This window comes from Onychostoma macrolepis, chromosome 03, assembly GCF_012432095.1.
Source record: "Onychostoma macrolepis isolate SWU-2019 chromosome 03, ASM1243209v1, whole genome shotgun sequence".
NCBI lineage: Eukaryota > Metazoa > Chordata > Actinopteri > Cypriniformes > Cyprinidae > Onychostoma > Onychostoma macrolepis.
In genome coordinates this window covers 5514879-5586967 of record NC_081157.1, presented here as the reverse complement: position 1 = coordinate 5586967, position 72089 = coordinate 5514879, and the positions used below count along the sequence as shown (strand labels likewise).

The 72089-nt window shown below is 38.4% G+C and overlaps 1 protein-coding gene across 1 annotated transcript; it reads right to left on the bottom strand.

The window, feature by feature from the left end:
* Positions 1-49937: 49937 nt before the first annotated feature.
* Positions 49938-67754, bottom strand: LOC131536651 (uncharacterized). Its single transcript, XM_058769699.1, has 2 exons — positions 67646-67754; positions 49938-51232 (listed from the first exon to the last, which is right to left on the bottom strand). The coding sequence occupies exon 2, from the start codon at positions 51219-51221 to the stop codon at positions 50193-50195; it is 1029 nt and encodes a 342-aa protein (XP_058625682.1). The 5' UTR covers positions 51222-51232; positions 67646-67754; the 3' UTR covers positions 49938-50192.
* Between the last annotated feature and the right edge of the window lie 4335 nt (positions 67755-72089).

Here is a 72089-nt window from a genome sequence, read left to right as displayed (position 1 = left end):
GAGTGTTCTGAGGTGTAGTCACACCCTGTTCCTGAGACGAAACTGGTTGAGCTTCCATTGGCAATTAAATTGAAAGAATTGGACCTAATGGTTAAAAAGCAGGAATATGATACTCAGATGTTGCGGTTGCGTGAGCTTGAGTTAGAGATTGATCGTGAACGAGAGCGTAGGTCATCTGATCAGTTCTTGTCTGATAATGTTCCAGTGACCCCTTTGCCTGGGAGGTCTCCAGTAACATCTCTGTCTGCTCCAGCTGCTTTGACGCCTGGTGATGGAGCAAGGGAAGCTGTGTTTGATGTTAGTAGGTATATAAAGTTGGTTCCAAAATTCCGTGAAGCAGATTCCTATTTCACTACGTTTGAACGTATAGCTGTGAAACTTTGGTGGCCAAAAGATATGTGGGCTTTAATCCTACAATGTAATTTGGAGGGTAAAGCCGAAGAAGTTTGCTCCTCTTTGCCTATTGAACAGTCATTAGAATAGGTACCTGAGGTGTACCAGCAGAAGTTTCGGGACTATGTGAAATCAGCCAAACAAACGTTTGTAGAATTTGCCAGAGAAAAAGGTAATCTTTTTGACAAATGGTGTTGTTCTAGTAAAGTGTCCACATTTGAACAACTTCGAGAGTTGATATTGGTAGAGGATTTTAAAGGTTGTTTGCCAGAGAAGATTGTTGTGCACTTAAATGAGAAAAAGGTGGCTAAGCTGTCTGATGCTGCTGTTATCACTGATGAATTTGTGCTAACACACCAAGTGTTTTTCCTTCTGTGAGTCCAGGCAGAAATCGATCTCCCGTTGATGATACCGATAAGGATTTGGTCCGGGCAGGTCACTTAAAATCAGGGAGTTTGCGCAAGCCTGATTTAAAACGTACAGGGGACAAGCGTGTATGTTTTTACTGCCTTGACCCAGGCCATTTAATTTAGGAGTGTAGGTCTTGGAAGCAGAAAAATTCATCAATGAAAGCTAAAAGTGTTGCTTTTATTAAATCTTCTGAGGATAATGACAGATTGGACCCCGCTTCTGTGTGCCAGCCTTTTCTCATGTCTGGCTTTGTGTCTCTATCTGCTGACTCTGAGTTAAGACCAATCACAATTCTTAGGGACACAGGCGCTGCTCAGTCCATTATTTTGGACAGTATACTGCTGTTCTCTGCTGTAACTTATACTGGTTCCGATGTTTTAGTGCGTGGCATTGAACTTGGTTGTGTTAAGTTACCACTGCATACTGTTTGTCTAACCTCTGATCTTGTTTCAGGAGTTGTTGAGCTGGGAGTACGTTCAGAGCTGCCTGTGGAGGGAGTTAGTCTTGTGCTGGGCAATGATTTGGCTGGTGGTAGGGTTTTTTCTAGCCCAGTTGTCGTCGAGACACCTGAACCACCAATAAAGGTTGATGTTGCTAGTTTGTTTCCCTCGGTCTTTCCCACTTGTGCAGTGACTCGTGCACAGAGCCGGAAATTCGAAGATGTTATTAACCTGTATGAGTCATTTATGAATTTCTCTCCTGAATTGGTAGAATGCAAGTTATTTGTTACTCCGAGTAATTCCGTTTCAGAGTCTGATGAATTAAGTCGACCCGGTGAACTGTGTCCTCTAAAAGTTGGTAGAGAACAGTTAGCAGCTGCCCAAAAACTAGATCAGAGTTTGAGGAACTGTGTTGATGCAGCAGTGGATCTGGTCGAATATCCTAAAGCTAGGGTTGCTTTTTTTTTTGGGACAATGGTATTTTGATGCATCGGTGGAGGTCTAGTATTTCCAATGATGAGGCTAGTTGGAATACCTCATTCCAGATAGTTCTACCCTTTGGCTACCGAGACCAGGTCTTAAAATTTGCTCATGAGAATGTGCTCGCCGGTCATCTGGGTATTACTAAAACTTTTAAGAGGGTTTCTAAGTATTTTTTTCTGGCCGAGTATGAAATCCAGCATTTCAAAGTTTTGTCGGTCTTGTCATGCATGTCAGGTGGCAGGGAAGTCTAAAACAATGATTCCCCCAGCACCATTACAACCAATTCCAGTGATGGGAGAACCATTTGGGAGATTGATTCTTGATTGTGTCAGCCCGTTGCCAAGAGCAAAGTCTGGCCATCAATACATTTTGATCAGAATCAGAATCAGAATCAGAATCAGAATTAGCTTTATTCGCCAGGTGTGCGCAAACACACGAGGAATTTGTTGTGGTTTTAATGTTGTTGCTGCACACACATGATGTGTGCAGCAACGCGGTTCCCTGAAGCTGTTCCCCTGCGATCGCTTAAAGCCAACATTGTCGTAAAGGAGTTAGTGAAGTTCTTCTCTGTTTTTGGTCTGCCAAGAGTCATACAGACAGACTTAGGAACCAACTTTACCTCCAAATTGTTTAAAGGCCTATTGACCGAACTTGGGGTAAGTCATCAGACCTCAAGTGCCTACCACCCCCAGTCACAAGGTGCACTTGAGCGGTTCCACCAAACACTCAAGTCCATGCTTTGTGCATATTGCCTTGCTTCCGGCAAAGACTGGGCAGAGGGGCTGCCTTTAATGTTTGCAGCACGTGAGTCTGTGCAAGAGTCCATAGGGTTTAGTCCAGCTTGTTTTTGGTCAAACAGTTCATGGTCCCCTAAAGTTGCTTAGCGAACAGTTGATATCTAAGACTTCATCACCAGTGACTGTGCAGGAGTATGTTAGTTCTTTCCGTGCTCGTCTTCAGAAGGCTTGTGAAGTGGCTAAAGAGCATCTGGCAGCTACACAGGCTAAAATGAAGGCCTGTTATGACCAGAAAAGTGTTTCTCGTAAATTTCAGTCTGGAGATTCTGTGATGGTTCTACTCTCTGTGCCTGGATCTGCATTGCAAACTAAGTTTATTGGACCTTATGTTGTTGATAGGCAGCTAAGTGAAACTAATTATGTTGTGCGAACCCCTGATCAGAGGCGAAAGGCCCGTGTGTGTCATGTCAATATGTTGAAGGCTTATGTTGCCAGGGATGAGTCAAATACACAGAAGTCTGCACATGTTGTTTCTACTGTTGATATCATTCATTCTGTTACGCCCTCCGCTTACTGTCCTGAACAAGATGGTTTGGAAGTAAATGATGCTCAAACCTCTTGTATTAGGTTACAGAATTCTGATATTTTGAATAACCTTGAGTTACATCTGGCCCACCTTTCTTAGGAGCAACGGGAGGATGTTGTTAAGTTAATTGGAGATTATCCCATTTTATTCTCTGATGTACTGCAGCAAACCACTGTTAACTCATGATATTGACGTGGGAACTGCTGTACCCATTAAGCAACATCCTTACAGGGTCAATCCTAAGAAGAGAGAGGTTATGCGGATGGAGGTGGAGTATCTGTTGCAGCATGGCTTAGCAGAACCTAGCAAGAGTCCTTGGAGTTCCCCTTGCCTATTGGTGCCAAAGTCAGATTCTTCATTGCGGTTTTGTACGGATTACCGGAAGGGAAATGACATCACTAAGCCTGACTCTTTTCCTCTACCAAGGTTGGAGGATTGTGTTGATCAAGTGGGTTCGTCGCAGTTTGTCACCAAGTTGGATCTTCTCAAAGGCTACTGGCAAGTCCCCTTGACTGCTCGGGCATCAGAAATTTCTGCCTTTGTGACTCCTGACAACTTCCTGCAATATAAGGTCATGGCCTTTGTGATGCAAAACGCACCAGCTACGTTTCAGAGGCTTATGCGGGAAGTACTGTCAGGAGTTACTGATTGTGAGGCTTATCTGGATGATATTGTTATTTATTCAACTATATGGAGGGCTCATGTTGAAAAGCTGAACTGTGTGTTTGATAGGTTGGCTGCTGCCAATCTAACTCTAAACCTGGCCAGTGTGATTTTGCCAAGGCTGTTGTTACTTTTTTGGGCAAAAAGGTTGGCCAGGGACAGGTACATCCTGTGGAGGAGAAAATAACTGCTGTTATTGAATTTCCCATTCCCACAACCAAAAGGGAGCTGTGTAGATTCCTGGGGATGACCGGCTACTATAGAGGTTTTTGTAAAAACTTTGCCTTTGTAGTTTCTCCACTTACAGACCTTCTCAGTACCTCTAAGAAATTTGTTTGGACTCCAGAGTGTGTATATGCTTTTAATGCTGCCAAAGATATTTTATGTAATGCACCAGTGTTGTCTGCTCCAAATTTTGCCCTCCCGTTCAAATTACAGGTGGATGCAAGCGCTGTTGGAGCTGGAGCAGTGCTGTTACAGGAGGACCGTGATGGCATTGACCACCCTGTGTGTTGTTACTCTAAGAAGTTTTCAAAATGCCAGCAGAGATATAGCACTATCGAAAAAGAGGCACTGGCATTGTTATTAGCGTTGCAGCATTTTGAAGTGTACGTGGGAGGTAATTGTAACCCAATTATTGTTTACACTGACCATAACCCTCTTGTTTTCTTGTCACGCATGGCTAATTCGAATCAGAGATTGATGCAGTGGTCCCTGATGGTCCAAGAATACATCTTGATATTCGCCATAAGAAAGGTTCAGATAATGTTGTGGCCGACGCCCTGTCCAGGGTCCATTCAGTGGAAAGCTAAACGCTTTGAGGTGGCATTGTATACAAACTTTTATTTTAGTTTGTAAACTTGTGGTGGGGGTGTTACGTCCCATGATTTGTGGGAGTGTCCCTTTTTGGTGTATGTGCTCTGCTTGGTTTTTTTTTTCTCTCTCTCTCACGTTGATGAGGATTCACAGGTGGAGTTCAGTTAGTGTAGAGGATTTTTATTCATATTAATCAGAATTACTTAGATGTAATCAAGGTGAATTTTGCCAAAAATGTATTTATTGAGTATACCATTATATTCTAAGGCCTTTCTGTGTCAAAATGCATACGTGGCAAGCACATCTGGAAGAAATGAGGAGTGGGCTTTCTCCCCTTACCATAACAGAGTCTAGAGGGTCTCTTCTCCTCTGGGACAGATAGAATTACATACACAAGTGAAATGTATGCATATGACTTAACGTTAGAATCCGCCTTAAATGGCTTGTATATAAACCAGAGACAAAGGACAGTCGAGAATCTTTTCTGAAGAGAGAGCTTCGGTTTTATTCCGGCCGAATAAAATCTAATTTTTCTGGCATCAAAACTCCTAGTCTTTGTTACATTCTTCGAACCGCGGGGCGCGACACTTCATTTGGCGTTACGAACAGGATGTGGAAAAGAGCTACAAAGTGTACCACCGCTTGGAGCAGATTTCGAACAACATGTGAAGGTGGCCACCTTTTAATAATCAGGTAAGCATTTTTTGCTTATATAAGATTGTGTTGTTTGCAAAATCTGTTCTTGGTGGTAAGGTCTCTTAAATTTTGCTCTTCCAAAATTCTAAATTAAAAGAAAAGAACATAAAATTAAGGGAGTTTTTATTCCAAAAGAAATAACTGCATGCATTATCTGGTTTATTGGTCATTTCCTGGATAAGGAATTAAAACTGAACTGTGATAGTGCAGGCAGATTTTACATTGCTAGCAATGGTCTGTGTTTATTTGGACTGGGCCTGAAGGGACAGAAATAGACGTGAAGCAGATATAGTATAGAGAGCGCGCAAGACCTACGATACCGCCCTGATTAAATTAAAAAAGACCAAATAAAAGTTGTAAGTTTACAGGGGTCTGAAATGGGTAGGCCAAAATTCCTGGCAGGATCTTTTTCTTTTACTGCGAAGAGAGATTAAGGAGAGTTTACGGTAACAGAACCAGCGTCTTGGAGCAGGTGACTCGAGAGAAAAGCTTTGTTTTGTTGTTTTGTTTTGAAGAATGTTTGAAACTGTGTCCGTGTCTGAATGCGTGTGAAAGACTGAGAGTGAAGAGAGAATGAATAAATTCCGATTGGGTTTGAGGAGAGAAGTGTGCCTTTTTCCCAAGTGGAGAGGGGCCTCAGCTCTTGACACACCCAAAAGGGATGAATGATTGATAAGCCCTATAGAATGAAGGGATAATTTGTGCAAGGAAATCCTTATAAATAAAGGGATGCTGTATGAAATTATGAGCCCTTAATAAATAAATAAAGAAATAATTAACTGAATAGAGGGATTTAGGGGTGTGCATGTTTCTATGGAAATAGGGTCAATAAAGATTGAATCCAGATGTGTAACAAGATCTTATGTTGGGTGTCTGTGTGAGAAAAAAGCAAGAGGGAGAGAAAAATTTCTGAGAGCAGCACGGTGGAGAAGAGATATTAAGTGAGGAAGTTGAATGAAGAACATTAAAAATGATAAGTGTGCACTAAATAAAACGATAGAGACGAGAGATAATTGAAAAATAAATAATCATTATTAAAGATTTTATGAATATTATGTGATCATAAAATAAAGAAAAAGCATATAGAAAGTGTACATGCACCAGATAGAATAAAAAGGTCATTAAATAAAGGATAAAAAATTAATTGAAAAATAGTGGCAACATTATTATAAAAAATGAATAGATGAATAAAATATTGCACGTGCTTATAACTGAAGACTTCTAAAATTTGTATCTTGTTGTCCTTGGGAGACAGTGTGAAGGTTAATCCATTACAGAGTTTCAGAGATTTGGGTTTGAGCTAACTAAATATAACTTGTGTAATGCAATGTTGAATGAGAGCAAGATTGGGTGACCAAGTTCGTTGAAATTTTGGATTAGAAGCCATAAGATATTTAAAAATAATAATGGAATATGTTGATAAAATAATTCCTTTTATTTAATTTAATTATTTAATGTTGGTTGGGAAAATTCATTCGCCATTACTCGATTATTCTAAACCATGCAAATATGGAAGAAAAATTATGATTGATGTCTTTAGTTTACCATACATACTGTTGTAAAAGAAATGATTTTTTTGTTTGATTATAATACATAATAAAGGTAGATTACTGCTGCTTTCTGCATTTTGCAAAGAAAAAACTGCTTGCTATTTTCCTGCAACGAAGAACTTGCTTTACTAAAAGAGAATAAGGGAACTGTTGTTTTTAACCAGATTACCTCTTTTATTTATTTTATTTATTTACTTTTATTTTTACCTTTTTATTAAAGGGCCATAGAAAGAGATGGTTGAAAAGTGAAAATTAGATAAAGATCTGATTGCTTAGATACAATTTGTGTAGAGTTTACAAAGGTTCAGTTTGATTAATGCAGTCTCTGAGTGTTAAGATTTCAGATGGCTTCTGGAGCAGTGCCTTGACAAAGCAATGGAGTCTGTCTAACAAAGTGGCGAAGAAGCAAAGACAGCTGTAGAGAGAAGAAGAGGGAGGGGCTGATGGATTTTCAGCTACCTTCCGAAAAGAGGAGTGAACACTTTTACATGGAGAAAGGCTGACTTAAAGCAGGAAATCAGGATCTTCACTTGAGACTTTTCTGAGTGTGAAGAGAACATCCGGAAATGCAAAACTCTGGCAAGAACAATCAAAAGCCAGACTGAAGAGAGGCAGAGAAACAACGGAGATCATATACCACAACATCAGGCCTTTGAGTGCCATCACAGACTGACAACCCAGTGCAACAGCTAAACAGCTTCAACAAACTGATGATCTAACCAGAAGGACTTCCATCCCTTTCAAATTTTGTTAATTATTTTATTAACTTTATTAATCACTGGTCTCACAGCAGTTCTTTGAATTCTGTGTTTTAACTAACATTCTGAATCTGCTTTTCAATAGGTACCAGTCCAGCCTTATGTCTTAAGAAATAAGAAATTTTGACAGACAGAAGTGGGTGCTTGACTCCCCAATCAGAAAAAATCGAGCTGGATTTGGCATAGTGAGGGCTATTTCATTAACCAACTAGGAAAAATGCACAACTGAATTATAGACAACAATGCTGATCTCTTTGGGAAAGAAAAAAAAGTAGACAAGATGTCTAATAGAAAAAAATATATGGCTGATAAAATAAAAATATTGGTCACTCCATTTTGTTTAATGGTAATTTTCTAGGCTAGATTGCATAAAATCATAAACAAAAAAGTTATGCCCAAAGATCAAAAATCATGAAATCAAATATGATGCCATCACTGGGGATAACAAGATAGAAATGTTAATGGCCATGGATCCTAAATTATGCAGAGATCTCTAATCGAGCAATAACAAAAAATATGACTAAACTTTAAATTAGACAAATAAGTGGCATTTGAGAAATTACAATTGGCTCTCTCAGCTGCACAATGCTTAAGACAAATATTCTAAACCAATTAATCTATTAGATTTTGTTTGAGAAAAAGAAAAAGGTTTATACAGCAGTGTTAAAGCAAATCTTATAGTGACTGACGTTGTCCAGTTGCATAATGACATTTAGACACTATGTTGAATGCTACCAGGTCTACGCTCAGTAGAGTGTAACAAAAAAACGTCATGTTATATTCAGAATCCGTGGCATTCCACTACTAAAACCATTCAGTTCACAATCAGCTGAAATCTCAAGACAAAATATGTTTTTTGGCCAAAAAGGGGGGTGTGAAAGGGTGTGAAAAAGTACGAATGATGGTGTTGTATGGAGTGAAAGAAAGTGTCTGACGAGACACTGAAATAAATCAATTATTTTGCCAAATAGCTGTATGCAGATTTTAAAACAGTATGTGGGCCCACAGGGCAAATAACGCCCAGTAAAATAAAGACCATGGATGAATTCGGTTAAGTTTCCTGGTCAATACCTAGGTTATTGTTGCGGCAGAAAAAAAAAACAGTGCCACACTTGCACAGCGCATTACATGGGAAGGCAAAGCGAGCAAGCTTGCTCTGTCCACCCCACATCTAACTTTCTTTTCAGCATATCATGAGGGAGCTGATTCTGTCTGAAAAGGATAAAATATTGCCTTTCTGACTGTTAACATAAAGTGGGTTGAGTGTTTTCCAGGTCTAAAGGCCAACGCTACTGAACAAGATAGGCCTAGGAAATTATCTAATGATATAGTGGAACTCAGTTTATAAAACAAAGAGATAACTAAATTAGTAAATTGTTAAGAATAAATTTGAAATGAATTGAAAAAATTGTAAGGATGCAGATAATGGAGTAAAACTAAATTCTTTATTATATTATAGAAAATAGTATACTCATTTTATTAACAGCAATGGAGTTGTGAGAGCTCAAAAACGGGGCCAGGACAGCCCTCAACCCACATGAGACTTCCACAGGTCACACCAAGAAGGATAACTATCCGGATGAGAAAATGAGCATGCTTGATATCACTAACAAAAACTCTGAAAGTTTCCATTTACAGGTGACAGCAGTTATATCAAGGCCCAGGAATGGTTTGTTCCACCATTAAGAACCAGTGAGTGTTCAGTTATAATCTCGAGGGAGAATCTTGCATTGATCAGCAAAATGTTGCAAAGTGACACCTGGGTCCACATCTCTCACCTTAAAATACGCCAACCAGCTTCAACAACCCCACACAGCATGAAGTGAGGGATGAAGGGCGTGCTAGTAACGACCTTCCCTTGCCAACGAGGGAAAGACCATTGCAACGATTCGCAAAGAGTCACCCTGGTGAAGATGGAATGAGTGATGGGACAGCTAACGAGATGATCAGAATACTTGGGAGCCAACAAATGGAAAAGAGGAAGTGGAAAGAGAAGGAAACAGACAAGCAGACAACTCAGGAGAAAGTGACGAGGAGAGACGAGTGATAAAAGATGAAGTACAAACTGATGACAAATCAAAAAGAGATAAGCAAGGAGCTCACATTCTTTTGTGAGAGGAAGTAGAAAAGTGGAAAGACATTTGATGATCATCACATGCCAAATGCATATTGTAATTCTACAAGCTCAAGCTGAAGACAACGGCAACCAGACTTCCCAAGAATTGACTTTTCAACCCTCAAATGAATCTAGCAGTGACTTTAACGTAATCCAAAATGAACAAGCAAAAGTTGAGGAGGAAAAATATCTAGGCAAAATAGACACATTGTAGATGACAATTACAACATCACTATTAAAGGCAATTCAGATATATTATGGGAAAAGGCTGAAGATAATAGTTGGTACAAATGGGTAAATTACACAGCAGAAAAAGAGGAATGGGAAAACTGCATAGTTTGTCTTGAAGCGAGACCAATTTTATATATTGTACCCATACCTATACACAGTTCTAGTTGCAAAATATTTCATGATGAATGGTTTAAGACATGTCCAGGACTGTCTAATGCAATGAGGTTAGATGTATTAAAAATGGGAAGTAAATGTTTTGTAGAACGAGGCAAAGCGATAAATGTCTTTAGAAACTACCCAAAAAATGGCATTTTGCCCATATTGGTGCCAGTTTCTCCAATCTACAACGATCTACAGAAAAGCTACTGAATTGCAATGTGAACGTACCCGTAAATGGCCTATTATACAAGAAACAAAAATACAAAAGCCGCAAGGAAAAACAATTAATGGCAGATCAGGAATTTGAATGTTATAAGAAAAAGGGAAATGTTGACGTAGGAAGATTTAAAGGAAAGTGTAGCAAATATCGAGATGTACAGTTGATTATTTAGTGGTAAAAGAAGGCCCACCACCTATATTTGATGACATTTATATTCCATTGGCAGACATATCGTGAGTGTGTGGATTAGAATATGGCCTTTTGACAACATTACCAGAAAAATGGTCAGGATTATGTATTAGGGTTATGTTGACACATAAAATGAGTCACATCTCTTTAGATGAAGGAGAAACAAAGGAAGAGAAATCTAGATCGAGAAGAGCCTATGAAAAAGACCCTGCAATTTATATACATAGATGCTATTGGTCAACCAAGAGGGATACCTTATGAATTTAAGGTAAGAAATGAAGTTAAATCAGGATTTGAATCAATATTCATTTGGATTGCGCAAAATAAAAATACAGAATGGATCAATTATATATATATTACAACCAGCAGAGATTTATTAATTACACTGATGATGCCTTATCACTTTTAGGAGAACAATTAGATGCAACAAGTCAAATGACATGGCAAAACAGAATAGCTTTGGACTATTTGTTAGCTGAAAAGGGTGGAATGTTTTTAGGAGTTGCCATATTAATAGGAGGCTTATAATTTTGTTGTGTATTACCTATACTAAGAACAATGGTTGTCAACGCTACTGTGAAACAAATGAAGATGATAAAAGTCCCAAACAATCAACGAGTAATCACAGAAAGAAACTTGGATGAGTATTATGAAGGATTGCTAAACAAGCTGATCTTAAATGAGCAAACTTCGGATGATGGATCAAGTGACTCTGATGACTATGAAGAAGAAATATGAGGATGAGCCCCATCCTGGGAGTAAGGGCTAGCCTAACTTCCGCCCATGGATGGCCCTCTGGGATGCGCAAAGTATCCGGGTTGAAGATCAACGGATCTGAACTATTGTTTCTTGAAATATTCAATGTATTATATTTTGAATGTGTTTTATGTTTTTGATATACATAACTGTGACAACCACAGGCAAGCGCTAAACCAATTGCAAGCTCATGCTTAAACATTGTATTTTACTATAAAGGAAGAAAGGATACAGAATCTTTTACTCTCTCTTAGTCAAGGGGAGAAAGAGATGTTTGGTTCTGCTTCTCCTCAGTCGCGATCACGCGCTAAACAACGCTGTGAAATCCAGTAAGAAGCACTCGAGTTCAGCGCAGAGTTCTCCAGTACAAATCACGTCTATTTCATTTAAACTAGTTTATAGCCAAATAAATCGGAGCTGTTATTCTCATCAACACTGATGCAGAAACAGTGCAACAACGATCCAGTTAGAAGACATTTCAATCCACAAATCACCCACATTTACCATAGTTTTACTGTAGTAACACTAAGGGTAACATTAATGGTACGTGGCAGAAAAGTAGGATAGTCATATTGAGTATTATTATATTATTAATATATTAAAGGAGTAATGGAATATAATTACATTATTTTGTTAATTATTCTATCAGTTAATGTGGATTTGTAATTGACTGAATGTCTTTAGGCTACTGTTTTTTAATGCAAACACCATAGAAACCATATAGTTAGGCTACTTTTTTACCATGGTAATGAGGTGCTGTACTTTTGGTTATGTATAAAAGATGAGGCTGTTACAGTTTTCTCAATGGTACTGTCAAATGTACATCTGCATCCCAACTCAAGCTCCTGCTACTCTGAACTCGAGCTCCTGTTCTAATGTGTATTTCTAAGAGACAAAATTTGTAATATTACATGTTCAGTGCTACCAAATCAGGCGCTGGTGCCACTGCTCTCGAATGTTAGTCTGGTGCCCTGATAATATAAATTGTACTGTAATTTGAAATTTTGTCTGTTTAACACATATATTGTAAATTAAATATATGTGACCCTGGAACACAAAACCAGTCGCTGGGGTATGTTTGTAGCAATAGCCAAAAATACATTGTATGGGTCAAAATTATTGATTTTTATTTTATGCCAAAAATCATTAGGATATTAAGTAAAGATCATGTTCCATTAAGATATTTTGTAAATTTCTTACCGTAAATATATCAAAACTTCATTTTTAATTAGTAATATGCATTGCTAAGAACTTAATCTGGACAACTTTAAATCAATATTTTGATTTGTTTGCACCCTCAGATTCCAGATTTTCAAATAGTCTAAATATTGTCCAATCCTAACAGACCATACATCAATGGAAAGCTTATTTATTCCGCTTTCAGATGATGTATAAATCTCAATTTCAAAAATTTGTCACTTAAGGTTTTGTGGTCCAGGGTCACATATAGCTTTAGTAAACCATTTTTTTCTTGTAGTTTTAGTATAATAATTTACCATGCATAATCTTACCTTTTTTTTGTTTAAAGAAGAAACCAAACCAATGTATAGTTGACATTTGAGGCTCAATGCTATAGAAAAGCTTTTTTTAGTATATATTTTATATAAAAATATGGCATGCAGCTTCAAACAATGGCTTAAATCTGTTCCAAATAATCATTATTAATAATCGCAATTACAACCTTTTAATGAGAAGGAGTCAGTTAACCTTTGAGTGAAGCCATCAGTGCCCTTTTACAACGGGGTCTACAGCTTATACTAAACCTCTGTTTCGTTTAGTTAAATGTACAATACTTGCATTGCCTTGGTCATTAAAAAGTGTCCGGATGCAGTTTCAGAAGAAAATCTTGATGGTTTCAAGGTTTGGACTTGCAATCACGTTCTTCCGGGCTTGAATAATGATGAACTCCAAAGATGTTCTGACTTGGTGGTGATTGAGAGTGTTTTCTCCCAGATGAAGGTGATGAGAGAAGAGCATAAAGCTCGAGAGACGTCAGCTGAAATCCGAAGAACCAATGTATATCTACACTTTCGCAGGGAAAGTTTACAACTCTTTGTCTTGGGAGCATGGTATTTTGCATATGTAACTGGATTGGGTGTGGATGCACACACAATTATAGATTCTTAGAACACTAATATGTTGCATAGGAATCAACATATAATGTACACTCTCATTTAGATCAAAATATGAGAACAAAAATTCACTGAGAACAAACATGGTATAGGTGAGGTTATATTAAAGCTAAAAATAACATTATTTTGTGTATTATTGTGTATTTGGTGTAATGCAATGTGTTTTAAAGAGCTGGCTGTTTGGTGCAGTCTTAAAGGTGGGGTAAGTGATTTCTGGAAGCCAATGTTGATATTTCAAATCACCAAAACAATGCCCCTACCCCAAAAGGGTCTCTCGCACCTATTTTGATAGCTCCGCCCCACACATACGTACGCAACCCAGACAACTATTAGTTCTGTGAAACAAAGCAAAACCACTCACCTATCAAGAAGAAACAAAGCAATCTCGGCATCCGATCCCAGACCTTCCCACTCCTTGAGTTCTCTCCAAGTGCTGGAAAGCTGATCTGATATTTACACGGGTCCTACTTGCCTTATCGTAACACCGTGTCTACACCGGATGTGAGCGGCATGGCGTCACAAATTACTATAGAACTCATTATAATCAATGATGCTGTCTACACTGGATGCGGTGCGCGACACTACATATCCCCGACAGTAAACTGCTTCTGCATTCTATTTATGAGGTATTGGCACAAACTTCAAATGATTTTCAACGGTCGCTTTATCCCGTCCAGTGTAGACAGACTTTAGCTGTTGGTGCGTGGCGCGACAAGACAACTGTTGCGTCCAGTGTAGACAAGCCTTCTTTTGTTCCGCATGTGTTTTCCTCTTTTATTTTTTATCCACCATTTCCATCTTTCTGTCGTTGCTCGGCTTGGCTCATGTCCGTCATGTGCACTGAGCACTCTCTCCTCCGCATCATGAGGAGACACGTCCCTTACTGCTGATTGGCTACAAGTTTATTTTGATACTCGGCCCGACTCGGTTTTCTAAAGCGTTTTTGAAAAAATACATACCCCACCTTTAACAACCTGGAGCTAAACACGCTCAAAACAATGGAGATGATAGAGGACTTCAGGAGAAACCACCCCTGCTCTCCCTACACTCACCATCATGGACAGCACTGTGGCTGCAGTGGAGTCAAATTTAATGCACCCTGATGGAAGTGTCGAAATGCTGAATCAATTAATTCGCTTCCAACAGCGCTTAAAGGGAGCAGCGTCATACATATAAAGGGTAGAGCGCCACATTATTTAAAGGGGAAGTTCACGTGTCAATGAGTAATAAAAGAACTACTAGCTGCATTCTGATTACTTTTATGTCACTGATAAGGCTTTTATAGGCCTATGTAGTTTGGGGTAACAAAAGGTTTTATAGGTTTGACTGAAATAATAATGCAACAACTGACACAACAACAACAATTGAACAAAAAAAACAGATAAAATCAAAAAGTAGCCATTGATAATATCTAAACATGTATCCAAATCCAAGTGTAATAAAATTGATTTATGTGTGATGACAATTTCTTTGCAACTAGGGATTGTTACATAGAGCTATACAGGCATCCAGTGGCTATAATGGTGTCACAGATAACAAACTGTGCAAAATGTTTTATCTTAACAGTCAATTTATAAATAGGCCTAATGCGTTCAGATTTGAGGAACTCACAATGAGCTGAATTTCCACCAATTAGTGTCATTACTATGACAACCAATTTAAATGTGACAAGAAACTGATGTCTGAAAAATAAATTATATATATATATATATATATATAATCTCTCCTAAAAACATATCTGTTTTCTTTGGCTTATAAATGATTTTATATTATGGCCTTTGCTTAGTCTTCTGAGCGTTTACATTGTTTCTCTTGTTATTAACATATTTACTTACATTATTATTGGGACGAGACCCTGTTTTAATTGTTTAGTTTTGCTGATTTTTATATTCTTTTTACTACTTTTTAATTTCTGTACAGCACTTTGGTTAGCAGTATGGCTGATTTATACATGCAATATAAATAAAATGAAACTTGAAACTTAAAAATGTGATAAATGACAAATAAGAAAGCATAAATGCTCTGACTTGCCTATATTGTGCTGCTTTGTGAACACAGCTGTTTTCTTTAGGAAACAGAAATCTGTGTAGTTATTCCACTCAGTGCTGATAGTAAAGCACAGACTTTTAATTAATTAGTTTGATTAACTACAAACAATCAGTGATACCAGAGGCTGAAATACAAATATAGTTAACAACATACAGTATGACACATGATGATGTTCATGAGCTGTTCACCTCATTATTGAACATAAACCCTAAAATGAGAAGTAGCTCAGACAAGGACCTTAAAGAAAACCCCTAAAGCTACATTAAATAATTTATACAAGACAATATGAGACAACACATGATCTTACCTGGATCAGACTGTGGCTTGAAGATGTTCATCAGTAGAGGATGGTGTCTGTGAGCTGATGGTCGTTCTTTTATAGTCTGAATTCACTCCGGAAACAGCGGAGAATGGAGAGTGATTCTGTCAGATAATGAGCAGATGAACAAAGATGCATTAACTTAATGAATGCTTAATGCACATGCAACCGCAACTTTAAATTGTAAAACCATTACATTTGTGATATGAAACCATTACACAACATCAGAAAGTAAACCAAAGGCGTTTCATTGCAGACAGTGATATTTGTGAAGCATCACTTCAGTCCTCGAGTCAGCTTCAGCTTTGGTTAGGTCAGTCTCTGGTTAATCGTGTAGTCCTGCTCTTCAGTGATGTTCTGCTAATCTGCACCTCATTCTCATTACTGGCTCTTGATGTAGTGATGCATGTGAAGATGTACTGGATAAAGCGCTATATTAATAAAGGTTACTTGACTTGACTTACTGTATACTTACAAAGAGATACCAAAACATATTATCTTATGTCATAATCAAACTTTATGACATATGACACACACACCTGACATATACACAAACTACAAAAACCTCTTTTTGGGAATCAGGAATCATTTTGCAAGTCAATGTCTTTTAGAGTATGTGTATTATTTCTGTTTCAGCACATCTGTTACGCCCCGAGTCTAGGGGTAGTAAAGATAAACTCTAAGCAGGGCATAATAACACAGGGTTGTGGTTATGGAATCCCCAAGCACGATACCCTCCGGTCGATAATCAAACAAATACCCGATGTTAGGTAAAAGAAAATGATTAGATTTATTTAATACAATCAAGTGGAATTTAGAGCATCTCTTCAAGGTGTCCCAAAGGCCAAAATAATAAACAAAACCAAATCTAGAAAGAAAAGATAATAAACTAAATAACCTCAAATATGGAAAGTAAAATACATCTTACTTCCCTAACTACTTAACACAAAACAGAACCCAAACCAAATAGCCAAAACCAAAACGGCAGGACACCCCTTTGCTCCACGTTCTTAGAATACAATGTTAAGAATGAATGCATTTGATCTACACTTGAAGAACAACAAATTTGATCATCGGCCGGAGGAGGGATCCAGGAGCTCTCAACCCACACACGACCGAACCAACAATGAGCTCCCCGTTGAATGCCGGCGGCGTCCTTTAAAAGACCACGCCTCGTCCAAATGACCAATGGCGATCGTACACCCGATCAGTAGACATCCTATCAGAAATCAGACAGAGCAAAAGGAGGAGGAGCACACACACACCACAAATACAAGAAACTCAGGTCGTAACAACATAAATTACAGTATACAACATAAATATACAGGTGCAGATACAGTAAAATACAACAATCATCTTTAAGAAAAGTGTTCTTTCATTGCAGAAGAATGTTAAATGCCCTGGGGGGTACACCGCTGTAAAAAGTTTGAGAACCACTGCTCTAAAGAGATCTTCAGTAGTGAAAAGCACTAGAAAAGTTCAAACACCAAAGAATTGAATATGATCACAAAATACAATATGCTGTCAGTTATAGTACATTATACTACGGGACTGTTGAATGCTTGAATCTGATTGGCTGACGAACGTTCTAAGGTTTGCAATTATTTTTAGGGAAACGCACGGCGAACATAGTTCCAGGCAGCTCTTGATCACATTTTTGCATCTTGACCGTTTGCACACACATACGCGCTTATGTTGTTAGCGCTATCGGTTTTGTCAGTAAAGTAGTTTAGCAGCTTAAAAGCTACATGACATTTCTCACAAGCAAGGTAACAACAGAGCTGTTCGTGAAGAAAATTAACTTAAACTTTCACTATTAGTAGAGAAGCTGCTGCTGAACACTTTTGAGAGATGCACAGACTTACAGAGGTAATCTCTCTCTCTCTCTAATAACTTAATTAATAGTTGCATAAGTCTACTATCAACGGCTCAAGCCTCCGTTGCTAGGTCTAAAAGGAAGTTTTGAAATTAGCAAGGCGTTGGATGAGATGCGGAAGAAATAATCCTACTCACAGTAGCGTCTTAAGTAGAAAAACCAGACGAATGCCTTGAAATATATCATCTGCTCGATGTCTTGAGGTGTGAAAACCGTGAGGTGCTTATTACCATCTTGTGGCTGAACTGTCTCTTGACCCTGACCAGCACCTTAACTACTTCAGGATGAGCTCTGAGCAAATGGATCACATTCTTTCCCTGATTGGAGGACATCTAAAAAGGGAAACAACAAACTACAGGCAGTCCATTGAACCCAAGCAGCGACTTGCAGTTACGTTGAGGTAAGCTAAACATGTTAGTAATAAAGTCTGTAAATATGAAATGTATGCATTTTTAAATATTTATAATGTAAATATTTAATACATTAGTTTTTCTTTAAAGGAAATTACTGTGAATTAAACCCTTTTGCAATAGTTACAAACTGCAAAGAAATAACTTTGACTAGGGTACATCAACACAAAAAGGTTTATTAAATCATCTTAAATATCACAACAATGTCATGCATAAAGTTATTATAAACATACATGTTTAACAATATGGTAACATGAACTGTAGTACCAAAAATAACCCTTCAAAGCACAATTAAACTGAAACAGCTGGACAATTTACAACTTGGGGTTATATTTATAAAAAATAAAACAATAAGCTTGGTAATGGTAGACTGTAATACTACAGTTGATGGTACACATGAGAGGAATGCGGTTCAGGCATGGAGGACATTAGCCACTTTTCCACTATCGGGCCAGTGCTTTAAACGGGCCGGGGCTAATAGCCTCGGACCTGTAGCACCGAGCCCAAAATCACGATGCGTTTCCACCGTCGGGCCAGAAGCTCCGCAGCACTTCACTAAAACCCACCCTTTACACACCTCTCAGGAACCAAGTCACACAACCCCATCATTTCACTAACAAAGAGAAGTTATCAGAAAACTAATAATAAATAAGTCACTGGAACTAGCGCGATAACAAAACGAACATGTTAAATAAGCGGCCGTTTGTTTGCATGTTTTGTTAAGGATTTCGATCCAAAAGCGTCGATGTTTTACAATAATAAGTGATACATTGATCATAATGAATTAATCAGGCTTGAAAATTAGTCACACAGAAAAAGCGGTATGAACCGTTATTTCACAAAAGAAAGAGGACACATTGCCTACTTTCAGTCGAGTCTGTTTCTGTTTATTTGTAGTCACAGAATACATCACATTATACCGCCGACCTCTTTAACAATATCTTTTGTAGGGCTAACACATTTTTTTGATAATCAATTTATTTGTAGATTTTTTTAATTAATACTAGTAATTGGTTGACAGATAAATAAATAAATAAAATATATACATAATTTTTTAATTAAGATCATTTTAATCCATTATTTTAAAGAATGTCATTTCACATCCTGCCTATGAAAACAAACATAAAGAATGTCTCAATGTAGGCTCTGCTGTACATTATAAGCATTAAAGTGTTAAAATACAAACATTACATTCTAAACCTAAAAACAACAGATTGCTTGTTATTTTGAAACAGAATTTTAAACAAAAAAATGTTAACTTGTACGAGGAACAAACACAATAATTTGTCTGAACAGAGTAATTATATTATATTATATTAATGGACAGTTCCAACAATAGTGCCTTTACTGTTACTGCTCTCATAAATATGATTACTTGTACTTGTAGGGTTTTAAACCTACACTTAATTTCTAGCAAAAAATATTTTAGTAAAATGTGTATTTTAGTCAGAATTATGAGTGGTCTGTTTGTTTTGATGCACTATTCAAATTCGTTGATGATTATTTTAATTATCGATTAGTTGTTGCAGCCAGGCCTAGTTTTATACGACCTGTAAACACAAGCCCAACACAAGCAGATGTGTGCAGTCCATAGCATTAACAACCTTGATTACAATATCAATAAAGGTAAAAAAGATTCTTTCAGTGGAAAAGTTTTACACATACAACAAAATACATTCACAAGAAATGAGAAATACTTTTAAGAATGTTTAAAATGATATCAACTCACGAGAAGATTTCAGTCATTTCAAGCCTAAAGCAAGCTGATTTATTCTACATCTACAGAGTCACCTCATGGGGGCCGATGAAGGCCAGATGAATCCTCCACACTTTTACTTGGTGAAGGAAATGCCCCTCTTTTCAAAGACTTGTCATGCTGCATACATGGCAGTAGTGGTCAGTATGAAGTCTATCATATAGTCCAGTAGGTTACAGTCCACCTTTGGTTTGGTTGTCTTGATCCTCACCCCATATGGTCTCAGGACCTAAAAATGAGAATTTTATATATAATTTTTTTTTTTTTTCATCCCGTGGAAACTGCCACTAGTGGTTCAAAGAGTTCACGCTTTCACAGTCCTTCTGATGAATGGTTGAGGCTGGGTACATAGGATCCTATAAAAAAATAAAAAACCCCTTTCATTAGTTTCTTAATTTTAATAGGTTTAGCACAGGTGTAATGATGCAAAACGACAAACAATGATAATGGAAAGATATTTTTAAGCTGAACAGCAGTCAGAATAGAAACAAAATTAAAGCAAGTCAAAGTATAGGCTGCGTTAGTATCAAAACACTGTTCGTCGCTGGTGGAGTTTATGTTTGTGAAGTGTCGACCGTTCTATCTGCCGCGGGAGTTCACGGCCATTGTTATTGTCGCGGTTTACATTCCCCCGTGTGCAAACTCTAAGGACGCGCTTCGCGAGCTGTACAGCGCCATCAGCGAACAACAAACAAATAACCCCGACGGCTTTTTCATCATAGCCGGTGACTTCAACCACACAAACTTAAAGACAGTTTTGCCAAAGTTCTACCAACATGTGAACTTTGCAACAAGGGGAAATAACACACTGGACTTTGTTTATACAATAGAGAAAAATGCATACAAAGCTGAACCCCACCCCCACCTCGGGTACTCAGACCACATCTCTGTTATGCTAATCCCAGCATACAGACCACTTCTGAAACTCACCAAACCGGTTCAAAAGCAAATCACGGTATGGCCAGAAAATGCTACCTCAGCACTGCAGGACTGCTTCCAGGACACAGACTGGAACATGTTTAAAGAGGCGGCCACCTACAACAACCACACAGACCTACAGGAGTACACTGAAACTGTGACTGCTTACATCAAAAAGTGCATAGATGATGTGACAGTCACCAAGACCATCACCACACGTGCCAACCAGAAGCCATGGATGACAGCAGAGGTTCGTGGGCTGCTAAAGACCAGAGATGAAGCATTCAGATCAGGAGATAAAGCAGCCCTCAAAACAGCAAGAGCCAATCTGTCTCATGGCATCAAGAAGGCAAAACATCAGTATGCTAAAAAAATCAACAACAACTTCAGCGACAGTAAAGACACTCGGACCCTGTGGCAAGCCATTCAGACCATCACTGACTACAAGGCCCCGCCACAGGCCAGTGACGATGACACATCCCTACCAGAGGCACTCAACCACTTCTACTCACGATTTGAGATACAGAACGACACACCTGCACAGAAACTACCCACATCTCCAAACGACCAGGTACTCTGTCTCTCCCCAGCCGATGTAAGGAAGACCCTATCCAGGATTAACCCATGAAAGGCTGCGAGCCCTGACAACATACCTGGACGTGTACTGAGAGACTGTGCTGCACAGCTGACGAATGTCTTAACAGACATCTTCAACATCTCGCTGAGCCAGGCAGTCGTCCCCACGTGTCTCAAATCCACCTCCATAATCCCAGTACCAAAGAAGTCACATGTGTCCTGTCTGAATGACTATCGTCCCATAGCACTGACCCCAATCATGATGAAGTGCTTTGAGAGGTTAGTCATGCATCACATCAAGTCCAGTCTCCCAAGCACGCTGGACCCATTCCAGTTTGCATATCGTTCAAACCGTTCCACGGACGATGCAATATCCACCACTCTCCACCTAGCTCTTACTCACCTGGAACAGAAAGACTCCTATGTAAGAATGTTGTTCATCGACTTCAGCTCAGCATTCAATACAATAATCCCACAACAGCTCATCCACAAACTAAACCTGCTGGGCATTAACACCTCCCTCTGTAATTGGATCCTGGACTTTTTAACTGCAAGACCTCAGTCAGTCCGTATCGGCTGCAACACCTCGAGCACTACCACACTGAGCACAGGTGCCCCACAAGGCTGTGTGCTCAGCCCGCTGCTCTTCACGCTGCTGACCCACGACTGCACTGCCAAGTCCAGCTCCAACCACATCATCAAGTTTGCTGATGACACAACTGTGGTAGGCCTCATCAGCAACAACGATGAAACGCACTACAGAGAGGAAGTGGCACAGCTGGCTGAATGGTGTGGTGCTAACAACCTGTCCCTCAATGTGGTAAGACAAAAGAGGTTGTGATGGACTTCAGGAGAAACTCTGTTGACCACCCCCCACTGACCATTGACGGCTCAACAGTGGAGAGAGTCAGTAGCACTAAATTCCTGGGGGTGCACATCACAAAGGATCTCACCTGGACCACCAACGTCACGTCACTCAACAAGAAGGGACAACAGCGCCTCTACTTTCTCCGTCGGCTGAAAAGGCAGGGCTCCTCCACCCATCCTCACCACCTTTACAGGGGCACCATTGAGAGTGTGCTGACCAGCTGCATCACTGTCTGGTACGGAACTGCAGTGCTGCTGACCGCAAGACCCTACAACGGACAGTGAACACTGCCGCAAAGATCATCGGTGCCCCTCTTCCCTCCATCCTGGACATTTTCCTTGCACGATGCTCCAGCAAGGCCTCCAGCATCGTGAAGGACCCCACCCACCCTCCCACAACCTCTTCCAGCTCCTGCCATCAGGAAAAAGGTACCGGAGTATCAAAGCTCGTTCTGTCAGATTGCTCAACAGCTTCTTTCCCCAGGCTGTGAGAGCTCTTAACTCCAATCTCCCTGTCCCCGCTCTGAAACCATGAACACCTCAGCCCCCCAACTATAAATAACTATTGACAAATTTCTCCTAAGTGCAATTCTGGGTGTGCTACACACAGGTGAGTGGGCTATACAAACCACCTGTAGTAACGCACTCGTCCCACTATATGCACACTAGACACTTTCTATAAACACTCCCTGCAACAAAGACTCAATAAGATAATATATGTTTACTTGAATATTGCACTACAAAATAATGTTTACTGGAGCACTGCATTACTAACTCTTTTGCACTATGCGCTGCTTCCCACAAAATCTCTCTTCTGAACAATTTAATGTAAAAAATATATATTTCCTGCACAATTTCATGTACAGTATTTATGTAAAGTTCTTGTACAGTCTCAGTTTGTGTATGTGTAGTCAACTAGGTATAGTAGTTATAGTATTTATAGTATTTATAGTATATGTATAGTCAGATGGTTAAACTGTTGTATAGCCCTATTGTGTTTTTTTTTTTTTCCTATATTTGTATTGCTGTATGTGTATCTCATATCTAACTAGTACGTTGGTAGCACCGTGGTCCTGCGAGACATGACATTTCGTTCCACTATATGTCCACACATGTAGCAGAATGACAATAAAGCTCAACTTGAACTTGAACTTGAAATGTTTCTTGAGCAGCAAATCAGCATCTTGGAATAAATTCTGAAGGATCATGTGACACTGAAGACTGGAGTAATGATGCTGAAAATTCAGCTTTGATCACAGCAAAAAAAAAAAAAACATTTTAAAATATATTCACATTAAAAAGTGGTATTTTAAGTAAGGAATAATTGACAACGGGCCATTGAATTATTAGAAAAATAATGCACACCCGAGGTGGTGATGCGTCACGACACAAAGCGGTGTGCATTATTTTTCTAATAATTCAACGGCCCGAAGTCAGTTATTCTGCTTATACTACGGTTGCCACACCTCAAGACATCGATCAGATGATATATTTCAAGGCATTCGTCCGTATTTCTACTTAAATCGCTATTGTGAGTAGGATTATTTCTTCCGCATTTCATCCAGCGCCTCAGTTGCTAATTCCAAAACGTCATTTTAAACCTAGTAACGGAGGCTTGAGCCGTTGATAGCGGACTAATAATGCAGTTAATACAGTAAATAACTAAGTTATGAGAGAGAGAGAGAGAGAGAGATTACCTCTGTGCGTCTCTCAATAGTGTTCGGCAGCAATTTCTCTAGTTATAGTTAACCCTCTGGGGTCCGAGGTCATTTTGGGGCCCTTGAGATGTTTTGACATGCCCTGATATTTGTGCTTATTTCAGCTACTTAAAAGATACTATTGACCAACATGTAATTTTTTTGTATTCAGCACAAACTGTGCTACAATAATGTGTGACCAAGATGGATGTACATGTTTGCATTTTTTAGAAAAAAAAATATTATGCGTGGTTAGTAAGTTTTGGGGAAAAAAATGTAGCTGAAATAAGGCCATAAAACCCACACTAAATAGTCCTGAATAAGACTTTTGAGTAATCAGTCTTGTAGCCTAGAATATTTACTTCAGAATTATGTGAAAATCATTCTGCTTACTCATTCACAGAAAACAATATATTGATTTAAAATTTTCAAGACATGTTTTGTGATCAAGGGTCTATATGCGAGGGAGTGGCAATGGCCATGAATATTAAGTGAGTCTCACCTGAGAGACAAAGGGCCCTCCCCTAATGGCCCATCAGTGTGACTGTGACTGTGACTGTGACTTTGAGGCAGGTAAGAGAGAATGTGAGGAGATTGAAAAAAGGGTTTTTTAAATTATTTGTATTTTATTTACAACACAGTATAATCAAAACATACATAATGAAGGTCAAAGACACATTATTGTGCACACTAATCTAACCACAGAGATGTGAACAGACTTTGAGTCATTCCTGAAAACAGATTCTGTTCAACAAGTGAAACAAGTAAATCATACCTGATATTTACGTGTTTTATTTAAGTGTTTCTACTTCTTTCCATGGATTCAAGAAGAAAAAAAAACAATCAGTAGAAAAGGAGCTTGTTTTAACATAGAATATCAGTGTAGTTGAACATCTGATGTTGGTGCAGCGCTCTCAGAGGAAAACAGTTTGAAGAGACATCAGGATACATCTGGTGCTGGTATCTGATTCAAAATACAAACAAAAAAACATTTGTGAGCATGTTAATATCAGGAACATCTGTATATATATATATATATATATGTTTTGTAGCCATAGACTCACACATGCTTTGTACTATCATAGAATATTTCTTTCTCTTTTTATCTGAGAAACTAATTATTATTGTTTAGCACGTTATTAAAATCTATTTCTGAACAGAGTAGGTTATTAATAATAAACATGTACTAAACATACTTAGACTCGTAGCATTCATCACGTTACAGTGTACACTCATTTTACTTTTATTGTTTTATATAGAGCATGAAAACATTATCGCGCCGTAAGAAATTTAAATACAATGAATTGCCCCTCATATTAAAAATGTTGTACACTATTTCAAACACTGTAGTCAGGAATTATAGTTTGGGAAAAACCTAACTATGATTTTGTAGTCATACAGTCTAGTATGATTTTATAGTAGTCTATGATATGATTATGTATCCACAGACTCAAGCATGCTTTGTACAATAAAACTATGTACTTTGTACTATAAAAAATGATATTTTATATCTGAGAAACTAATTATTATTGTTTAGCACGCTATTAAAATCTATTTGTGAATGGAGTATTAATAATAAACATGGTCTAAACATTCTTAGACGCGTAGCATTCATCATGTTGTCGTTTGGGAAAAACCCAACTAACTGTTAGTAAATCTGTTCAAGTTTATGTCACAATAACACGGTAACTAATGCAAAAAAGAAACATTACTTACTCATCAGATCGATCTCCTCTACTGGATGAAATAGTGTTCTTCTTTGGAGGGAAATCCTGCCTTTACTCAGCGCGTCTTCTTCCAGAAACGAACAGTAGCCGCGATGAGGACCTCCTCTTTGTTTGTGTTGGGCGTTTGCACGCGCGCACTTACCACGTGGCTATTTACATATGAACAGCGCGAGCCGCGCGATCACATTAGAGATAATGAGTCAGATGGGAAAGATTGAACATCGTGTTGGTTTCATACAGATTACTTCATCACAGAATGTTTGTTTTCGATAAGACTTGCTTCGTTTCAAAGTAAACACTTCAAGCTTTCTATTGATATAACTCCCATGTCTCTGTGTTGAGTATTCGCTGAGTTACAGTTCATTTTAGTGACGCGTTTCTAAAAACAGTTCGCGGAGACGGAGAAGACAGAGAGCGCACCCTGTTTGTTTTATTATTTTTCCAAAAGCACAAAGTTGTGTTGTTATTGTGAGTGTACTCAAAAAAAAGTAGACTCTTAACAGTTTCGATTGATGTATAACACTTATTTGTGTGACCAAAATCAACAGAGTATTTTTAGTGTCTTTTGCACTGATCTTAAAAAAACCTATCTGGTATCGCCGGCGATACCGTCGACCCCAGAGAGTTAACTTGGGTAAAACCCTTTTCTTGTATTAGTTAGACGTTAAATGCCATATATTTCAGTGTATCTCTTCTTTAATATCATTTGGAGGTTACCTTCTTGGTATCAAAATGATCTTCTCTTTATTTCTCACACAATAATGTACACTATGTGATCGTGAAATGCATCGAACAATTCTTACTATGTTTTGAATTAAAAGCTGCACTAGCGGTCCAGATCAGCAATAAAATGCGAATGGGCCATAAAACGGAGACAAAGGGTATCTCTCCCACTCAAAATGCATGCCTCTGATTGGCCACTCCACCCACCAAATAGGCGGGCCATGAACCATTAAAAGTGCCGAACCCAGACTAATCTTGGCTCAAAACTCTTCTTCTTGAGACAAACACACTCCAAAAACTCCCTTCTTGAGTTTAACCTTCCAGCAGTGTTTACCTTCAACTTTGTGGATTTGCTGAGGACTTCTTCAACTCCCTCCTAAAGAAATCATCGAGAACCTCGTCTACCGCATCACGACTCTTATTCAGCAACAAACCAATGCAAGTAACCATTTACAACTGATTAGATGCATGTTTAAGTTTGAACCCCTTTTAAGGTGAATTGTGTCTTTGATGATTCTCATTTTAGGTTGTGGTTAATTGATGTGAAATACTGCCATTATTTGCTCTTCTCTCTCTTTTCCTTACTTTCCTTCATTCTATAAATGTATGTTTTGCTTAGTTTGTTTGTATGTTAGTTATAGTTTCATTGATTAAATCCCTTGTATTCACAATTGATTGTCTCTGTGTTCCGCTCACATTTCAAAGTCACTGAACGATTGCTCTTTGCTACATGCTAATCTACTGCTAGCACTGTAAGTAGGAAGGCTATTGTTCCTTGGCCAGGAAAGTAATCTTCCTAGAATTGATAAATAATTATATTGTCTGCTTGATGGACAGACAGATCAAGTAATTGTAATATCGATTCTGCTACAGTTAATTCTAAGATCTAATCTAAATATTTATTATTAATTATAACCAGTTATAATTATAAATAATTCCCTTTTTAAGCTAATTCGCTACACTACTTTTACTCTCAATACCTTAAGTATAGTATTGTTCTGAAAAAATAATTTGTCAGGATGGTTTGGCATTAATATTACTGCTGCATACTGTGTATGTTGCATTTGACTTAAGAATATGTTAAAGATTGTTAAATTTAAAGTTGCCTACTTCCAGTGGCGGCGTTTCACAAAACCATAGGGTATGGCGCGCGGGGCAGGGGTCTATGGGGTGGGGAAAAAAAAGTGAAAAAAATTAAATAATTAAACAACACTGCGTCGTTAGCGTTGGTATTGTATCAGACACTTGCACTTAATATTATATGAAAATCAAGCTCAAATGGACAATGTTTTTGACCAGAGAATGACGGAGATGGTGTGTTTTGTCTGTCATTAGAATGGCTGTAACTGTTATCTGAGGCGGCAAGTGCATTGCATTATATGCTTTCATGAACTTTTACAGGTTATATAACGTTGATTGTAGCTATATGGGCGCTTAGTTTTTCTTGTTGTTTAATACACTTGGCCAAAATCTCAAATGAAGCGCTTATGCACAGGATATTTAAAACGTACACAAGTAGCTATATAGACGGCAAATAACTAATTCTTCTTCACTCTTCAAACACACAAAAACATTAGCCTTTACAGACATAGTGTTTGAGTAAAGAAAACGCTGTACTATTCAAACATCAATTATTTATTTTCCCTTTCATTGCGAAAAAGCAGAGAGATCTGTCTTCTCCAGGCTGTGCGCGGTGCGTCAATCTGAACGGAGGCGGGGTGAAGTTACGAGGTCTCGCTGAGAGCTTGATGATCCAATGGCATTACAAAGTTTTACTGACAAGTTCTTTTTAATGCTTATCATTGGTTAACTATTTTTAAAACCTCTGATTTAAAATAATAAAAACGAATTATAATAGACTCAAGTTTGGATAATTTTTCACAGCACCTGACTGGGCTAGGGTATGGCAACTGCCATACTCTGCCATACGGAAACGCCGCCCCTGCCTACTTCATAAACTGTTGGGTAGTTTAATCCACAACAATGCATCATGTTGTAAAAGACCACATTTTTGTAGTGTTACTGTCCTGTGAGAAAAAAACAAAAAAACTTATTACTTCACATTTGTACGAGAATATCTAACGAATATACTTCCTTACAGTCCACCACTGATTATTTTGAAAATGAAAATAACATTTCTTGACAGAAAATTGACAAATTGTTACAAACTATATCAAAGGATGCATGTGAAGAAATCGGACCGGCCATAGGGCACTGTTCAGCTGTCACAGCTGCCGCTGAACAATGCATAATTTGTTTTTTATTTATTCGGTTTTATTTTTATGTTTACTTAATTGCCTAAAATCAGGGTTGCAAACCTTTCAAAATATGTTCACCATGGTCAAGACAATAAACTATTGTAAAATCGCACATTGGTAACATATCAGTCAGCATTTGAACTGCTATATATGCGTGTGCATGATTTTGCATTTTTTTCATATATATCATTACATTATTCAAGACAGTTCAAACGCAATGCCTGCATTAAAAGTTGTAATCCAGCAAGGACGCAGCAAAACAATAAAATTTTTTGTTAAAAATCTTTGTTAAGCCTGAGGTACATCACCCGGCGCCGCCGGGGGTGAAACATTCCCACCATCTCCTCCAGTAAAATATTAAATAGAAAAACAAATATGTGCAATGCTGGCTCCATAACTTTTTTTTAAACGACCTGTCAGGATGGCAGCTCTCATCTCGCACCGTTGCTACGGGACAGGAGTCGCAATCTGGAACACATGGTGGCGCAAATAGGAAATCCAGCGAAGGCGGAGCGTCTCATGCACTTTGGAGGGTCCTTCGTGCACTTCGGAGGCGTGGCCTTCGAAGTCCATACACTCCGAAGTGTGTACACTTAGCTTTGGGACACAGCTACTGATTCAGAGAATGTTGCTTTAAATGCAAATGAGCTGAAGAGGGCGGAGCTTCAAGAGCTCAAACTCTGGCATTAGCAGTGCTAGCCTTTACAAATAAACATTCCACTATTAGTACAAGCCTGTTATCTTTACAGAAAACATACTCTGTTTCAAAGTCCGTCATCTGATTATACTGTGCATAATAAATTTGCGTTTATGAATTACACAGACGGGGAGCACGGCGCTATAAAAATAACAACATAAGTCCCACTTCTTTATAAGTCCCACTTTTATGAGCTCGACAACTTCAAGCAATCGACTCACAGCTTTCATACACAACTTTTAACTACCACATTCCTATTCAAGATTATTCTGGTAGCACTTGAATGCAGCATCAGTGAAAACAGGCAGAGACAATGATAGCTTTAGCAATTAGCCTTACAGAGTGCCAAGAACCTCTTTCAGAAGGCAATTTGGAAAACAAATACGTGATACTTGCTTAGTTTGGAGCTGACGTTCGCGCACAAAGCATTGGTATTGATTCCTAAACATTTAGGGAACGTTACCGATTTTTTCCTTGATATTTCCTTCCAATGGCGACTCCTATGTTCATTTGTGCATCCCAAAACACAACACTTAACGTTGACATCGTATATATATCTCCAGTAATGGCGGACCACAGCTTCTCACTCAGGGCTGTGTTTATTTAGTTGGTGGATTTTTAACATTGTAGGCTGGTTGTTTTCACACACTGCAGCCATACGACTGTGTTCAAACACCTTATAAAAGTGATTTTTTTTTTCATAATAGGTTCCCTTTAAACATATTTAGCTAGCTTGATAGAGAAGGATCAAGCCAAATGGACAACCCGGATTCCGGAAATGTTGGGATGTTTTTTAAATTTGAATAAAATGAAAGCTAAAAGACTTTCAAATCACATGAGCCAATATTTTATTCACAAAAGAACATAGAAAACATAACAAATGTTTAAACTGAGAAATTTTACAATTTTATGCACAAAATTAGCTCATTTCAAATTTGATGTCTGCTACAGGTCTCAAAATAGTTGAGACGGGGGCATGTTTACCATGGTGTAGCATCTCCTCTTCTTTTCAAAACAGTTTGAAGACGTCTGGGCATCAAGGTTATGAGTTTCTGGAGCTTTGGTGTTGGAATTTGGTCCCATTGTTGCCTGATATAGGTTTCCAGCTGCTGAAGAGTTTGTGGTCGTCTTTGACATATTTTTCATTTAATGATGCGCCAAATGTTCTCTATAGGTGAAAGATCTGGACTGCAGGCAGTCCGTGATTTCCAACAAGAATGTCAAATTTGGACTCGTCTGACCATAGAACACTTTTCCACTTTGAAACAATCCATTTTAAACACGACGGCGCTTCTGGACCATGTTCACATATGGCTTCTTTTTTGCATGATAGAGCTTTAGTTGGCACCTGCAGATGGCGCGGTGGATTGTTTTAACCGACAGTGGTGGTTTCTGGAAGTATTCCTGGGCCCATTTAGTAATGTCAATGAAAGAATCATGCCGATGAGTGATGCAGTGTCGTCTGAGGGCCCGAAGACCACGTGCATCCAACAAAGGTCTTTGGCCTTGTCCCTTACACACAGAGATTCCTCCAGTTTCTCTAAATCGTTTGATGATGTTATGCACTGTAGATGATGAGATTGGCAAAGCCTTTGCAATTTGACATTGAGGAACGTTGTTTTTAAAGTATTCCACAATCTTTTTACGCGCTCTTTCACAGATTGGAGAGCCTCTGCCCATCTTTACTTCTGAGAGACTCAGCCTCTCTAACACATCCCTTTTATAGCTAATCATGTTACAGACCTGATGTCCATTAATTTAATTAGTTGCTGGATGTTCTCCCAGCTGAATCTTTTCAAAAATTTCTTGATTTTTCAGCCCTTTGTTGCCTTTTTTGAGACCTGTAGCAGGCATCAAATTTGAAATGTTTTTTGTGCATAAAATTTTAAAATGTTATGTTCTTGTTATGTTCTCTATGTTCTATTGTGAATAGAATATTGGTTCATGTGATTTGAAAGTCTTTTAGTTTTCATTTTATTCAAATTTAAAAAACGTCCCAACATTTCCGGAATTCGGGTTGTATATTATTTCTTGCTGTAACAGTAGTATAACTAATAGTTTGCTTAATAAAATTGTAGTAATATTATACTTGTTACAATCTTAGTGATGCACGTCACAACAACACATTTTAACCCCAAAATTTTTAAAATAGTATGTCTATCTTCTGTTGCAGGAATTCGATGGTTGAGATGACCATAGAGACAGATTCTAAATTTGTGAGATGGACATTACATTCTACAAACTGAAAATAACAGGAATCATTATTGTCAGAGAAAATTAAAAGAATGTAATAATCAAGTGCTATCTACACTGAGGGAGCTTTGTACATCGATAAATAACTTGAAGAAACACCTGGACTAACTAGCTAACACTGGACTGCATTTTTGGCATTAATAAAGATTTTAATGAAAAATAAATAATTAATTTTCTGTTACATTCAATCGTGTGTTCATATTTACGGTCATGTTATTCAAAGAAATGTTGCTAAAATTGCTAAAGTTTGCTAACATTAAACCATTAACATTACTGATTGCACGATAGTGCCTCAACATTTTTTCATGTCTGATCAGGCCTAACCCAGTCCGCTCGTTTTATCTCGTTTAACAACATCTGTTGTTGGTTTTTTGTCAGGCAGTGGCAGCAGCATTAAAATTTCAATATTTCAAAATTCTGACTTTATTCTCGCAATTCCGAGATTATATCTCACTATTCTGATAAGAAAAATTAACTTGTCATTCTCTCTTTTGAGTTTATATCCCACACTTCTGGCTTTTTTCCCCCCTCAGAATGAACAAACTCACTATTGTTGAGTTAAATCGAGTTATAAAGTCCGAAATACGAAATATAAAGTTGCATTTGTGAGAAAAAAAGTCTCAAAAAAGAACTGTGAGACAAAATAGGTAACGTTAAATGTAAAATGTTATAGGTTTAAATATTATTTCATGCTGTAACTGTAGGGCAAATTATAATATGTTCCCTATGAACTGCATATGTGAATATTATGTAGACCAATTGTTTAAATCAAATTTGTGCAAATTTGTGCCGCCATCTTCATTCCAAGATGGCGGCGCGAGTACATCGCGAGGCTCTGGGTCTCTCCAGATTTTGCAATTTTGCTGTATTTTTCTTACTCATCTCGGGCCTGTTCGTGCAGAACAGTTGTGCCTTTACATCGTACACCCGTTGTGAGCTTTTGGATATCGGTTTGCGAATTTCCGACATTTTTATGGACAATCTTCGACTCCTTCCTGAGATCGCTAGGACACCCGAGGCTATGCACTCTACCCGGCCAGGCGGAAGTGCTCGCAGGCGGCGTCGAGATCGTAAACAAAGGCGGGGGAAGCGCGGAGGACTAAGAGCTAAGCTAAGGCTAACACCACACTGGCTCTCTTTACCCAGCATTTTCCTTGCCAATGTACGGTCGCTAGTGAACAAAATGGAGGCGATTCGCCTCAGCATCAAACACAGCAAGAAACTTTTGAACTGTAAAGTCCTAATCTTCACGGAAACCTGGTTAAACAGCAGAATACCGGACACCGCTATTGACCTAGCGGGACGCCACACACTCCGGGCGGATAGAACATTAGATGGCTCCAGTAAGACCAGAGGTGGTGGATTGTGCATTTACATTAACAAAGCTTGGTGCACAAACTCTGCTATTGTTGGGAGTCATTGTTCAGCTAACCTTGAGTTTCTCATGGTTAAATGTAGACTGTTTTATCTACCGCGGGAGTTCACTTCCACCATTATAACTGCAGCCTATATTCCCCCGGATGCTGATGCCAAGCTTGCTATGAAAGAACTTCACGCAGCCATCAGTAAACAACAGACTGATCACCCAGAAGCGGCTTTTATTGTTGCAGGTGACTTTAATCACTCAAACTTAAAGTCAGTGCTACCCAAGTTTCACCAGCATGTTTCCTGTCACACCAGAGGAAACAAAACCTTAGACCATGTTTACACAAACATGGCTGGAGCTTCGTTGCGACACCCCTCCCCCATCTGGGACAGTCAGATCACCTTTCTTTGTTCCTCACCCCAAATATGCACCCTCATCAACCGTGTGAAGCCATCAGTGAAGACCATCAAGGTGTGGCCTGCGGGGCAGATTCCACACTCCAGGAAAGGTTTCTACACACAGACTGGAGTATGTTTGCTTCTCAAGCCACCAGTGGCGCTCACACAGACATTGACTCTTACACCTCCTCTGTATTGGATCATATCAATATCACCATTGACAGTGTTACAACCCAGAAACAGATCACCACATATTCAAATCAGAAGCCTTGGATGAACAAGGAAGTGCGACTCCTGTTGAAGTCACGCAACACTGCCTTCAGATCAGGAGATGCACAAGCCTACAGCACATCCAGAGCAAACCTGAAGAGGGGCATCAAAAAGGCCAAGCACTGCTACAAGCTAAAGATAGAGGGACACTTTTCCAACTCTGACCCTCGACGCATGTAGCAGGGCATTCAGGCCATCAGTGACTACAAACCCACCCACTCCACCCCACAGCCACTGATGTCAACTTCCTGAACGGGCTAAATTACTTTTATGCTCGCTTTGAAAGAGACAACAGAGAAACTGCCACCAAGCTCAATCCCTCAGATGACCACCCACCAATCATACTCTCCTCCACAGATGTCTGCAAGGCACTGAGCCGGATCAGCGCGCACAAGGCAGACAACATCCCTGGTCGTGTTCTCAGGGCATGTGCAGAGCAGCTCGCTGGGGTTTTTACAGACATTTTCAATCTGTCTCTTGCCCAAGCAGCCGTACCAACATGCTTTAACCCTCTGGGGTCGACAAACGTATATATGCGTTTTGAGGCAGATTTTCCTGATAAGGCCGAAATGAGCTTGAATTACTCTGCCATTTTTGATCGTACAGATAAGAGCAATACACCATTCGAATCTGTAAGGGGTCTACTTTTATTTGTATACACTCATAATAAAAACTAAACTTTGTGCTTTTGAAGAATAAAGAAATCAAACAGGGTGCGCTGTCCGTCTTCTCTGTCTCCACGAACTGCTTTTTGAAACACATCACTAAAATGAACTGTAACTCAGCAAATACTTCACACAGAGACATGAGAAATATATCTATAGAAAGCTTGACATGTCTACTGTTAAATGAATTAAGTCTTGCTGAAAACAAATATTCTGTGATAAAGTAATCCGTATGAAACCAAGGACATGTCCAGTTTTTCCGTCTGGTCTCATTATCTCTAATTAGGTCACGCCCTCGCGCTGCTCGCGCTATTGTTATTACAAACCTCCACGCGAGCCACACGGCATGTAAATGCCCACACCACCGTAAACAAAGCAGCAACGCGTTCATCTCAGATACTTTTCAGTTTTGGAAGAACACACTGAGAGGAAAAAGCTTTTGTTTACCTCACAAACCGAACTCGAGCGCAGCTGGAGCCGGCAGAGGAGGAGATACTTTATACCGAGTAAGTAATGTTTCTTATTGGCATTCGATAATGTGTTGTTGTGACAAAGTTGAACGCATTTACTGGTGAACTTGTCCCAAACTATAACTCCAGAATAAAATGTGTAAAATCGAGTGCAACATTTTGAAATATGATAGGCAACCTTTCATTGCATTTAAATATTGCACGACGTGAGGATAGTTATATGTTCTATGCTTTATTTATTTTGAATAGTAACAATATGTAGGCCTATATATTATAATAAATATAATGTACTGTTTTTGCTGTACTTTGGATCAAATAAATGCAGGCTTGGTGAGCTGAAGACACTTCTTACTGTTACTGTTCTACACAAATCTTACTGTTTAAATAATTTGACTGGTAGTGTATGTATTGTCACCATGTTTGCTTTGTATTTGTCTGTTCATTGTGATGCTCACGTCTGTTTTGTGTTTTCTCATGCAGTTTCTGCTGTCTCCCGTTTTCCTGGGTTCCAGTTTCCTGCCACTGTTTTGGATATTTTGGATATTGCATCCACGATGTCTTGACTCTTCTGTTGTTTATTTGTTTGTTTGTTCCTAATAAACTGTTTAACTGCACTCACAAGTGAATCTCAAGTTATTTTATGTGATAGTTAAGATATGTATACACATTTCTTTTTTCCTCACATTCTTTCTTGTAACTCTTCTCTCTCAGTCACACACCTGACTGAATGGCTCATTATGGAGCTCATTATGCGGGCCTTTGTCTTCTCAGGTGTGAGCCACGCCCTCTCGCATAGAGCCTTTCCACTCAAAAAGCGACTTAGAATATTTAAATCAATATATTGTTTTCTGTGAGCAAGTAAACAAGATGATTTACATATCATTTTGAAGCAAAAATTCTAGGCTACAAGATCCAGTTCTCAAAAGTCTTGTGAACAAATGTTCTGTATGTGTTTTATGGCCTTATTTCAGTGACTTCAAAATTTTAGTTTTTCACTAGCCACGCATAAACGTTTCTTTCTCAAAAACAAAATCATGTACATAAATGCTGCTATCATATTATTGTAGCCCAGATTGTGCTGTTTACAGTGATATAAGACTTTAGCCATTTATATGTTTATAAGCAACTGAAAAAAGCACAAATGTAAGGGCATGTCAAAACTTCTCCAGGCCCCCAAAACACCCTTAGACCCCAGAGGGTTAAATGCACTTCCATTGTGCCAGTGCCAAAACACTCTAGCCTGAGATGCCCTAATGACTACCGCCCTGTAGCACTCACACCCATCGTTATGAAGTGCTTTGAACGGCTGGTCCTGGAACACCTAAAAGACTCTCTACCATCCACATTGGACTCACACCAGTTTGCCTACTGTAGCAATAGGAGCACAGAGGATGCAGTTTCCATGGCACTGCACTCTGTGCTCACTCACCTGGACAATAAGAACACTTATGCACGTATGCTGTTTGTCGACTTCAGCTCAGCATTCAACACTGTCATCCCAACCAAGTTAATAGCCAAACTTTGAGACCTGGGCATCAATACCTCATTGTGCAACTGGATTTTGGACTTCCTGACCAACAGACCCCAGAATGTTCGATCAGGATTCACCTGCTCCACATCCATCACACTTAACACTGGTGTACCACAGGGCTGTGTGCTAAGCCCGTTTCTCTACTCCCTCTTCACCTCCGACTGCAAGCCTGTGTATGGATCTAATTCCATCGTCAAGTTTGCAGATGACACTACGGTGATTGGCCTCATCAGTAACAACGATGAGACTGCCTATAGGGAGGAGATCCAGCACCTGGCCATATGGTGCACTGAAAATAACCTGCTCCTCAACACCACCAAAACGAAGGAGCTCATCGTGGACTTCAGGAAGGAGTCAAGAGGCACACACGACACCATCCACATCAATGGAATGGCTGTTGAGCGTGTCTCCAGTTTCAAGTTTCTGGGGATACACATCTCGGCGGACATGTTGTGGAAAACCAACACCTCCAGCCTGGTCAAGAAGGCTCACCAGCGCCTCTTCTTTCTGAGGACACTGAGGAAGAATCAGCTCTCCTCGGCTATCCTGGTGAACTTCTATCGCTGTGCAATAGAAAGCATCCTGACCAACTGTGTCACAGTATGGTATGGGAGCTGCTCTTTTGCGGAGCGAAAGGCACTGCAGCGGGTGGTGAAAACTGCCCAGCGCATCACAGGGACTCCACTACCTGCCATCGAACACATCCAGAGGAAACGCTGTCTGCATCGAGCTCGCAGCATCCTTAAGGACTCCTCTCACCCAGCCCACAGACTGTTTTCTCTCCTGCCCTCCGGCAGGCGTTTCAGGTGCCTCCGGACCAGGACCAGCAGATTAAAGAACAGTTTCTTCCCCAGAGCTGTCTCTTTACTGAACTCTAACCACTTCCTCATATATTCTTAACTCTTCTCTCCTACCTCACATATGCCTTATTTGCACTATTGAATGTACATTTTTATTACAGTAACAACTGTTTACTTTTGCATCTTGCACTACCATACCTAAATTGGATTATGCTCATTTGCACTGCCGACTGTTATTTACATTATCAATGTTTACATTTGCATTTTGCACCGTACGTCTAATTGTAACATGCAATCACTTCCACTGCACTTTTACACTTTGTTTATAGTAATAGTCATCTGTATATTATATTATATTGATAGTACATATTCACCTGTAAATTCTGTTTATAGTAATAGCCATCTGTATATTTATTCACTAAACATATTTACCTGTAAATTCTGTTTATAGTAATAACCATCTTTCTATATATATTTATACATATATTCAGTACATATCCTTGTCCTGCACTTATTCAACCATTGTATATCCTGCACTTGCTGCTATTGCACTTCTGGTTAGACCTAAACTGCATTTCGTTGCCCTGTACCTGTACTTGTGTAATGACAATAAAGTTGAATCTAATCTAATCTAATCTAAAAAAGTAGAGTAACTATAGCAGGTTTCATTCATTAGTCTGTCCTTTTAAACGTCTGCTTTTAGCTTCAAATGGAGTTTTGATGACAGTATTGTATAGAAATGATTTGCATTTCTAACCCTAACCCTAACTATAGATTTATATACTACAACAAATGCAGTTTTATATATATATATATATAATTTTAAGTAATTAATGTGAGATGACATTAATATTTAACAGTAATGCATCAATATTGATATTACAGTATAAAACCGTACAGTAAATTAAAGCAGAAATTTATTTAATTACAAAATGCACTAAAAATCCAGTAAAATACTGTTTTCTAGGTGTACAGTACCGGTTTGGTGTACCGTAAAGTGAATTACAGTACAGTTACTGTAAATCATAATACAGTAACTTGCTGGCAACTGTGCTGCCAGTAACTTACTGTAAAAATACAGGGAAATCGCTAACACTGTATCAGAAATCCTCCTTTTTCTGTATTTTTGTTTTCTGTTATTTCTTTCTGCAGCTTACCGCTGAAAATCCAACCATCAAGGCAAAATACCTCAAAGATTATTGTGCTTCCGCTCATTATATTATGATGATTCTCCTGAAAGGAAACAAGTTCAATAACACCTGGGATCAAATCTCTTTTGAGAAACAGGAAAGGAATCGTTTCATCAATTTTAATCCTTCCTTTACAGCAAAGAAGCTGTTCAGTAATATGAATAATTAAAAAAAAAAAAAAAAAACAATCAAATAAAATAAATTTAAAAAATACTGCATTTACTTGTGTTTAAATTCAAACAACACACTGACTAAACCTGATTGGTTCCAGAGCCATTGAACGGTTCTGATTGGTTCGCATTATAACGAGCTTGCAACAGCAAGCTTCGTAAATCAAATATGATGTGTGTGCAGATGTCCCTTGAATGTGAATATGTCTAAATTTAAACAGTTAACAGCTAAAATATATTATATAGAGCGATCCTGTATCTTTTGAGCATTTGGAGGAAACCACGCAATTCATATGGATTACTTTGGCTATGTTTTTTTTTTTTTTTTTGCGATGAATTTTTTGAAACGTGAACATCTTTGATGAATTGTATTTCATCGGAGGGACATACATATTTCATTAAAATATCTCGGCTTTTCTTCCAAAGATGAACAAAAGTCTTAGATGGTTTGGAGCATCTTAAGGGTCAGTGATGACAGAATTCAAATTGTTTTGGGGGAACTATGAAATTAATTAGAAAATATAGCGGTATGTTCTTATTTTTACCAGCTTCTGCAAGCGTGTATGGCGTCTGGCTTTGGAACCTCACTGTGACTTCAGGTAAGATTTGAAATTTAATTAACGGTATTTGTCTGTACCAATGTTTTTGACACATGCATTGGCAGGAAAAAAAAAAGTCTTTATAACGTACAACATTAACATTTTTTATTTGCAAAATGAAGTTGTGTATTTATTTCTGATTTCCTGAACAATTTGGCTTCATTGTAATGAGGTTAATGATCTTTGAAAAACCATGATTATGAACATACAATTACTTTGTCTTGAGCTGATCACCCAACTGTGGTAGTTTTCGTTGATAGGTGTTTATATTTGTTCAAGCTTGACAATCTTATCTCCTTTATTTTCTAATATATATTTCTCATTACAGATAAGAACAAAGATCAAATTGTAAGAAGGGTTGCTTATAAGAGCATACAGTACATCTGAAACTGCTGAGACTGGGAAGGTTTTTGACTATATTACCGACCAGTAATATAGTCTTTCTTTTTAAGAATGACCAGTACTCAGTGTACTGTCATTCTTAAAAAGAAAACAAGTCATCAGTCATCATTTGCTTTTTGTGTGTGTGTGTGTGTGTGTGTGTGTGTGTAATATTAACATTTGTTATTTTATTAGATCAGCTGCTATAGAAGACAAACTGAAATCTGAGTGCAGAGACGGGAATAGTAAGTATATTTTAATGTCGTATCTCCTCTGTTATAGAGATTTTTCAATCAGACCTAATGGAGGGTGATTCGGTCAATCTTGGAAGAAAAACGATTTATTTTTTAATCGTGGCAACAGAGGTGAAGAGAGTGTATGTTAGCATTACCACAACATACATATTCATGTGAAATACCCTAGGTTACAATAAACCACAATTATCAACATACCCTGTAATACTCACAGGTTGCTTTATTGAAATAATTTGTTATCAAATAATATCAGTGAGTTTGTACTTGAATACTGCTCACTGTAAGTGCTGTTGTTGGGCTTCTAATCATATGTTCAATGTAACTCATAGAGTGCTGTACAGTGACGACAGACAAGAGGATAAGAATGGACAATCATATGTCAAGCTTGATGAGGATATTGTCAAAAGGTAAACTAAATTCTAATGAATATCAATGCAAATTATTATACATCATGGATGCAAAACTGTTATTGGCTAATTTTATATCAATTATTTTTCCCTTTCACAGATCCTGTGATAAAGCAGTCTTCAAATACTACAGTGTCTGAATTGCAAGCCCTTAGTTGCAGAACATGCAAGTCGTCCCTCTTGGTCAGTCGTCACTCTACTTCTGTCACAGACTTGCAGGCCGTCTGCTGCACTCCAACCCTCCACTTCTTTGGCTGTAGTGGGTTTTTCCCGTCGGGTACACCATGGTTCTCGGTCACACCGGCATCACTCCGGTCCTCGGGTACTCTGGCTCCACCAATGATGCTCGTCCCTGCGGCTGTGCCCAGGTCCCGGAACCTGCGACAACGCTCAGCTCCATCGGCCCTCCGTCTGCGCCTTCGGGTCCACCAGCTCTGTCTCCATCGGTCGGACCCCAGATGTCGGCAGCCACACCATCTACATCTTGGCTCCTCGCTCCCTCGATTCCGCTGTGTGTTGTCAGCATTGGGATGCTCTGGATGTGTGCCATGTGCCAAACACCATCTAATCCGCCAGGGCATCATCGTCATCCTCCCATCACCATCGCTTCACCACATCCTGCCATCATCCCACACTTTTGCCTCTCACCATCCCTACGCCATCTCCTCGTCCACCTCCAAAACGCCCTCCATCCCTCCCTATTCTGTTGCTTGAACTTTATCATCTTCATCTTCAGTCTTTGCACACACACAGCTATTCACTTCTGCACTTTGTTTTTTAGTAAATTTTTATTTTTTTCTTCAGAAAATTGCATTGTAATTTTTATTTATTCATTGATGTAAAATTCTGTACTTTTCAGTAATACAGGTATAACTGAAATGTTCTACAAATTGAAAAGATAGCTCTGCTATAGCATTTCAGTCTTTTTTCATTTATTATGTTTTTTGTGTAATGTTTTAAAATGTACTTGAGTGTAGTAACACAAATATACTATAAACATACTTGTATTTCAAGTGCATTTTTTATATATTTAATAGTATGTTTTTGTTTTGTTATTTTTTCACCAAGGTATATATGCTGCTGTACTTTTTTTTATGTACTTTATGAATATTTGTAATGTACACAACAATATATAATACATTAAAGTTTCTAGATATTGAAGTGTGTATATACTGAAAAAAGCAGCTTTATAATATACTGTACTAGTAGTGTAATGCGAATACATTTTTAATAAGCTGAAATACAATTGAAATGTACTTGAAGTACATTAAAACGATACTTCAAATACACTCTAACTGTAGTTCATGAAGTAAAATTAAAATTGAACTTAAACATATCTTGAAATACACTTAATATACTTAAAGTTGTTTCAAAATAATACATTTAATATGCACTTAATATAGCATAGTTTTAATATATTAAGTGTGTCTGAAAAAGCACAATTTAAATATATTTCTATTTCACTTGGGTTAAGCAGGGCTTGACATTAACTCTTTTTGCCACTGTGGCTAGTGGCTTTCCAAAATTACTAGCCACTCAGCATTTTCACTAGCCATAATTTTGTTGTTGGGAAATTACATTTTATATGACTAAAGTTACTAATATTTATTTAAATTGATTTCCAGGTCTTTTTTTTTTTTTTTGTCTATTTAAAGGGCATATTTCCATAACCGTATTAAATGCATACATCATCTTTCATATCAAATTCTTACATTTTATTAATAATAAGACACTATAGGGCTGTTACCAATCCAATGAAATCAGTATTACCAAAAACGATCTTTCCACTGCAGAAGAAACAGAAGCAGCTGAAGTGGCATTTAGTCAAGTCAAGTCAAGTCACCTTTATTTATATAGTGCTTTTAACAATACAGATTGTGTCAAAGCACTTAACAGTATCAAATTGGAGGATAGAGTGTCAGTAATGTATAATGATAAGATTAAACACTCAATGTTCAGTTAAAGGCATTTCATTATTGAATTCAGAGATGTCATTGTCTAGCTCAGTTTAGTTTAAATAGTATCTGTGCAATCAAATCGGCGATAATCGCTAGAAATTAAGTGTCCCCACTTAATCGATGCATTCACACTGAAAAATTATAAAAGTATAAATAAGCTTATGAGCTTGGTGTTTTAAATCTTTTTTTTTTTATTTATTTTTTTTTTATATCCAAATATGAAATGTTGGGAAAAAATGCAAAGTAAAGGTACTTTTAAATATAAAATTAAACTGCCAGTAGGTGGCAGCAAGTGACTGTCTTAATGAGTGAGTCATTCATTCAAAGGATTCGTTCAGATGGCTGATTCATTCAAGAATGAAGCCACAGAGTCGGTGCCGATAGCCTCGTGGGCAGCGCGTCGACATGTAGCGCCGTTGCGCTTTGGGCGTCCCGTGTTCGAGTCCCGGCTCGCGGACCTTTCCTGATCCTGTCCTCCCTCTCTCTCTCCAACTTCGTTTCCTGTCTACCTACTGTCCTATCAAATAAAAGGCAAAAATGCCAAAAAAAAAGAAAAAAAAAAAAGAATGAAGCCAGAGCCTGGCTGCATCCGAAACCGCCTACTTCTCTACTATATAGTAGGGGAAAAGCAGTAGGCGAGCGAATAAGTACGTCCAAAACCTCAGTATTCATAAAAGAGTAGACGAGATGTTCCCAGATGTTCTACTGCTTCAGCCCAGATTCTTGAGTGCTCATCGATGGATACTTTTCAATCCCAGAAGCCCACGGGAGATCAATACGTCATTATCGAACGTGATGGAGAACAGCGAAGAGGCTGTTTACAAATGTGAGTATTACAAACCAAAAACACGGCATTTACATAAACCATATACATCTTGAAGACGATTACTAAATGTCTATTTAATATGAGACAGGAAAATGTTCTAAAAGAATTACAGATGAACACATACATCACTCACTCAGATGTGTGTTCATGTTGTGATGTGTTATTATGTAGATTTCACTGTTGTCAACACCGCTTTAGATGAATGTAATGTAAATATACAAATCTATATGGAGTAACTAAACATAACTTATCTATTTTATTTGTCCATTAGTATTGTAGATAAATTGAGGAACATTTGTGTTGAATAAAAAGTGAGTTGACGCATCAGCAACTACCTCAACATGTAAATGTAGTATTGAGCAGATAAATCACAGCTGACTGACTCTTGTCTGGATGTTACAGGACAGATGAGACACACGTGTGTTTATCCGGTGAAGAGTGACTGATGGAGGAATGCTGTTATCAAAGGCTTTGAGTGAGTACACTATAGAAATGAATAAAACATCTTTTAAATCTTAAGGTGTAGTTTATTTTAATTATTGTAATTTTAAACAACTATTACACCGCTTTTCTGGTTCTTGATTGCTGTAGATTTGATGCAGAGCTTTTGTGGTGAAGCAGGTGACTGCGTCAATTGTGGGGGAAAAAAAGGAAATCCTGAAACAAAAATATGAAGTAAGAAATAATTTTATTACTTCTAATACAGAAATCAAATGACATTGTGTTGTTAAAATGACTGCTTGTGTATTACATTTGTGCATTTTTGCAGGATCTGAAATGTCCACAGACTGGTGTGAGCAGTGAGGATGGAGAAGTCCACAGCAGCATCCTGGAAATGATCCAGTGCCATGAATCAGTTGCTCCATCACTGCACCTGACCTTACTGCCTCATCTGGACTGGATGCTCCTGTGGTCTCTTCATCCTCACTGACCCCAGAGCCAGCAAGAACATCTAGAAAAAGACCAAACGAAATGGAAGATGTGATTTTGTTCAAGTTTGTCCTGCTTGTCCTTCAAAAGCATCATCAAATAATGTCATGAAGAATCTGAAAGTCAGGCTCCATTGACTGACATTGTATGAACAGAAACCAGCAGGACAAACTTGACCAAAATCACCTTTTGTGTTTGGGAAAAAAAAACAAACAAAAAAACGCACACACACACACACACACACACACACACACACACACACACACACACACACACACACACACACAAGGATTGAACAGTGTTGAGGCGAGTAAATAATGACTGAATTTATATGTTTGGGTGAAATAACCCTTTAAAGCCCCAAATAGAAATTGTATGAAATAAATGTAAGCATTTATATTATAGTAGTACCTTGAAGAAATAAACTAAGAAATAAGCAGCTTTACTGAGCGTTTGTGCCAAGGCACAAAAAAGTATTTATATTTTAATTTAATTTTTTTTTTTTACATTTACAATTATGCATTTGGCAGACACTTTTATCCGAAGTGACTTACAGTGCTCCAATCCCCCTGCAGCAGCTCGGAGTAAAGACACTGGTGGTGACGACTGCGGAGATCGAACCAGTTGCTGACCAGTTCATTACACCACAAATGTAATGAAGCTATATCAAAAATTAGCATGTAATTGTATACATATGAAATGAAATTTGGCAAGAAATGGAATGCTGACAACATGATGTAAAATGTTTTGCTCTGTGTAAATGTTTACAGGTAGTTGTTCTCATGAAGAGCAGCACACAGATGTTTGAAGCAGACGCAGCAGCAAGATTGTCGCGCACGCGTTCTCCTGCTCTTGTTCAAGATTGTGTGGTTCAGGGAGCCTCATCCTCTCTGTGCTCTCAGACAATGATAGCCTCGATGTCCCTTTCTCATCCATGATCAGATTCAGTGTGACTGCAGCAGTGAGGGACGTGATGGACAGCAGAGACAGGTGAAGGTGGACGCGGTGGTCAGCTGCTTCATCAGAATAAAGCTGCAGAACTGGCTCAGCTGTGTTGAGATGGGAGTAGGATGTGGGTTCACCATCTGTAAATACATGATTGTTAGAACAATATGTTTGAATAAAGCTTTGTTTCATGTGTTGTTGACTTGTTTATTTATTGTCATGGTTACTTTTATTTACATTTTACTCATTTATTCATGTTTCCTGTTGTTGTCAGTAAATAAAATATAATTGTTTCATTAACACATGCATTAATTCATTACTTGTCTGAAAATTGAGATGTATTCACTTTGGCTGCATTTATCTAGTGTGTGTAGTCATGCATAGCTATGGCATATGAAAAAGCAAATTATATTTTGCTTGTTTTACTAAAAAATATAATTATTGGTCAGCATTTATCATTATTATTGCTTATAAGTGTTGGGCTACCACTGCTTTCTGAGGTAATCTTAATTTCTAAGTAGTAATACTCACATTTTTCGATTGTAAAATCAACAGTCTTCTCCAGAGATGAGATCTTCTGAGCTGATCGACGTCTCGTTTGTTCAGATATTACAAACATTGCAAACATGGAGGAAAACTGTGTAGGGTTGTGGATTTATAGATGCTATGAGGTGTTTGTGCGCCTGTCGCTCTTATTTTCCTTTTATTATTATTACTGATGTGATGTATCAGTAAGTTACTCTGTCTATTCCTGAGTTACAGGCGACTGGTTGTCTGCAGGTGATTGGCTGACGAGATGTGGCACCTGGTTTAAATCAATGGGTTTTAAAAGGGACTCGTAGGTACAAGTAGCGGCAAGCAGTTGTTGTTGGCGTCTGCTGGAAAACGCACGGGATATGGAGGTTATGGGAGATCGCTGTTGCATTGGAAGATTTTCCATTTTGATTAATCTTTTCATAGATTGAATGTTTGGTTTCTGAGTTTTGTTATTAGTATTTGTTTGCGTTGTTGTTGTCGTTGGTACTATTTACAAACACCTGCCGACATACTGACTATCACTTATACTGACTACATTACATGTTTCTTTTTCTTTATTGTTAAATAAACTTTTGTTAAGTAGTGGTTGTGTGCGGCGTCTCCCTGACTACTTTTGTTGCGATTTTGTTAAAAGAATCGTAACACTGAAGAACATACAAGCTCAGGGAAATATGGTATTATCTTTAACAATGAACAATCATAATGACCAAAAAAAAAAGAAAATATAACTATAATGGGTTTGATATTACATAGTATGATATTATACACAGGGAAAAAAAGATAGAATATCTTTGAATAATCATAAAATTCATATAATCATATAATGCATTAAAATTGCATTTGTTTTTGTTATTTATAAGCCTCGGGGATGAAACGAGAGAGATATTCAACCAGAAAAAGAGGACAACAAGGAGATTTAAGCCAGTTTTACATGTGGGTGAACAATTTTGCACATGAAATTAAGAAATTAATAACATATTCAAGAGATAACGATTTATAATTTATTTTTAATAAAAAATAATATCTTTAAGGATTAAACTGTGGGTTAGGCTATATTAGTAGTTAAAAATATAAAAACTTAAATCAACCCCAAATTTATTGGTTATAGCCTACTACAATCATAAGGGAAGCTGTTTCTTAAACAAGACCCAAAATAAGCAAATTTCATCAACATCAAAATTTACAGATGGATGAATTAAACCTGTCGCTCATATCTTTTAAGTTTGTGTTTGCGTTTGTTATAACATCATAAATCACATGATAACGTAAACATGGCGGACCGCATTCATACTCAACGAGATTTGGCTGTAGAGTATGTACTCTTTTAGCGCACGTTAAGTAAGTACTTCTTGAAATTAAGTACCTACTCATTGAGTAGGCGGTTTCAGACGCAGCCCCTGTCTTTATGAATGTACCACTGAATCATTGACTCAAATGATTAATTAAAAAACACTGAATCATTCAGTAAAGAAACACCGCTGTGTGTTGCTCAGAGATGCGCGACTGTTCTGCTGTGATCTTTGTTTGGAACTATTTGGAACTGTAATCAACATGGACAATGTATATTATCTACTTGTTTGAACTCTTGTATAAAACCAATGTCAAATTCGCAATTGTGGTTTTCAGGGAAAACTGCACTCACTTAGTTGTGTCACATGTTAAATATACAGTGAGGAAAATAAGTATTTGAACACCCTGCTATTTTGCAAGTTCTCCCACTTAGAAATCATGGAGGGGTCTGAAATTGTCATCGTAGGTGCATGTCCACTGTGAGAGACATAATCTAAAAAAAAAAATCCAGAAATCACAATGTATGATTTTTTAAATATTTATTTGTATGATACAGCTGCAAATAAGTATTTGAACACCTGTCTATCAGCTAGAATTCTGACCCTCAAAGACCTGTTAGTCTGCCTTTAAAATGTCCACCTCCACTCCATTTATTATCCTAAATTAGATGCACCTGTTTGAGGACGTTAGCTGCATAAAGACACCTGTCCACCCCATACAATCAGTAAGAATCCAACTACTAACATGGCCAAGACCAAAGAGCTGCCCAAAGACACTAGAGACAAAATTGTACACCTCCACAAGGCTGGAAAGGGCTACGGGAAATTGCCAAGCAGCTTGGTGAAAAAGGTCCACTGTTGGAGCAATCATTAGAAAATGGAAGAAGCTAAACATGACTGTCAATCTCCCTCGGACTGGGGCTCCATGCAAGATCTCACCTCGTGGGGTCTCAATGATCCTAAGAAAGGTGAGAAATCAGCCCAGAACTACACGGGAGGAGCTGGTCAATGACCTGAAAAGAGCTGGGACCACCGTTTCCAAGGTTACTGTTGGTAATACACTAAGGCGTCATGGTTTGAAATCATGCATGGCACGGAAGGTTCCCCTGCTTAAACCAGCACATGTCCAGGCCCGACTTAAGTTTGCCAATGACCATTTGGATGATCCAGAGGAGTCATGGGAGAAAGTCTTGTGGTCAGATGAGACCAAAATAGAACTTTTTGGTCATAATTCCACTAAACGTGTTTGGAGGAAGAAGAATGATGAGTACAATCACAAGAACACCATCCCTACTGTGAAGCATGGGGTGGTAGCATCATGCTTTGGGGTGTTTTTCTGCACATGGGACAGGGCGACTGCACTGTATTAAGGAGAGGATGACCGGGGCCATGTATTGCGAGATTTTGGGGAACAACCTCCTTCCCTCAGTTAGAGCATTGAAGATGGGTCGAGGCTGGGTCTTCCAACATGACAATGACCCGAAGCACACAGCCAGGATAACCAAGGAGTGGCTCTGTAAGAAGCATATCAAGGTTCTGGCGTGGCCTAGCCAGTCTCCAGACCTAAACCCAATAGAGAATCTTTGGAGGGAGCTCAAACTCCGTGTTTCTCAGTGACAGGCCAGAAACCTGACTGATCTAGAGAAGATCTGTGTGGAGGAGTGGGCCAAAATCCCTCCTGGAGTGTGTGCAAACCTGGTGAAAAACTACAGGAAACGTTTGACTACTGTACCAAATATTAACATTGATTTTCTCAGGTGTTCAAATACTTATTTGCAGCTGTATCATACAAATAAATAGTTAAAAATCATACATTGTGATTTCTGGATTTTTTTTTAGATTATGTCTCTCACAGTGGACATGCACCTACGATGACAATTTCAGACCCCTCCATGATTTCTAAGTGGGAGAACTTGCAAAATAGCAGGGTGTTCAAATACTTATTTTCCTCACTGTATAAATCATTTGTTTTGATTTCTCCACAAGATTGTTTCACATACAAACAGGCTGCGTAAGCCTTAACTGCACAACCTTGTTCCTGTCAATACATTATCCATGATCAATCGCCGTTTACACCAAAAGCAATAAAATAAGAATCATTCTTACCGAAATTTCCATGCTTCCCTAATTAAATGTTTTAACCAGATTAGTTCTCCATAGGAATGCAACGATATCAAAATCTCACGATACAATATTTATTGTGATTATTTAAAAAAAAAAAAAGATGAAGAATTGGGGAAAAAATGAACATTTTGTACATTTTAAAGTTAAATTATTCTATCAAATGCCCTTAGAGAGTTCAAAATTAAGAGCTTCAACCCATTTTCTTAACTAAGAAACTTAAGTCAGTGAATTGACTTGTGCCTTAATTTTAAAAACGTAGGATTCTACCAAGACAATAGTCTTAAACGAAATAAATTAATGCTGTAGTTAGTGCCAGTTTTTACCATCTTTGCTGGTTAGCAGAAGTAATATGTTTTTAAGCAGGCTAGGTTTTGAAACTGTCACCTATGCTTGTATCTTTACACAATTAGACTACTGTATGTGGGGTTACCTCTTTCCTTCATGTCTCACCTCCAAATGGTGCAGAATGCAGCAGCCCATCCACTCATGGGAACCCATAAACATGACCGTATCACACCAATCCATTACCAGTCCAATACCAAACTGATTTAAAAAGGCTTTTCTTTGATTACAAAGCTCTTAATAATTTACCCTCTATCCAATCTGCTTGTTACAGCACTTATAATCCATCTAGATCACTTCAGTCTCGAAACAACTGTCACCTCCTGTTTGTTCCATGATCCAGCCTTCGCTCCTGCGTTTGCTGAATGAAAGTCATTGTTAAAATTTTTTGTCTATTCTTTGTAACTTTGATCCGTCTCATTTTTATTTATTATTTTTCAAATCTACTGTATATCCAGCCATTTTGGCCAACCAAGGCTTTTAAATGTGTAAATTTAAACCGAGGTCCTGACTCTCTGTGGTCATTAAAAATCCCATGACACTCATCGTAAGGAGTAGGGGTGTAACCCCGGTGTCCTGGCCAAATTCCATCCACTGGCCCTTGTCTATCATGGCTTCCCAATAATCCCCATCCACTTGATTGGCTCTATGACACTCTCTCCTCTCCACCTGTAGCTGGTGTGTGGTGAGCGCACTGGCGCCGTTGTCCTGTGGCTGCCGTCGCATCATACAAATGGATGCTGCACACTGGTGGTGGTTGAGGAGAGACCCCCCACATGATTGTAAAGTGCTTTGGGTGTATTGCAATACACATTAAAGCGCTATATAAATGCCTCATTCATTCATTCATTCATTCAAATGTGCTTTATAAATAAACTGAATTTAATTAAAACAGAATTTTCAAAGAAACTTGTCTAACCCATACTAGGAGGGCAGGAATTCTCAGACATTATTTTGTTGTGAAACAGTTCTGGTAAAGAAACAGAATGACAGCGAAAACACCAAGACTTCAAGAGTGGTATGCAGTGTTATTTAATTGTTTCGTGAGATTTAAAGTAGCATTGTCAGATTCTTTTAGTCATGAACACACAAAGTTTCAGTAATTGTAGTTACATCACCTGAAACTGAAAAATCTTATTGCTATATTAAATGATTCCAGACTTGTTTTAACCAGTACACACAGATATTTATATAATTACTTGAGAAGTTATAGTTAATGTATTGAACTGAAAAGCACTTGGTTATCCTTAGAGTTCAGCGATCCTGAAATGTTGATATTCATGGTTGTGCTGGTGAAGTTGGAGGGTTTGGCTTACTGCTAATCTTTAAATCACAGCAGAACAACACTGGTTCTTGTCCAAGACACAGTTTGTGCTGCCACAGATATAAACGCTCATTTGGCTTCAGCCCAAATGTGAGTTGCTCTTCCTCTTCAGTTGCGTCTTTCCAGCTTTCGTCTTCAGTGCTGACATGTGAACCTCCACATTCTGCAGAAAAGGAGAACTGCAACTTCGCAATTAACTTTGCAAGCTCTCCAGATTCAATTGAGGCTGATGTGTCTATCTTCCAGTTGTGAGTGATCTGGGCCATCTTCTCCTCATTGTAGCCAACCTTTTTAGTGATCTTCTTTTGCCATGTCACCGGTGTACTGCTGTCATTAGTTATCGTTTTAATATTCTCCCACATGCCAATGGCTGGGCCTTTAGTTACAGATAGCCCACCAGGAAGGAAGTTAAGAACCTCAGGATGAACAGAATAGACAGCATTGTGCTCGTCTGTGCTGAGATCAGGACCGGTGCAGAACTCAACACCCCACTCTGAGGCGGGCTTGAGGAAGGAGAAGCCAGTTTGCTTGGAGTATAGTAGGCCCCAGTAATACAGACCATCTCTGAAGTTGGCATCCAGGTTGAGTTCTTCACCATACGAGTCTTTAGTCATGTTTGTTGTTTTTCGGTAAGTGCCCTTTTCTTGGAAGATGATGTAAAAATAGCCACGGGCTGCGAAGTAGTGGTCTCCACCCTGACAGTTGGGATGAAGGCTGTAAACTACAGCATCGCTGTCTGTCGTCAGGTTTGTGACTCTGCGGCAGGAATTGCCATTGATGATGTGAAAGTAGCTATCTCCACCTATGTAATGGTCTCCATTTTGGCAGGCAGGGTGCAGACTGAAAATAGAGATATCTGCACCTTTATTTAAATTACTTGTCTGCATATAGCAGCCGAGGTCAGAGCGGATTATATAATAGTATTTGTTAAATGCACAGATGTCAGTGCCTTTTGCTTTGCTCCTGGGAATAATGCTGCTCATCGTGCCTGAACCTGCAACACAGAATAAGTCAAACATTCAATCAACTGCACATAAACGATGGAATGCTGTTATTTTAGTCCTTCAATAGATTGAGCTCAATGATTACTGAAAAAGAGATAATCAAAATCCCTTGTCTCTTCAATATATATATTATATATAGCGAATCAGACAATTTAAGATTCGTTCAGTTTTGTGTTAGAATCACCAAAAGAGCCAAATTCCACAAAGAGGCCCAAGACAACAGGATGTTTGTAAATCAAATTCCTAGTGCCAGCCAGCCTGAAGCAAGCCTCTTTCTCAGAACAGCTTGCAACATTAAGACAAAAGAACACTTATTGATAATTCCAACTCAGGAAGGAGATTGTCAAATTTGGGGCAAGTAACCAAGATTGATGATCAAAGACACAGCACATCATGACCATCACATGAGGAAAATCCTTAGTAAAGACTTTGTTGGGTGGGTTCCCCTCAACTAGAGGACAAGAACCAGACTGAAATTCCTTCTAAACCCCTTTTTTTTTTACCTTTGTTCCTCAGAACACATTCTCACGTCCACGGAATGGCACAGAAACTGCCTTTTCCATATGCACCTAAAATCATCTTAAAAGGACTTATGAGCAATGAATCATTTCTATGCATAACTCCATATTATGTATTTAACCCACACATTAGACTATCATGTTCTAATCACTCATTGTGTATGTCTTTTTAATAACTATTGAATAGCTTAAGGGTTCATATTCATGTTTGGTATGTATGAGTGTGAAAATTCTAGCTTGAAATGTTTCTTCCAATCAATACTTTGTCAAATGTATCATATTATGGTTATAGAAATCATGTCCAAAATTATACTCTGCAAGAGCGGGAAAATTCAGACCATGTGACTGAGCAGATAACATGTTGATTTATGGATTGGGAGGAGAAAGAGAGCAACACCCCGAGCTAACACAATATCTAACTGGTCAACACACCATTTTGGGATGTGTCTAAAAGCGCAGTTAAAAACTCACGACACCATAAAATTATGCTTTTGGGCTCTTTTTCGTCAATGCTTTTCTTGCCTTGTGCCACCGCATTTTGACACAGCTTTTTAGCACTTTTTGAGCATGCTCTGGCTAACATGCCAGCTGCTAGTTAACACCACGATGAGAAGAAAAACCACTAAGTCTCATTACATCCTTTTATTTTTGTTTCTTTTCTTTCCGTTGAGAGATTCTTGTTCCTCACTTTCTTTCTTCCTGCAACGTGTATGAATGTGTGAGTGCATGTGATTTTGTGTTAGATTAGTTTACAAGTATCTTGTGTTTTGTGCCGATCTTGTTACTGTGCTATTTAATAGCGTTTTCACTATATTTGGGATTTTAATATCAAGTGCAGAGTTGATGTTGTACGGCTTGTTCAGTGAATCGCTGGCCTACTCAGTGACCCACCGTTAAACAGTGATTCTGATCAAAGTCCCTATAAAATCATAAATGATACGTATATTTTATATATATATATATATATATATATATATATATATATATATTAGTGCTGGGCATAGATTAATCTAGATTAATCTCATCCAAAATAAAAGTTTTGTGTACAAAATATATGTGTGTGTATTGTGTATATTTATTAAGTATATATGAATACACACCCATGTATGTATATATTTAAGAAAAATGTGTTATGTTTATATATTAAATATATTTATATATCATATCAATTATATTAATATAAATATATACATGTAAATATTTTCAAAATATATACTGTATGTGTGTGTCTTTATATACACATAATAAATATTCACAGTACACACAGATATATTATATAAACAAAAACTTTTATTTTGGATGAGATTAATCTAGATTAATCTATGCCCAGCACTAATATATATATATATATATAATATACGCAGTATATTAGGGGTGTCAACGTTAACGCATGCGATTAATCAAAAAAAAATTAACGCGTTAATATTTTTTTAATACAGATTAATCGTTTGATAAGGTTGGACCCCAACTTCTTCCCGTCATCGCAGCACGGAAGGTTATCTATCATTGTGTGATGAGGGTACAGCACCAGTGTTGTGGCACAAGTGGGCTATTTTGAAAATACAGTCACGGGAAAAAATTACAGAGATGTGGGTTGCGGTTTTTTGGGCTACTTTTTTAATGTACCGCAGCCGCTCAAAGAACTCCCAGAGGTGACGGCGTCCACTATGATGTCTCCAGAGGTGGCGGTACATGCTACAGAACCTCCCGAAGCGGCGGTGCTCACTTCAGCTCCTCGTATGGAGGTGGCGCCCAGCAATGAACTCTCAGCCTGTTGTGTTGCGGTCGAAGAGACCATTACTGAACTCTCCCTGTGTCCTGTGTTTACCACTGTAGAACCTCCAGAGGTGGCGGCAACCGCCGCAGAACCTCCAGAGGTGTCAGCGGTATCCGTCAATGAACTCTCGTTCTGTCCTGTCACGGCTATGGAGGCCGTCAATGAACTCTCATTCTGTCCTGTCACGGCTATGGAGGCCATCAATGAACTTCCTGGGTTCTCTACCTCAGTCCTTGTGTCTGTGCATGTTCTGTCTCCTCCTTGTGTCTCCGTCCTCCCTAGGTCCCAGGCTCTGCTGTGGGTTCCTGCTCCGGTCCCGTCTGCTCCGCCCTGGTGGGCTCCGGTCCCGTCTGCTCCATCCTTGTGGGCTCCAGTCCCGCTGGCTTCGCCCAGGTTTCCTGCTGTGCCGGCTCTACCTCGATCCCAGACCACTCTGCTTCCACATGGACCTGGCCCTCCATCCCTCCCCCTGTTCCGCCTCCGCTCCACCTCCCTCCTGGATTATAGACTGTGTGGAGCGTCTGGAAGCCGCTCTTTGGGGCTCTGTCACGAATCCAGTCTGTGCACTCTCGTTCATTCACCACTAGAGGTCACCCGCTCATCACATGGACTCTTGCACTTCACCATCTAACTACATTTCCCATCATCCATTACTGATCACAGCTGTCACCAATTACTCATTGCACTGATCACACGCACACAGCTGTACCAATTGCACACAGTACTTAAGCCATGGACTTTCTATCCCTCACGGCCGAGTATTGTATGCATTATCGCTGCCCTACAGAGCCCCGTTAGTTTTCCTTGCCTTGCCTTGCCTTGCCTTGCCTCGCCTTGCCTCGCCTCGCCTCGCCTCGCCTCGCCTGACTGTGATTAACACGATTAAATTTTTAATCGATTGACAGCACTAATATATATATACAGGTGCTGGTCATATAATTAGAATATCATCAAAAAGTTGATTTATTTCACTAATTCCATTCAAAAAGTGAAACTTGTATATTATATTCATTCATTACACACAGACTGATATATTTCAAATGTTTATTTCTTTTAATTTTGATGATTAGAGCTTACAGCTCATGAAAGTCAAAAATCAGTATCTCAAAATATTAGAATATTACTTAAGACCAATACAAAGAAAGGATTTTTAGAAATCTTATGAAATCTTTAGAAAGTATGAAAATGAAAAGTATGAGCATGTACAGCACTCAATACTTAGTTGGGGCTCCTTTTGCCTGAATTACTGCAGCAATGCGGCGTGGCATGGAGTCGATCAGTCTGTGGCACTGCTCAGGTGTTATGAGAGCCCAGGTTGCTCTGATAGTGGCCTTCAGCTCATCTGCATTGTTGGGTCTGGTGTCTCTCATCTTCCTCTTGACAATACCCCATAGATTCTCTATGGGGTTCAGGTCAGGCGAGTTTGCTGGCCAATCAAGCACAGTAACACTATGGTCATTGAACCAGCTTTTGGTACCTTTGGCAGTGTGGGCAGGTGCCAAGTCCTGCTGGAAAATGAAATCAGCATCTCCATAAAGCTTGTCAACAGAAGGAAGCATGAAGTGCTCCAAAATTTCCTGGTAGATGGCTGCGTTGACTGTGGACATCAGAAAACACAGTGGACCAACACCAGCAGATGACATGGCAGCCCAAATCATCACTGACTGTGGAAACTTCACACTGGACTTCAAGCAATATGGATTCTGTGCCTCTCCACTCTTCCTCCAGACTCTGGGACCTTGATTTCCAAATGAAATGTAAAATTTACTTTCATCTGAAAAGAGGACTTTGGACCACTGAGCAACAGTCCAGTTCTTTTTCTCCACAGCCCAGGTAAGACGCTTCTGACGTTGTCTCTGGTTCAGAAGTGGCTTGGTAGCCCTTTTCCTGAAGACGTCTGAGCGTGGTGACTCTTGATGCATTGACTCCAGCTTCAGTTCTCTCCTTGTGAAGCTCTCCCAAGTGTTTGAATCGGCTTTGCTTGACTGTATTCTCAAGCTTGCAGTCATCCCTGTTGCTTGTGCACCTTTTCCTACCCAAATTCTTCCTTCCAGTCAACTTTGCATTTAATATGCTTTGATACAGCACTCTGTAAACAGCCACACCTTTCAGTAATGACCTTCTGTGACTTACCCTCTTTGTGGAGGGTGTCAATGTTCGTCTTCTGGATCATTGCCAAGTCAGCAGTCTTCCCCATTATTGTGGTGTCAAAGAACAAGAGATACCCAGAATTTATACTGTAGGGATGGTCATTTATTGAAACTCAAATGTAAATATTCTAATATTTTGAGATGCTGATTTTTGACTTTCATGAGCTGTAAGCGCTAATCATCAAAATGAAAAGAAATAAACATTTGAAATATATCAGTCTGTGTGTATTGAATGAATATAATATACAAGTTTCACTTTTTGAATGGAAATAGTGAAAAAAAATCTACTTTTTGATGATATTCTAATTATATCACCAGCACCTGTATGTATGTATGTATATATATATATATATATATATAAATAAATAATGTGTGTGTTTGTGTGTTTATATACAGATATATATATATATATATATATATGGAGCATAGCGGTAGTTCTAGCAGGCCATGTTAGTCAAGCTCACATTAGCTGACACTCAGCTGATCCACGTCTACCTATAGGATCACGACACCAATCATAATTCCCTTCATAAGGTCCCTTCAGTCATTATTCAGCAGCTATCGCTTCGCTCAGGAACTAACTAAGACGGTGAATTCCACCTCCATAGGAAGCGTTCAATCAGGATTTTCGACAGGATTCCCACAGAGTATCTCACCAGATTCAAGTTGTGAACTTAAAACGAATTTGCCGCTTTTTTTGTCAAGCCGATAGACTGAAAGTGATCTGAGTGAGCACGGCTCTTTGCAATTGATATAGACACTTTGCCCACAATTCATCGCAGAAGTTGTGCTAATACAACTGCACCAACAACTTTACACGATCTGCTTCCCCACTGGAAGAAGCAAGATATTCAAGAAGGGTTAAAGCATCCACGTGTAACGCTCGGCCGAAATAAGGCAGGCTACACAAATAAAATTATCCGGTTGTCTATTTAAATATTGTGTTCGACTGAATGCAGGTAAAATGAGCAACAAAACAAGGAGTTAATGCCAATTCGGAGTGTATTATACAAAAAGATGCAGGAAAAATATATACATATGTACAAGTATGCATGGGTGTAAATGTCCATAAAAGTCCAATGGTGTGGTGTGTGTGTGTATGTTTCGGTCTCACCGGTGAAACTTTGTTAGTGCGGGAGCACGTTAAGGAACAGCGCTGTTCTGTGACGAAGTCCAAGGCAAAATAATCCAACCAAAACGGTTATTTCCACAAGGAAGAAACTCTGAGTCACAGTCCAAAACAGCAGAAAGTATAATTAGGCGATCGATTGCTATGTTTCCAGTTGAGCACGAAGAACGTTGCTCTTGAACGACCCTCAACCGGCTTCTTTTATCGGAAGTGCAAAATCAGATGATTAGGATGACATCACGGGTCTGCCTGTCATGTGACTGATCACATGACAGGAAATAAGAAGTGGGACAGCATAAAGGAGGCAGCATACAAAATAATAGGGGTCAGTGACCAAAGGACTGCACCAGCTGGATTGAGGAGTTGTTTTAAGGACTTCCCATTCCAGCATCTCACCTGTTTTGGATTATCACTTTCTTTGGATTGTATGTACACCGGTGGACACTTTTACATTGGAACTTACAGCACGCTGGATTTCTTAAGGACTGTTTTAACGGTATGGAACTGAAAGACTCTGTGCTTTTAACAGTCTAGGTTTTATAGTTTTGTGTTGTTTTAAGTTCTTTATGAATTCTGTAAATACACTATTTATTCCTTCTACTTTTGTTCTTGTCTCATATTTTAAAACACTTATTTTACCTCACATAGTTTTATCTGACCCCATTTTAAATCTATGTAATTCGGCCGATAAGACCGATCGTTACACACGTAACAACTGGCCATTTCACCCTTTATTCATCTCTGAATGTCTTCAGGAAGCTAAGCAAAGTTTCTTTCATTTTATTGCCTATAATGCTATGTTGGCGAACATGCTTCAGATATTGCTCATTGTTAAGCTAGTTTTTCAGTTATGTTTGCTAGGCATGCTATCGTATTGTCACACTGGTAACATTACCAGTTAAATTTACCAGCGAACCTTGTTTTAATCTGTTGTCAAGGCTGTCGATATGAAACAGGCTTGCTGCTTCAGGCTCATCTATTGGGGATGCTTTCATTAAACTTATCCGACTGTGTTTAAGTCAGTGATATGCTGTTGCTCAAGCTAACTAGTGTATTGGTAATGTGCTTGATACTTAATGTGCAGATCGTATATTTGCTTCTAAAGCTGTATCAATGCTAAATGTTATCTGGACAAGGGCAAATGCTGTTGCCTAAATTCGAGTATTGACCATATGCCATACTGCTTTAAAAGGGGCATGCTGCTCTTTTTAGCGGTTTATAAAAAAGCACCCCTCGCTACTGCTATACTTCTGTAAGGGCATGCTTCCCCACTCTATGCATTTCAGAAGGTCTTTGCTTAAAGATATCAGGATATTGGGATTTCTTGCTTGTTAAGGCTTATCTAGTGTCCAGTATCATATCGTTGCTAGACCTGCCGTTGCTTAGGCTATCGGGTGTTTCTGCAGTGCTGATATCCGGGTAAACTTGCGACATCAGGAAGCTAATGTTAAGCTATTATTTAAGGCCATCTAATTATCTTGACATACGTTTGCTGCTATGGGTAATCTGGTTATTGGTAATGCTATTTCTTTAGGTCTGACTACTGCAACATTCCATGCTTAAGCAAGCTACACACTGTTGCATAAGCTTAGAGAGTATTGGTATGGATTGTCTACTACACTAATGCGGGTTATCAGATAGAGGACATGTATGTCAGCGAACGTTAATATCATGGGAGGCGACAACCTGTATAAACATGACTTGAATTATTGAGTTATATGCTGTGTTATGGATGCTAAGCTTAGGTTAGGCAGAATCTGCAATCTCTAAACCTGTCATTGCTTGCTCTACGGCTGCAGTACGCAGTGTTTACTACAAATGGCAACTGGGCTGAAATCTAATGGAATCTGCATCTTAATTTCAGGTTGCATTAAAAAGGGGCTTGCTGCTATTAAGAAGAGCACCGCTTCGCTGCTACACATTTCCAGGAAAGGGGCTTGCTGCTCTTCTTAGCTGATTTTAAAGAAGAGCAACCCTTCGCTGCCACTCTCCTTCTGTAAGGCATTCAGTTAGATTGCTATCAGCATTTTGGTTGGGGGGTTCAGCATATGGTTGTTTTGGGGGGTATTCTGCTCTGGGCAGGGAGTGTTTCCCAGAACAGAACCATTCCCCCAACCTAAAATGTATGCTAATCATAAGTTATATTGACAATAGTGGTCCGGACAGAAATGGAGCATAGCGGTAGTTCTGGCAGGCCACGTTAGTCAAGCTCGCATCAGCTGACACTCAGCTGATCCACGTCTACCTATAGGATCACGACACCAATCATAATTCCCTTCATAAGGTCCCTTCAGTCATTATTCAGCAGCTATCGCTTCGCTCAGGAACTAATCACCCACCTCCATCCCCAGCTCCTCCTCTAGTCCAGTCAGGACTTGGCAGTGAATATATCATTGAGTCAGACCACTGAATCATGTTGTTAAAATAATCATGTAGAACATTAATGGTATCTGCTACATTTATCATTGATATTGGTTCTGTTCTGTTACCCTAGAGAGGGTATTCTGCTCTCCCTGCTCCTATTCATGCTAGGCTGCATGGATGGGCAGGGAGTGTTTCCCAGAACAGAACCATTCCCTCAACCTAAAATGTATGCTAATCGTAAGTTATATTGACGATAGTGGTCCTGACAGAAATATGTATACATGTGTGTGCATATATAGTTTACGACCTTGACTGTGATATTGTGTGTTACATTTATTTCCATTGAACAGTCATTTTCAAATAAGCTTTATTAACGTTGTGTTGTGTTTTGTATATATTTATATTCATACTTGTATTTGTATTATATATTTTCAGAACCACTCATCTATGCACATTCAATAAAGACAATTTGGATTATCTAAGTGAGACATCATTGTTCTGACCGGACAAACTGTAGCCTTCACCCAAACCCGAACTAGCAATAGAGTGCAAATTCACAAGATTTTTCACTAATGTTAATGTTCATGAGCCCACCATCAGGAGAACACTGAACCATGGTGTGCATGGCAGAGCTGCAAGAAGAAAGCCACTGTTGTGCAAAAAGAAAATTGCTTGTTAAAGATCATGTGGACAAGCCAGAGGACTATTGGAGAAAGGTTTAATGGATGGATGAAACCAAAATAGAACATATTGGTTTAAATGAGAAGCTATTATGTTCAGAGAAAAGAACACACTGCATTCCAGCTTAAGAATCTTCTCCCATCTGTAAAACATGGTGGTGGTAGTGTCATGGCTTCGGCCTATTTTGCTGCGTCTTGGCCAGGATAGCCTGCCATCATTGATGGAGCAATGAATTCTGAATTATACCAGCAAATTCTAAAGCAGGGCTATTCAATTAACTTCATTTGAGGGCCGGATTATCGAATTGAACATTTGAAGGGGGCCAAGGATGTGGGGGCCAATCATCTTTTTACTAGCCTATTGTTAATGAAGAAGTATCATTGATACAAATAATGTTACTGTTGTCTCTATTAAATCCATTTTTTCCCTTTAATTTTAGCCTTTAATTATAACCATTTAATATTACAGTATAATTTAAATGTTATATTATTTTTAATGAATAATATAACTTTTTATAAGTAAACTTAAAACAATTTTCACAAACTATAAATTGTATGCATAAACTATATTGATTTATTCTTTATTCAAGCTACAAAAGTTAATCAGCAAGCAGAGTAGTCGAGTGATTTCTCTTTTTCTTTAGGTTCATTGATTTATATCAAGCAGCCTACGGCAGGTTTCACTTTAAAAGCAGCGCTGTTTCTTTAATAAAACCTGATGCACATGACGCGGACTTAACATCCAATTTTCTCCTAACTCTTTACGGTCATTTAGGATTTTATAACTGATTTAAGACTGTGTTTATGAGGTAACTCGCCAAAACCACGTATTTTTACATCATTGTGTGTGGTTTTGTGTGCTTGTCTTAAGCGGCTCAGTTTATGAGTAACAGCCAAATGCGCAGATATTCAAACTATACTTCCTGCTTTGATAAAAATCTTCACCCAGTGTCCATGCTATTTCTCGCAAGAAGTTATGACTGATAACACTGTCTTTAAACTTGTTTAAACTAACGTTATAATTGTGGATATCTCACAACTCCCTCACATAAGCGCTTGTCAACGCTGCCATCTCGCCATCTACGCTCTCCGGTAGATTGTTGTTATTACGTCTTTCTTTTTGGCTGGCCCGGGCCAGTGTTGCTACCTTGTGGACAAGAACAATTCAAGGCAAATGTGCAACCTGCGTACTCTTTCTCAGGCTGGATGAAGATGATTGGCGGGCCGGATTGGGCCCGCGGACCGCCAATTGAATAGCCCTGTTCTAAAGGAAAACGTCAGGACATCGGTTTAAGAGACCGTGGGTCATGAAGCAAGACAACAACCCCAAGCACACAAGTAATTCTACCAAAGAATGGTTAAAGAAGAACAAAGTTAATGTTTTGGAATGGCTGAGTCAAAGTCCAGATCTTAATCCAATTAAAATGTTGTGGAAGGACCTAAGCAAGCAGTTCATAGGAGGAAACCCACCAACATCAGAGTTTAAAGGGGTCATCGGATGCCCATTTTACACAAGTTGATATGATTCTTTAGGGTCTTAATGAAAAGTCTATAACATACTTTGTTTAAATTTCTCAATGGTAGTGTAAAAACACCTTTTATATCCTGTCAAAATAAGCTCTGTTTTCAGCAAGCTGTTTTTTAGTCCATGTTGCTTTAAATGCTAGTGAGCTCTGCTGACCACACCCCTCTTCTGTGGAGTTACGAGCAGACCATAGATTTGTGTAGATTCCCTATTCGACCGCTCCAGATACGTTGATGCGTCAGCCATCTCGCATTCACCATAATAATGAATATTCAAAGATATACAAATGTATAACTTGCTGTTGTAGATGCACACAGTCAATGCACTCAAAGATTCGCAGACTGTTCCAAAAATGGTGGATGGCTTACATATCGTGGCCCATAGAAAGTCGATAATGAGGCATCTAGGTGTATATATATCTATGGAGCATACTAAAATTCAGCCGCAAAACTGGCTAACTAGCACATTATTAGGAAAGGCTATTTGAAAAGATTCATAAAAACCCTTACACTCACTTCTTCTGTAGATAAAGCTGGATCACTAATGATTCGGGCGAACATGGATGCATTTATGTAGATTGGGGATCGCCGCATTCCCTTCAAAGTGAAAGTAACGTTAATCCTCTGCGTCTTCAGTCGCTCAGATGTCAGGAGTAAATGACGACTGCTATATTCATTATTACATCCAACAACAAAATGCCTCAATCGCTTAATCGGAGACATCTTGTCTTCCCCTGCATCGGAGTCGACACAATGATGGACTGATGACAGCTCACTCAGGGTGGGTCTAAGGTAAGACGGCTTGTCAATCAACTCTCGTGGGAGCGGTCTGTGCAGAACTACGTCATTCTGACAGGAATCTCAGAACAGCCTGATTTGAGAGAGGGTATTTTAAAATGGGGATTTAAAAAAAATACTGGGTGGATTTTTATCATTACAGGATGGATGTGTACACACACGTCCAACACACATTTATGTTCAAACAACTTTTTGAATATTGCATCTGATGACCCCTTCAAGTGGTTCTGCACTAAGGAATGGGCTAAAACTCCTACATGTTATTGTGCATGACTGATCAGCATTTACAAGAATCTTTACCTTCGGTTACTGCAGCAAAAGGGGGTCACACCAGATACTGAAAGCAAAGATTCACGTACTTTTGTAATTGTACTATTTGATTGAGTTCTTTCAAATATATGCACCCATAAAAATGATTGTGTGGCGAGGGGGGCATGGTTCAGCGAGGTCTGCAGTGGGAGAGAGAGTTGGGAGACGAGCGGTGAGTAAGTGGGTCAAGTGCAAATGACAAACACCTGTGTCTTGTTCCAGTAAGTGGCGCGGGGAGACTGCATAAAGGCACCTGGGAACGACAGAGAAGGGAGAGAGAGGCCGACTGCTGACTGCAGATTGTGCGGGCTTGGAACCCTTTATTGCTCAGGAGAGCCAAACTTTATATTGCGTATGTATTGTGTTATATTGACTTTTTGTTTTGTAAGAGAAGCTAAATAAACACCAGCAACAGTCAAGCCAACCTCGTCCTCTTCCTGAACGTTGACTTTGTTACAGATTGCTTGGGTTTTGAAATGTTCTTTTCCTCTCTTGTCTGTATTTGATGTCTGAAAAGCGACTGTGGTCATGCCTTGGCATGGATGAGGCTTCATCAAAACTTAATATTAGACATGCTATTGTGTTTGGATTTTAATGTTTTCATCTATTTCTAACTTGCAAGGAATGTAGCTACATGCTTTCACAAGTGTTTGCTCATTTTGCACGGTGGGCCAATTTCTACCTTGTAGTGGCTGTGGATCTGGTGTATTTGTGTATGTGGGCTAATGTTGTGTGCAGGTTCTGGTGGACCACTGGAATTCTGCGCGAGATCTCTCAACACCTCTTCATTAAATATGAGGTCACCATGTGCCTAAATCCATGGTCCGAGTGTCAGAAACGTGATGGATGGAGATATGAGTCCATGTGTGGAAGTTACTAATTTGCCTATCTTTCTTAGCCAATCAGAAACCTCTATACCTTAAGTATTGACTGTATTGATGTAGTTAGTGACCTTTGTGAGAGTATAACTACTGCTGTATCAAATGTATTTGCAGAGTGGCCAACAATCTCCTTGTGAGACTTGAAGCTGGCTTCTTCTGATGAAACTGCAAACTATTTTTCATTTTTCTTTAGAAATTTTTCTTCAATTAATTGGATCTCCAACTCCTGGTCTTCATTCACCATATCTGGTCCTGGATCTTAACTGTAAATTCCCCTTCATTAACAAAGCAGCTTTATATTTGAGAGAGAAAAAATTAAAGCTAACTCATAATACAATCCCAAGCTTTTATTTCAATGTGTTCAATAATCTAGCAGAAAAGACACTGTCAAATTGCACATAATTTTAAGAAAAATTTAAAGAAAAAAGGGTAACACTTTACAATACGGCGACACTAATATGCATTAATTCATGCTTAACAAATGCACAGATAATCATTTGCATGAAAAGAAAGCTAATGATTCGCATGGGTATCATTATGTTATGACTTTACTTGTTGAGGCACTCAACTAACTAACTAATTCAAAATCTGTAACCACAATGACATATTACTTAATAATTAGTTAATAGTTCTGTGCCTCAACAAGTAAAGTTATAACATAATGATACCCATGCAAATCATTAGCTAATGATTAATTAAAGCAGACAACTGGAAGTTTAAAGGCATGGCTTCGACCCAATGGGGTAATTAACATATGAATTTACTTCATTAGTTAATAAAACAAGTTATTAGGTAGTTAATATATTATGACGCATTTAACTGATAACAATTTATCGATTACTTAATCTTTGAATCATATCGAATGTTCATTAGTTGCTGATGCAGTAATTATTAATAAATGGTTTAGTTCATCAAGAGTTATACGTTAACTCATGATTATCTGTGCATTAGTTAAGCATTATTTAATGCATATTTGTGCACCCGTATTGTAAAGTGTTACCAAAAAATTCAGAAAACTTATGTTTGGTCTGTGTTTGATTTGGACTTTTGAGTGGGTTTTTGAGTGTTTCCTAGGGTCTGTTACAGAAAGGAGGTTAAGTGAAAACTCTGAGTTTAAACTTGAACTCTGAGTTGACTTACAGTTTCCCATCTCAGGGTGAGTTTTCGGTTTCAGAACAGCTTAATCGAGTTAGTTCAATCCACTCAGAGTATGCTGACTCTGAGTTTAGCGCGTGCACCACGAATTTGGAATCATATTACACCAAACAGTTTTGGGTGAAATGCTCAGTTTGTCCTGTAAACTATTTATATATTAGAAAGAAAAACATCACCAGCTGTTAAATTCAAATCTGCGTTCGCTGGCTGGCACAGAGCCAGAAACACAAGTTTTTAAAGCACTGCACATTATAACCAATCACTTACGAATGCAATTATTCCAATTATTAATTAATAACTAATTAATAACTTACAATGTTTTTATTAGGGGTGTCAACATTAACATGTTAACGCATGCGATTAATCTAAGAATTTTAACGCGTTAATATTTTTTAATGCAAATTAATCGTTTGATAAGGTTTGACCCCAACTTCTTCCCGTCATCGCAGTGCGGAAGGTTATCTATCATTGTGTGACGAGGGTACAGCGAACCAGTGTTGCCAGAGTTACGGCACAAGTGAGCTATTTTGAAAATACAGTTGCGGGAAAAATTACAGAGCCGTGGGTTGCGGTTTTTTGGGCTACTTTTATAATGTACCACGGTCGCCCAAGGTGTATATAGACAAATGAAAATTAAAATATATGTGTACTATACTTGGAATGTATCCCTGGCAACTTAAGAATGGAGAGGCGGTTGTAACATCAATGACTGTGATTAACGCGATTAAATTTTTTAATCGATTGACAGCACTAGTTTTTATTAAATTCACATTAAATACAAAATCAGTCGTATTAAAAGTATTTTATGGCATGGCACCCATATCTGGTACTTAAAGACGGGCTTTTATGTGTAGTTAATAGATTACAGTATTAGGCTACTTTGCCCATCGCCCATTATAGACCAAATAACTATAAAAGGTGCAAAATGCATTTACTTACACATATTTGAGAATCGAAATATTTCATGATATATTTTAGGGATATATCAAATAAAATAAATGAATAAACCCCTGCTGAAAAAAACATTAGACACCATTACAAAATTAGTAATGGTTTTACTGGTTATAATGGGGCTTGTATTGGTTTTACTGGAAGCTGCAATGTGCCTGTGGGTTTCTATTGGTAATTGGTTACCTTCTATTCGTGGCTTGTTAAAACCAATAAATCCTAATGGAATATGTCCCCAAAACACACTACAGAAAACCGTTTTTTAATGGTTAAAAGTTGATGGTTTATAATGTTTGTAATGGTATTTGTAGTGGAAACCATTAAACTTTTCTGTGATGGTTTTATTGTTTGTTTGTTTTTTTCAGTAGGGACATAAGCCTATAACCCCACACCCCCCATCCCCCCATTCACTTGTGCCCCCTCAAAAATGAGTGCATGATGCCCCTGACACTACAACACAAAATTATTTCTCAAATAAATGAAACACGATGAAACATTCATTTTAGTTGAAACTGTTATAGATTACTTCCAGAGGTTGCAATGATACATGACATGGTGACTTAAAGAATGTGTGGATTGCAAGAGATGAAAAGGCAAGTAATTCACTACACAAAGCCACATTCGGAAATTAACCATGGTTTTATTATAGTAATAGTGTATTAACAATGGTTTAAATAAACAAAAATAACACAACATTATTGTGAAAACACAAAATAAAATACCTTGATGATAATAATAATGATGACAAAAATAATATAAGGGTAAAATAATCATGTACAATAACATAATTGTATTGTTCTTGTAGGTTCAAGGCAAACAGATTGAGATCAGGTTCAAACACAACTTCTCTGCAGTATGAATAAAAAAGTAGCATCCCCTTCCCTTGTCGCTGACCCTGAGCCATCAACCTCAAAGAGAGTCAAGGCAATGTTCCAGTCATACTGCGGCACATTCATCTGCAGCAGTAGACGTAAGAGGAGAAGTTGAACAATACCTCGCAATGCCAAGAATGAACCCAGACATTGACATCCTTCACTTCTGGAAGGACAACTCTGTTATATTGCCCCAACTTTCACACATTGCAAAATGCATATTTAGCATCCCCAGTGGCTCGGCCAGCGTAGAAAGGGTGTTTTCTATTGCTGGCCTGATGTCCAGCACTAATCGCATGTGCTTGACACCTGTCACTCTGCAAAAGCTCGTTTTTCTGAAAGTGAACGCAGCTTTGGAGATATAATTTTGATGATTAAAAGTGTAGGACTGTTCAACCAAAAAGTTGGTTCAAAGAGAAGGCAATAATAGCCCACATGTACACATTTGTTTTTTTGTTTGGCAACTTGTTTAACTTATTTTAGTTTGGTCATTTATTTTTATTTAATGTAATGTTTTTGTTTTGGTCATTTATTTAATTTAGCCACATCCAGCATTTTTATTTTATTTTGTTCAAAAGTGAGTTAAACGATAATATAGCTACTGTTCCAATAAAGCATGTTGTTGTTTTTCTCCTAGTATTGTGTATTTATTTTTCACTGAATGCATCTTCTGCACAGAGGTTTGTGATATTTTTTATTTTTTTTTAAAGGGGAGGGGTTTAAGAACCAGAACCAAGCTGACTGAGCAATAAAGCTATAGTGAGACCCTTTATGGTGTCATATTCACTCATTATTACTTAATTTACAAATATGTCAATTACAATTAAATAGAAATGAATTGTATTGAGTTGTGCTTTAGGCACTAAAACTGTCTTTATAGACAAACACATTTCTATATTGAAGTAATGAATATTTCTGTGCCACCCCAGATTGGTTTCTGGCCCCTCCCCATGAAAACATCCTGGCTCCACCACTGCATCCAAATCTGGACTGTTTGCCTGCAGCGCAGCATCATCAAAATAGCACAACCTGCTTCATTTATTCCTTCATTATCTTAATAAGCCACATCACACGTTTTCACATCAAACATTTTAGAATGTCTATTAACAGCCTAATAATCTGTGCGATTATGCACAATTTAAAACAACAACAAATGTTCTGAATAGCGAAAATCTTTTAGCTATGTTCTGGGAATGGTCTGACAAAATTAACATTCCCGGTAGGCATCAAAAATGTATTGTTGGGTTTTGATTAAAGCATGTGATAAGTGAATAAATGTAAACAAAAAAAAGTCAAACCTTAGGTAGCTGACTTCCAAACAGCAAGCTGAAGTTTTCTGTATCGCAGTTCTGTCTTGTTTCCTTGAATTTCTTTGCTGTATTCTTTTGTCATTGCATTGCCTTTTTTATAGACTGGTGCATTATTATGCAGGACGCAAGCAATCCAATCAGAATGGATTGGAAGGTTATGGTGACATCAGATTGCGGCTCTTTTTTCAAGGATATCACATGATCTTAAATAAACCTGCAGTCCTGCACAGTCATGGTTCAGATAAACGGGGGTGAGAGTGGCTTTCAAGCAGATTACACACAGGGGAGATCCACTGAGCCACTGAGGGTAATATAATACCCATGCACTCTCAGTCTTCAATAGCTATAAATCTGTTTATTAAATACTAGAAAGTAATTATAGGAAATCCAAATATATAGTGTAGAATTATAACTGAATATAAATATGTAAACACTGAATCCTACACTGTTTTTAAAATAAGAAAAGTATTTTTTACAGAAAATGCAGTATAATGTTAGTAATTTCACATTTTTCTTTAGAAGTGTGAATTTCCATACAAATACATACATTCGCGCCAAATTTAAATAATTATCAATTATTTAACTGATTGTGTGAGTTACTGAAAAAAAGCAGGCATTTCCCTTAATAATATAATATAATAATATAAAAAGCAGTCATGAGTAGCACAGGTGTATTTGTAGCAATAGTCAACAATACATTGTATGCCAAAAATCATTAGGAAATTAAGTAAAGACCATGTTCCATGAAAATATTTTGTAAATTTTCTACCGTAAATATATGAAAACTTAATTTTTGATTAGTAATATGCATTGCTAAGAACTTCTCTTGGACAACTTTAAAGGCAATTTTCTCAGTATTTTGATTTTTTTGCACACTCAGATTCCAGATTTTCAGAAAGCTTATTTATTCACCTTTCAGATGATGCATATATCTCAATTTAAAAAAAATTGACCCTTATGACTGGTTTTGTAGTCCATGGTCACATATTACTACATTATAGGCAATTGTCATGATTTTTTTATGTGCAAAAATATTACAGGGAGATGTCAAGAATGCAGTAAAATTTAACAATGATTTCACATTTGTTTTCTAAAACTGCTACATTTCCTTAAAGATGCAGATATTCAGACCACTGAAAAAAAAACCTCTTAAATAAAGGTAAATGTCATGAAGTATAACCGGAGATGGCCATAAATATAATTGTGTGATGATTAAGCATTATTGAAGAAAGCTGACGATGACAAGCAGAATCTCTGAAGAAAGAAAAACAAGAAGAAATAAAGCTGCAAGCAGCCATTGAAGGGCCAAGCAATAGAAGGCAAAATAAGACATGCCACCATGGCTGGGGGCATCAGACCAGCTGCAACAATGAGAAAGTGACGACAACTGAAGGTGCTTCAAGAGAAAATTATTGAAAAAGCATAAATACAATCATTCTGTCACAGTGTGGTGCGGGAGAAAAGCACTAATACGACGACGACAATAAACAGTATTTAATAATCCACATATGGGTAACGCCAGACACAGACACACTGAATACAACTTATATTATGGAGGTTAATTGACGAGACACACCTGAACATAATGACACAATCAGACATAGGCAGAAACTAGGTCACACAGAGCACATGGGGAATGAAAAACACAAACAAACGTCCATGACTGTGACACACTCGTAATGTGATTGAATGATTTATAATTTTGAGTGCTGTGGCCAAACTGATGTGGTGTGCTCAGAGTAAGTGACAATAGCTGTGTTTAGATGGACCCTAATAATCCGATCGTAATAGGACTAGAAGCACAATTGGAATAAAAAAGTCACATGTAACCACGTCACTCGGATTGAATTGGCCAGATCTGATTCAAATTTCGATTAGATTGTACGGGGTGGATTCCTTTTGTAATCCGAATGAGAGGACATGTAAACACTTGATCGGATTGAAAACCAAAACTGGAAAGTACTGTGCATGTGGACTGATGTAAAAATGACAAACACTTTATTTAGCTTTCATGTGAACACTACGTTCAGATTCGTCAATCAGAATGAATTCATTCCGATGGAAGCAAAAAGTGTCCATGTAAACGTAGCTAATGACACATATAAGTTTGGTGTCAATTTAACAAAGCATTGCAGAGATACAGTCTCAAGTGTCATTTTGGCTTCACTCCATCAAATTTGTTGATGCGGTATACATAAACAGTTTAATCTACTGGCACGAAATCCACACAAAAGATTTTCGCCAGCATGGTCTAAAGATGATCTGACTCAACTTTGGTGAAAATCTGACCAACGGTCTAGCAGGAGTTTGAAAAAGTAGGTTTTAAACAAAATCAAAATGGCAGACGAAGTTTGGCCGACTCTGGCAAAATTGATATAAACATTTTCAGCATGACCCAAGGTGTCCATTAAGACCAGTCTCATTACAATACGCCAAATTTATATAAAGCCATTAGCATTTTTCTTCATTATAACTTTTGACCACAAGGTGGTCCTTTCTGAGTACCTGCAGAGCATGATGCCGGTGGCGCATACTGAGTTTCATAATGCTACACCTATGCATTCGTAAAATATAACATTTTATATCATAATACTGTATTTGTTAATGGCATTTTCATGTTTTGTTCAATTATAGCGCCACCAAGAGGCAAAATTCCACCAATTTTTAAGTGTTCTCAGAGTGTGTCCATACATATGTGTGTCAAATTTGGTGAAAACATCTCATTTAGTTTTGGAGTAATATACATTTATTAAAAGTGACCCATGGCTGACTTTGATTGCATTTTTAATTTTTTTTTTTTTGCCTCACAAGACCCCAATGTACTTCAAGCAAATGAACTGATGTGACAATTTCGAACAAAATAAGGCCAAAATGAAGTTTGTGTTTGTTTTGGGAGTTCGGCAAAGCAAACTCTCCAGAAAGTCAGTTTCAACTGGTTATCACCTTCGTACTACTATTGTTCCTTGACAATAACGTAATAGGAGGTGTGTTCTGAGGCTCCGCCTTCTTTCACACGGAGTTCTTATCTAGTTCATTTCTCCTATTGAGTCCGTCGAGGTAAGATCTCCGTAGGTGAAAGCATGAACACATGTTGTTCTTCTGAGGCTCTGACACTGTTTTTCATGTTTAATACTGTAAAGCTGCTTGCTTTTAAGCATTCTCTTGAATAAAGTGTATTGTGTAATATGCATAAGAATACAATTACATTGCTGTTCATTCACAATCCTCACCTTAAATTCCTGCTGGTGCAAGAATCAAACCAGCAACCTTCAGGTTACAAGCCCAACTCCCTAACCATTAGGCCACGACTACCCCTATTGTATTTGGTTTATTGAGAAAATGGTTTATTAAGTAAAACACCAAACATGCTGTTATTTTAAGCATTCTTTGAGAAAATGTTTATTACATGTATAAGCAAGAGCACAGCTAGAGATGAAACGTATTAGCAAGAGCATTGAAGGATAAAGAAGCTGGGCATTACCTCAGCTGGTGTGTTTCAGATAAAGCGTAGAAAACAGCAGAGCAAAGAATCCTTGCAAGGTGCAAGGCTTTTCATAAACAACTTCTGAAGGGATTTCCAGTATGACGTCACAAGACTTTGGGATCTACCTGCTGTCTATAAAAGACTGAAGTGCAATGATGAAATATGATGCTGCTTCGAGACCACCTGAAGAGCTCTCCGCCACCAGAACCATCGCTGATATTGCCTTGAGCAAAGAACTTTTTCATATTTAATACTTATATTCAGTAGTTGTAGAATATTTGTATTGCTTACTTACTAATTGTAATAAATAAACTGACTTGTATTTATATAACACAAGTCTGCCTCCCTGGCATTGATTTATAGCTAAGAACAGACCACGGAGAAGTCTTCTGTGACCTGTTTTGTAAGTATGAACTTAGATGCTTATGAGATAGGACAGATTTGACTTTCTTTACCTAACCTGAGAATAAATAAAATAAGTTAGAAGGTGTAGGTAATTTAGCACCATAAAACAAGTGCCATATAAATACGTGTGACTTTACTGAAGTGCTAATTTGCAGAGCTTGTGCTAACATGGCCGTGGGAAATAGGGGTGCTGAGGGTGTTGCAGCACCCCCCGCCACAGGGCCCGGTCTGAGATTTTCCTTTTGCCCCTCGTTCATCCCCAAGATACTTCATTTTTGTGATTATTTATTAAACTGACCAGAAATATATAGCCTAGTGCGGTTGTATTTTTCTTGTATTCATCCCTACATCTCCCCCTCACACTGACAGAATTTCATGTGAATGTTCACGCGATATTAACGTAATTTTACATTCTGACTTGTAAAAACCATTCACGTCCTCATCCTTTTTATGAGCTGTTTTCCGAAGCTTTCTGACTTCTCAAGACGGCCACCGTCAATAAGCACTGCTCTTTAATTGCACTCTAGTCTCTGGTCAAACGCA

Coding starts and splice junctions, on each gene's coding strand:
- LOC131536651 (XM_058769699.1), bottom strand. CDS start 51,221: ATGAGCAGCATTATTCCCAGGAGCAAAGCAAAAGGCACTGACATCTGT.